Source organism: Arachis hypogaea, chromosome 10, assembly GCF_003086295.3.
Source record: "Arachis hypogaea cultivar Tifrunner chromosome 10, arahy.Tifrunner.gnm2.J5K5, whole genome shotgun sequence".
Lineage (NCBI taxonomy): Eukaryota > Viridiplantae > Streptophyta > Magnoliopsida > Fabales > Fabaceae > Arachis > Arachis hypogaea.
This window is the reverse complement of record NC_092045.1, coordinates 92,623,123-92,695,211: the sequence shown is the minus strand read 5'-3', so window position 1 is coordinate 92,695,211 and position 72,089 is coordinate 92,623,123. Positions and strand designations below refer to the sequence as shown.

Sequence of the window (72,089 nt, the reverse complement as noted above, 5' to 3'; positions counted from 1 at the left end):
CCAAACATACACCAAGTGGGCTCTGGAAGTGAATTTTTGCACTATCTACTCATTTTCTGTAAACCCTAGTAACTAGTTTAGTATAAATAGCACTTTTTACTATTGTACTGGGGTCTTCTTCTCCTATTTTTGAATTCTTATGCCATTTGGGAGGCTAGCCATTTGGCCATGCCTAGATCTTTTGTTCTTATGTATTTTCAACGGTGGAGTTTCTACACCTCAAAGATTAAGGTGAGGAGTTCTGCTGTTCCTCATAAATTAATGCAAGTACTATTGTTTTTCTTTCAATTCACGCCTACTTCTTCTTCAAGATATACTCTCGTACTTAATTCAGTTAAGTCAGACTGAAGGGGTGATCCGTGACAATCACTAATGAGCGGATAATTTATACGCTTTTTGGCATTGTTTTTAGTATGTTTTTAGTATATTTTAGTTAGTTTTTATTATATTTTTATTAGTTTTTAGTTAAAATTCACTTTTCTGGACTTTACTATGAGTTTGTGTGTTTTTCTGTGATTTCAGGTATTTTCTGGCTGAAATTGAGGGTCCTGAGCAAAAATCTGATTCAGAGGCTAAAAAGGACTGCAGATGCTGTTGGATTCTGACCTCCCTGCACTCGAAGTGGATTTTCTGGAGCTACAGAAACCGAATTGGCGCGCTCTCAACGGCGTTGGAACGTAGACATCCTGGGCTTTCCAGCAATGTATAATAGTCTATACTTTGCCCGAGATTTGATGGCCCAAACTGGCGTTGCAAATCAGCTTCAGAATTCCCAGCGTTTAACGCTTGAACTGGCATAAAAATTGGAGTTAAACGCCCAAACTGGCATAAAAGCTGGTGTTTAACTCCAGAAAAAGTCTCTACACATGAAAGCTTCAATGCTCAGCCCAAGCACACACTAAGTGGACCCAGAAGTGGATTTTTACGTTATTTACTCATTTTTGTATACCCTAGGTTACTAGTTCACTATTAATAGGATCTTTTAACATTGTATCCACACCTCATGACACTTTACACGTTTCTCATTGTATCTTCTACGGCATGAGTCTCTAAACCCCATGGTTGGGGGTGAGGAGCTCTGCTGTGTCTTGATGGATTAATGCAATTACTACTGTTTTTCATTCAATCATGCTTGCTTCCATTCTAAGATATCACTTGTTCTTAAACCTGATGAATGTGATGATCCGTGACACTCATCATCATTCTCAACTATGAACGTGTGCCTGATAACCACCTCCGTTCTACCTTAGATTGAGTAGATATCTCTTGGATTCCTTAATCAGAATCTTCGTGGTATAAGCTAGAATTGATGGCGGCATTCAAGAGAATCTGGAAGGTCTAAACCTTGTCTGTGGTATTCTGAGTAGGATTCAAGGATTGAATGACTGTGACAAGCTTCAAACTCCTGAAGGCTGGGCGTTAGTGACAGACGCAAAAGAATCACTGGATTCTATTCCAACCTGATTGAGAACCGACAGATGATTAGCCGTGCTGTGACAGAGCGCGTTGAACATTTTCACTGAGAGGATGGGAGGTAGCCATTGACAACGGTGAAACCCTACATACAGCTTGCCATGAAAGGAGCCTTGCGTGCTTGAAGAAGAAGACAGTAGAAAAGCAGAGGTTCAGAAGATAGAGCATCTCGAAAACCTCAACCTGTTCCCATTACTGCAAAACAAGTACTTAGTTCATGTTCTTTTGCTTTTTACAATTAACCCTGATAATTATTGATATCCTGACTAAGAGTTACAAGATAACCATAGCTTGCTTCAAGCCGACAATCCGTGGGATCGACCCTTACTCACGTAAGGTATTACTTGGACGACCCAGTGCACTTGCTGGTTAGTTGTGCGGAGTTGCAAAAGTGTGATTGCAATTTCGTGCACCAATCACCCACTATCTTCAGTACTTGCTTAGCATCTGAGTGCCTAACAACCATAAGCGGTCTACATGATGTTCAACATAGTCATTGGACGCCAGCTGGAGTATATTCTCTTGGGTCTCTGATCCATGCGTTTGACTAGCATCTCCTGACAACAGAGCATTCAAATTTGTGAAATTATAACCTTCGTGGTATAGGCTAGAAATAATTGGCAGCATTCCTGAGATCCGAAAAGTCTAAACCTTGTCTGTGGTATTTCGAGTAGGATCTGGGAGGGTATGACTGTGACGAGCTTCAAACTCGCGACTGTTGGGCACAGTGACAGTGTGCAAAAGAATCAATGGATCTTATTCCGACACAAGTGAGAACCGACAGATGATTAGCCCTACGGTGAGAACTGTAACCGGACCATTTTCACTGAGAGGATGGATGGTAACCATTGACAATGGTGATCCACCAACTTACTACTTGCCATGGAAGGGAGTGTGCATGATTGGATGGAAAGAATACAGAAGTAGAGGTTCAGAAGCAACAAAGCATCTCCAAATGCTTATCTGAAATTCCTACCAATGAATTACATAAGTATCTCTATTTTATTTTATGTTTTATTTATTTGTTTTATAAGATGACCATAGCTTGCTTCAAGTCGTCAAGAAAAGTGTTATTTGGACGTAAGGTATTACTTGGACGACCCAGTGCACTTGCTGGTTAGTTGTGCGGAGTTGTGAAAAGTGTGATCACAATTTCGTGCATCAGGGTCACATTTTCTTACCGAAGGATCATCCCCTCAGTTCAATTTACAAATAGGATTCTTTTAGGCATACACAAGAAGAAAATCATGCAAGAAGATAAGCACATATAATGATACAAGGGCATGTGAAATAATGATACCATAGTTATATGGCACAGGATAGACATGTACTCTCTAATTAAAGAGATATTAATAACATAATGACATAAACTAAAGAATCATATTAATGCACATAAAAATAGGGCATATTAAATAATCGAACAAAGTTTATAAAAAGGCATGTACTATTGACTTAAAGGGATATTAATAACATAATGACATAAATTAAAGGATCATATTAACGCACATAATGAAAATAAGGCATATTAAATAATCGAATAAAACTTATAAAGAGACATGTACTCTTGACTTAAAAGGATATTAATAACATAATGGCATAAGTTTGGACATGTAGTATCATATGTTAAAGGCATATAACGAAAATAAAGCATATTAAATAATCAAACCAAGTTTATAGAAAGACACATACTCTTGATTTAAAAGGCTCGTAAGATAGTAGTAACAATTACAGGAATAATATTCATCACAAAACACAAAAAATATGCATGTACTCTTGATCAAAGAAAGCTTTAAACAATTATAGGTTTGCGTATGGGAGAAGCTTTGATGACAAACATGATGTATGTGTGTAAAGGAAAGGAAAAGGAGAATAATGTCATAAGACATACAACCATGATAACATGATAAGAACAACATTGATGGTAAATAATAATAAAGTAGAGCATAACGTATGCCAAACATAAAAGTAACAAAAATATAATTTCTTACTTTTTTCTAACGCCTCTTTATTGACTATGAGGTTGACTCTTGTTTGCACCCACATAATATTTTTGTAGGAAGAGAATGGGGAGGATTAGTGTTTGAGAGGGGTGAGCTTTGTAACACCCTAATTACCCTAAGCCTTACTTTTAGTCGTAAAGTAAAGGTTAATCAAAGGTAACGACAATTCTAAGGCTATATATATTTATATAGAAGGAAATAATATATTCTAGAAGCCCGATGAAGAATTAAGCTCAAAAACAGAATTACAAAAGCGCAAAATATTCACACGAAACTAATACACAAGACACAAGGTATAGATGCAAGAAAATAAAATATATATAGATATAAAAGTATAATAATAATAGGGAACTACCCGCAGCTTGTGGAGTTTAAGCCGACTAGTTACAAACAGAAAAATATAGAGTTTTGGAGTTAAAATAGCTTATAAAACTTATCTCTCAAGTAAGCCTCTAAGGCAATAAAGTCTAAAACAAAAAGGGTGAGAGAAAGTACTACAACAAAATAAAATAGAAAGAAACCAGGAAGAAACCATACTTCGCTCTGTCACCATATCCGCAATTTCACCGAGGTGAATTACGACCTGCATCTGAAAAACAACAACAAAGTATGGAATCAAAACCGGAGGTTCTCAGTATGATAACAGTGCCCAATAATATACGATGTAAGGCTCCGGGATACCGAAGGCAATCCTAGAACTTCACATGGAATACGGATATTCAAGCTTAGAATAAAATAAATAAATAAAGAACTTAAACCATAAACAGGGTTATCTAAACTTAAGGGAATTCTAACTAATACTAATCACACCGCTGTATCCCACAGTCTTCACCAATCTAACCTCTGTGCAATCTCATTGTCATCACCTACCTAACCTCCTCAGTGCAATATCATCAAGAGCTTCACGTGACCGTAAACGGCTCGTCAATCGGGGCTCTGTAGGTCAAGTTATGATCAAAACAAGGTTTGGACGAATAGTAAAATCACAAACCCCTTCTCTTCTCTCTTCTCACCATCCCTCTCTTTTTCTTTTCTGAAAATGAGGATGAATGCCTCTTAATTAGGGCATTTATATGTTGGACTTGAGCCCACTTGGGCCCGGTCCAACCCGCTAAATGTTTTTGGTCCATTTGGCCCACTTTGGGTCAAAACCTTTAAGATTAGTGTCCGATTTTCAATTCTAAATTATTTTTGTCCTTTCAAAACTATAAATCAATTTTTAAAATCTTATTTTTCTCAAAACATAGTACCAGACAGACTAGAGCCGGTATTGCCGGCTTAAGCACGAGTGCGCATTTTTACAAAAACTTTTTGAGAAAGATACATTTTCCAACTCGGAAAAATTCACTGAAATCAAATTTCACCTTTAAATTTTCAAATTAAAACTTCTAAATTTTGAATCTACTCTGGGCACTTAAGAATTATTATTTTATGAAAACGGTTATGATGGTTCTTACATTTTCCCCTCCTAATAAAATTTTTGCCCTAAAAAATTCGAATCACGCGATATATCTTCCTCGAGGCATCCTACCGTGTCGATGTTTTCTCTCACTTTCCTCTGTGTCACTCTGATTATTTGTTACTATTCATATCCTGGGTTGAGTTATACGATCCGAGCTGATCAAAGACAGGTAACCGACCTCTTCAGGTTGGGTCAACACCGACCTCTTCTCAAAGAAGTCGGACAAATTGCCATAAGAAGCCCAAGAAGGCCCAAACGAAGGGACACAGCCCAAACCTAAAGGCGGTCGAAGCCTAAGAAAGGATAACTTTTTGTGACGTGGCTAACTTTCTGTGACATATAAGCTCCAAAGAAATTATAGATAACCTCGGCCGATTTATATTTATCGCTTAAAGCATATCGCTGCAAACATAAAAATACTTGTTAAATTAAAATATATTTTAAATTTAACAGCTATTTTTTAATTGATAATTTTAAACTTTACTCGTGTGAGTATATAACATGGTTTGGTTTAGAAGTAAGAACTTCTTTATAAATTGGTATATCCATACAAAATATTGTCCCAAAATATTAACTAATATTTAAAAATATTATAGGGATAAATTTACTGTGAAATGTCCAGACATGAACCAGCAAATTAGATTTTCATTCCTACGTCGAAATACACGTATCATCATAAGTGCAACCAGGTTTATAACTTATAATATATTAAATTGATATGTAAAACATGTTTATAGGTAAAATACAAATCACAAACAAAAATTATAATTACAAGAAAAAAGGTATTATGCATTGACTTTTATACTTACTTGTGATTCGATACAACTTTCTAGCACAAGACATTTAAATGTATTTCTATAGCCTTTTTGATCTAGTGGAATTACTAACTCTTCAAAACTGCCAAAGTCATAAAATGATTAGCTAAAAGAATCATGGAACTTTTTAAATTATTATATATTATACATAAAAATAAATTACATGTGTGGTTCTAGCGTATTCAAAAAAATATAGACTGCAATATCAACTTTAAGCTCGGTTAACATGATCAAAGGTGAGGTTCAAATGCAATAAGTGTCCACCACTGCAGCTAAAAAAAATAGTTTCAAGATTAAACAGAAAAAATAAAGCAAAGAAAAAAAGCTTATTTTTGGTAGTACAATTTCTACTCTAACTTGTGGTTGTCCATTATACGGATTTGTTGATTCATGAATGATATTTGAATGGACAACTTTTTGGGTTGAATGGATAGATTGCTAGTAAGGTCCCTGCTAATTTTTGTACTTTCTAAATAGTGCATAACTATATTAGGATTTAATATCGAGCCACTATTTGTGGAAGTTACCTGTTGTGCCATGATCACATCGATCTTTTAGTTTAGAACATGAATTACCAATTCTATGTTTTCAATCTTTTTTGTTATATCGTTAATATATTCTTGACCTATATATCTTCCATTGGAATAATTTTTTATTGCTTACTTAGACGTATTTTGTCTTGTATTGTACTATATAACCCGTTAGTATGAATATATAGCAAATTTGATTATAAAAGATAAGATAAAATAATAAAAATTTTACAAATGTTTTAATTTTATCTTTCTTTAAAAAAAGACAAACGATAAAAAATAACTTATTATTGAAAAATAAAATAAGATAAAAATAATAAAAATTTTAAAAATATTTTTATTTTATCTTTTATTTATAAAAAGATTAATTAAAAAAATAAATTAATTAAAGATAAAATAAATTAAAAATAATAAGATTATATAAAATGTAAACTAATATTAAAAAATAATATCATATTCATTATTGATAAGGTTATTTTAAAATAAAAGAAAAAAACACAATCTTAGCCGTAATGATCTTAATTTTAGGCTAAGTTCTGATTTTGATTATTTTTGTTTTAATTCAAATTATAAATTATTGATGGTCATATTTAAATTATTAAAAAAGAATTAATTATATGAAACATAATTTTATTTTGTATATTTAAACACTTAAGTACAAAATACTATTAGCTATGTATTATACTATTTTTTTTATTAAAATTAAGATATTACAACCCACTAGAATAATGGAAGAAAAAGCAGCGAATTATCACATGGGATCTTTTTCGATGGACATTATTGAAACTTCTCCATTGATGCAAATTCTACAAATAATAAAGGTAAGGCGGATTCTCTGATACAGAAATGTGGGTTATTTCTACACATGTTAAAGTGCTTTGTCATTTTGAGAACTTGAAAGGAATCTATCAAAAAAATAACTTCTGTTCTGTTGCAGTGATGTGCAGAATATGTACAGCAGGTAGCACGTGATAAAGTGTCATAGTTTTCTATTGGAGGTTAACTGCGTTAGCAGTAATTAAAAATGTAACAATTACGGCCATGAGGTTTGGCTGAATTTTTTTTGGTAAAGTTCGTGTATTATAGTATTGGTAATTGGATTAAGTTCATGTAAGTTGGACCCAGAAGAACATTTTATTTTGTGGTTTGAGTTGAAAAAAAAAATTTTAAAAAATAGAAAGTAAAACCAAAAAAAAAATAGAAAGTACACATTTAAAGCAAAAAATTTAGATGAAAAAAAATACAGGACTTGAACAATAGAAACAAAAAATTAATGATGCTGTAAGGATCATATTGATAAATTTTGTTAGGTAATTGTGGTAGAAAAATATAATAAGTAATATGATAATACCAAAAAAAAGAAGTAATATGAAAAGAATAGTGATTTGGTTAGAGATATGGATGAAAATAAGAATGAATGAAAGCAAAATGAAAAGAAACATTATTGAAATTTACAAATTACAATGAATAATTGAAAAAAAGAATGGAGCAAGTGTGAAATGCCATATTTAGTAACGTTGTGATAGTATCTAAAAGGAATAATTTTGATTATTTCAATTTAAACAGTTATAAATGAAGTTAAGAAAATTGTTATAGTAAATTATAATTTGATATTAAAAATAATGTTGAATACAAATATGAAAATTATAATTAATTTAATATAAATATAATTGATGATATTTTGATGTAGAATTTAGTAGTAATTTTGTCAGAAATTTGTGTTTTAATTAAATATAAGTATAATTGTATTTTAGTTTCATGTATGTATATATCATGTGGTGTATTTAAGTGAATTTGTATATAAAAAGAGAGGATTTATTTATTTAATTTTTTATTTCTTTTGTGTGCAATTTTGCTAAAACTATAGAACAAATTTGTTTAAATAAATTTCATAATATTGAAATCAAGTTAAAAAAAAGTCGAATATATAGAAAATGCGTAATTAGTTAGAAGGTTTTTTTAGGAGTTCATGAAAGATTTTTTTTAAGTTGAATTTTGTGGCTAGTTAGAAATTTATTTTCATTGTAGTTATTTCTGCTATTTTAGTAATTTAATTAGATTGGTGGGTATTGTGCTTACTTTTTCATGTGGACTAGAAAAAATAAAATGCCTAGTAAGAGACAAGTTGGAGATATCGAGTCCCTGTCTATGCACTATATAAGCCTGATTTGTAAAGAATATTTATTTTTCTCCTAAAAGAACGGTGTGTCGAACAAGTTATTGAGAATAGAGACAAGGGGGTGGCCCTCGATTGGTGAAGCGGCGAAGTCATGCAGAGCGTTTATGATAACCACCCGAACAAAGTTTTTTATTTATCCACATGGAACGATCTACCAACAAAAACAATAAAGTCCATGTAATAATGGAACGAATTATTTTTTATTATGGGATTCGTAATTAAAATTAATATACAACACTAAACCATTTTCATTTTCACAACATATGCATCAATAATACCAGCATCACTGTTGCCTCTGACCTCTGTACCTCCCTTTCATGCTTCTTAGTTTTTGTCCCTTGCCCGTAGACACATGGTTATATATCCATTTGACACATCACTTCTACATCTGTAGAAATAAGATTCGCTTCTACACTAGAGATGCCGCCTAAAGGTAATATATCTAACTCGTGATAAATTATAATGTCTTTTATATACTGATGATAATTTCGTTTTTATTACATAGTTTCTAACCAAGAGAGTTGATGAGATGGAGAAAGCAATGTGGTAGGCGAACAAGTCACTTGATAAGCTAATCTCCCTTCAATGTAAAATTGATGAAGAATAAATCATTTGGTGATTTAAAAAGAAGAACTCGTGTCTGTTGCAAGAAAAGTTTTCAATTACTAAGACTTGTGTGTTTACTAATTTATCCGACGAGAATAAAGACGTTGAGATTTTGGACAACATGCCATCATCATTCTGCAAAGGGATGCAAATAGGCGTCAATGGAGAAGGAAGGTCGAAGCCAAAATCAAGACTGAGTTTTCAAACAAATAGTAAAACCCATAAAATTATGTAAGAACATGTGAGTAAGTTTGTAAGGAAAGATGGTAAATTAGTAGGATCCAATAATTCATCACCTATCCAAAACATGACTTTTAAAGTATTTGCTATTACACGGCCCGCTAAAATGCCTAAATTTGAGCACAAAGTTCAATTATCAAGCAAGATAGCAGAAATTAGATAACGCAAAGGGCCGTTAATTTTTAATATAGACAATGCACGGTTAACAAATAGAATGAGCCCTGCAAAAAAAATAGAAATGGCATTCAAGTCATCTTCTATCCCAAAAATATTTCATATATTTACAAGCATTTTTCAGTATATTATTCGAAAATGCATATTGTAAATTACCTCTTTGTTGCATGAAAAATTTTGATTATAAATTCAAACTATCACAAGACATAAGATTGAATGAAGAATTGGTCAACATGGCTATGTACATTTTTAGTGTCGATAATGATATAACGTAAGGATTTTTTATTTTAAATTTTAGTTATCTTTGTGTCTAAAATGGTAGCTTTGTGTTAGAGAAGATTTGGTTCATATTCACGATACAACTATAACTAAGAAAGATCTGTTTCGTCTTGTACCTGGAAATCAAGTGTCTGAACTGGTAATAAAACTCATGACATTACTCATGACATCAAATATTAGCATGACAAAATTAAAAAATGTTTGATCTTTTCTACCATCATTTGTGGTAAGGCAAAATCTTGATTATCTTATTTTAACAAAATAAAATAAATAACCAATGTACTCAAATATACCTAGGACGACGTGTCATTATATATGGAAGTTCATGACCTACTAAAAAATATGCACATTATATACCACCAACCTATGACCTTCAATTTGTAACTTTTCATTAATTATTTGCATATTTTATTGTAATATAAAAAATATTCAAACTTGTATTTAAACATATTACATCCTATTTGTTATATAGATATATGTCCCAATAATTATAAAGAATGAAGATCATTGATATCTAATGGTAATGTACATTCTTGACAAAATATTTTACTATTTAAACTCTCATTGTAAGGTTGAGGACGATGAACCATCAAATACCTTATTAAAAATATAGTAAGTTTACCTATTATACATACAAAGCATAATTTATATTTACTTTGAATAATAAAGTAACATTTTTATAATAGGAAGTGACTCTTTTTGGAATAATATTTTTGAATAAGTATGCAGAATGTAGTATACAAAAAATAGTGAATTTTAAAGCTTGCGATGTCCGTAAGGCAATGGGTATTTATAAGTGCACAAATAGGTAATTTTTAAAATTGTTAGTTATTTATTTTAAAATATATATATTTTGCTTTCGAGTGTCTTGTGTTATATTGCATGATACTATGTTACACAACAATAATTCAGTTGTATGGATTATGCAATGAATAGATGTGCAACAGAAATTTACTTCTGTGATTTTTCACAAGTAACCTTTAACATAGAATAATCATGCTCTTTAATTACACTAATACATGTGTTAACGTTTACTAAAATAAATTACAGCTGTATGAAGAAAGGAGTAGAATGTATTTAGCATTGAATTTCGTCATCAGAAATTGGAATAAAATACGAGCAGATGTTAATAAGAGATTTCAACCATGATGACTTATGATACACCAATAGCATCTTTGATTAGATGAAGAACTGTTATTCATGTCTTCTTTTTAGACTTAATAGGATAGACAAGTTCTTTTGTTATGAATTTTTTATTTTTCTCATTGTGAATCACTTTATTGTTATCTTAAAAAGAACTTATTCATAATTATTATTAAATCTCAAAATCATCAATATTATTTACCTTGTTTTTCTTTTTCTTTTTTATGTTGAGCTCTTTTTTATTAAAATAAAAAATAAATTGTACAGTATATATTTTACCATTATAAAAACAAAAATTATTTAAAACTTGGATAGTAATGATCCATTCAATAATCATGCAAATTAAAGGGTCTTTTTTTTATTATTATTATTATTATTATTATTATTATTATTATTATAATACAAACACAAACCTAAATATAATTATAATTAGCTTAGGAAGTAGTGATACAAGAGAACATTCTCTGACTCCTAAATCTCATTAATTGTTATTGCTTTAATATTGTATTATATAAGTAGGTTCCATCAAAGTATTCTTTCACAAAAAAAGCGATTTAGTAAATAATTTATTTTGCGGCAAACTTGACTTTTTTTTCAACCCCCTATTTGAATTTGCAAGTGATAAGTGCTAAAGACTATATAACAATCACTATATAGACTGAATTGGTTTACTACTTCATAAAAGCAAATACCCTTGTAAAAAAGGGTTACCAAACAAGGAAGATTTAAAGTGCAATATAAATAATATAAATATATCAACGATTCACCAAAAGTACTACTATCATTAATTTTTCTTCTTAACACTAAAATATTCTTGTCTTGCCTATTATTAAACAAAACCAGTTGAAGGATGAAGAATAACATTTTTTTTCTGAGGCCAACATACTAGTATTTGTAGTAAGTATAAGACTTTTTCTCAGTAAAAGGATTCAACAACCTTAAAACATTAACTATATCATATTACAACAGCTTCATTACTACCATACAAAGCATTCTCACTATATACCTACAATATAAGTAAAATAATATCATTATTACCAGTTAATAAAAAGCAATTAAAATATTGTCGTAACTCATTAACATATATACTTACAACTTCATTATCTTCAATGCTCACCTGATCAACCAAGTCATTCTCAAATATGTCAAATTCATGGCCTTCTAATCGATCAATGTCTTGACAAACATGACAAGTTGTTTGATTGTGGCCCTCCATGCCACATTCATGACATCGATGTTTTCTTTTATTGGATTGTACAACACTTTTCTTTGTCCTACATATTTTTGGGTCCATTGGCTTGCCATGTCCCATATTATTGGTTGTAAGCCCAATTCCAGAAGTATTTACTTGCACATAAGTTCTCACACTATCTACATCATTAGCCAACTTTTTTTGTGTAGCATCTTCTTCCTTAAATTATTTTAACAAATTCATAGTCATTTCCCATATAAAAATAAATCTCTCATTATCTTGGCAAGCAATGTTAGCTAGTTGTCTAAACCAGTCCATCAAACAACCATATTAACTTAGCATCAAAGAATCTCATTTAAATTCAGCCGCGTTTTATAAACCTACTCTGGCAGTCTAGGTCCATCTAGGCAAGACTAGTGACCTTGGCAACTCATCTATATCTTCATGCACCAACACACAAACTATATGTTTACAAGGTATGCCAAATGACTCAATTCTCATGCATGAACAACTAGCTAACATCGATGTTTCTTTTATTGGATTGTGTAACACTTTCCTTTGTCCTACATATTCTTGGGTCCATTGGCTTGCCATGTCCCATATCATTGGTTGTAAGCACAACTCCACATCGATGTTTTCTTTTATTAGATTGTGCAACACTTTCCTTTGTCCTACATATTCTTGGGATCCTTAACTTGCTATGTCCTATATCATTGGTTGTAAGCCCAACTCCAGAAGCATTCACTTGCACATAAGTTCTCACACTATCTACATCATTAGCTAACTCTTTTTGTATAGCATCTTTCTCCATAAATTATTTCAACAAATTCATAGCCATTTTTGTATAAAAATAAATCTCTTATTATCTTGGCAAGCAATGTTAGCTAGTTGTCTAAACCAGTCCATCAAACAACCATATTGACTTAGCATCAAGAATCTCACCTAAATCCATCCGCATTTTGTAAACCAACTTTGGTAGTCTTGGTCCACCTAAGCATGACTAGTGACCTTGGCAACTCATCTATATCTTCATGCACCAATAAACAAACTATATGTTTATAAGGTATGCCAAATGACTCCATTCTCATGCATGAACAACTGAATTCCATCTCAATATCACAAACGAATACACGCCATATTTCATTTGACATTCGGTCCAAACCGATAGAGTAAATCACATAAGAGCCAATTTGTCTCATATTTGTTACCTTCAATGATGCAGTTCGTACAAGGATTAGTTGGAACAGATGAAATATAGATAGGGTGTAAACATTGGCAGCACTCATCTCTAAATGTTCAAAATACATTTGCATACTAGGATTCCTATTCACAAGTGCGAGGTCAGCTTGGACCTCTTTCCACGAATATGGTCAACACCTCAATCGAGTTCAATCTTTCGCACCGAGAAATAGTCCAAAAACTAGTAAAAAACTTCCCTCTTATATGTGCAATTGTTCACGAATGTCTCTTCTTACACTACAAAATTTCTGCTTGTTTATGGGAATTTTTTTTGTGGAAGTTATGAAAAACCTCCATAACATATTTTATTTATGGAAAAATATAAAACCCCCATTAATTAAGCTAGTTTAAATTTCTAAGCCCAATTTTCTAAACCAATATCCAATTCCCTAACCTGCTCTGATTAAACCCAAATTAACTCCAAACAAAAACTTGAAAAAAAATCGAAGAAGAAGAAGAGTGAAAATGAAACCATAGCAGATTTACTCGCCGCCGCAGTATTCATCGCTTCGCCATTGTCACCATCAAACTCGTCGTAGCATCTGAGATCAGAGGGAGAGTAACCAGCGATGCCCGCGATGCCATCCTTGCCGAGGTCCAGGAGCATGTTTCCATGGAAGGAGTCAGATCGAGCCGCCGCCAAGCGTGCCACTCACGCGCTCGCCGATCTTGCCAAAAATGGTAAATCCTCCATTCCTCTTCCTCTTGGTGCAAATCCTTCGGTGGTTGTGTCTTGAAGAGGAAGTGGTGAACGTGATTGTTGAAGGAGGAGCTATTCCTTCGGCGTGTCTCCTAAGATCACGACACGGTAACTTTTGAGATCTCCTTCTGCGTTCTTTTGTGCATTCATATGGAAGCTTCTTTTTTGTTAATTTTGTGATTTCCTCTACATTAATTTAGTTTGATTGGTTGCTTCTCTGAGTTTGGACTTGGCTTGTTACTTTTGCGATTATTTAGTAACTTGATGGCGATACAATTAGTGTTGATATTTTTCTTATCCTGGTTTGATTCTAATTTTTATGTTGAAATAGGCATATGGATAAGAAGAATGAGATCCTTATGAAAGCCTACAGATCAATGCTCCATGAATCTCAAAAACTTCAGGTTCTTTGCATGGCACTACCCCTAAATTTTCCTGTCTCTAACTTAATTTGTACTTTTTTACTATTTTAGCTATTCTATTTGAAATAGAAATTACATTCTTCATTTAGATAGTCCTAGTTTGATGCATTTTTAAGTAACAAATAACAAATGTGGTGTTTGTAAGAGAGAAAGTACTTTTTGGTATCTATTGTGATTGTGATACTGATTTCTGGTGGCATGTATCAATGAATTTTTGAATAATGATTTATTTTTCTGTGTGATATGTTTGTATTAATTCATCAACACTAATTAATCACTAAGTTATGAGTTCTAATTAATAGGTCGAAGAAGAAATGCTTATGCACAAGCTCTATGATGTTATGTCAGCTCATGGTCTAACTAAAAAGGTATCTTGATCATTCATCTCATCTCATCTCATCTCTTCCATAAGGATCTCATTCTGCTTATCCTCTCCCCTGAAGAATGCAAGGTTAGGTTCTTTTTTCAGATTCTCTTGTTCACTTCTTCCCTTCCCTTCCCTTGATTTATTCCATTGTCAAGAGCTGGAATTCATACACAAGAGTAGCAGCACTGTTGGTTATAGATCCAATGTCTTCTCAACCACTCTCTCCTATCTCATTGCCACCAACTCTTACCACTTCCTCATTCCCTTCATTCCCATCCAAGGTACTCTCTTTTTTTTATCATCTTTTTCTCTATTGAAATTTCCAACCTCAATCAAATTTCTTCACAGAAAGGTTGAAAGACAATTTAGAGGAGTTTTTCAATTGTCAATACGAGCTTTTTGTTATTCACCGCTCTAATCAGATTACTACTCTATCTTAAGGACCATCAGTTGCTTGTTGGTTATTACTTCTTTTACAATCTTTACCTTATTGTATTTATGAATCATCAAACAGCTAGAGCAGAGGTGCAAGCATTGGGTGGCATAGTGATGATAACAGACCCTACCTCAAACAGCGGCACTTTGCAGTCAGAATTCCACTTTCCATTACTTCTCTCTTTTATTGAATTTTATTTAATACTGTTGCTGACAATTTTGGTCATCAAAGGTGGTGTGCTATTTAAATAATTATGGCAAGGATTTCAATGGTGGACTCTTTCCTTTCCAGGATGGCCAGCCAATGTCAATTATGCCGATGGCTGGAGTGAGATTATACGCTTTCACTACTACCACTTGTGTTTTTCTTTTCTGGTCAAATGGTGTCTACTGTTAAATAAGGAGAGTGGTTTCTCAAAATTTCATTATTGAAACGATTCAATGTAAGAGGAAATGTTTCACTTTTTAATTTATTTTATCCTTTTTTATCTTTTAACAGGATGTTCTGATGTATACTGCTGACCAGCGTAACATTCATTCTGTTGGTGAGGTATATTCAATTGTGCTCCTTTCTTACATGCCCTTACTTACTCGGCCTTGATCATGCTCACAAGAACTTTGATGCTTGTTTAAGAAAAAGAACCTTAGTTGTTGAGATTTGGTTGCTACTTTAAAAAAAAAGGACTTAATACTTCATTGATGGAAAGAAATGATAGAGAGAGATTTTGTGTTTTTCCTCTGACAAGTCAATCTGATGTCATCCTCATGTTGTGTGTATTTCACTACTTATGATACACTAATGGTGGAATACACATGAGAATAGTATAGTTCATGTGTATTCCCTCCCTGATGCAATTGTTTAGTTCTTTGGAAATCTTTAGTTCTTTACCATATTAAATATATGCTGCATCTTCTTTTCAACAGAAGATGGTGTTTCATCAGCTGTGACAAACTTAGAGCAGCTCAATCTGAACAAGGATGATGAAGGCAAAGAATAAAAGGAGGACAATTATGAAATCTGAACCGCCTGAGACATCTCACAAAAATCAATATTCATTTCATTCGTCTTCACACGAGTTTAATTATGAAAATGCTCAACCCCAAGATGTTGCATTTTCCCATTCACAGACCATCTCTCAAATGCAGAATCTGTCTCCTTTCTCTAGTGTAATGGTAAGTATACAATTGTTAGATTTTTTAATATTTAATGTAAAACATATCAAAAGTCCAGCCATTTTATCCTTTCGTGTGTTTTAAGTGGATTATGGTTGATTATGGAATAATTGTAATATTGGTGCACGAAATTGCAATCACACTTTTGCAATCCCGCACAACTAACCAGCAAGTGCACTGGGTCGTCCAAGTAATACCTTACGTGAGTAAGGGTCGATCCCACGGAGATTGTCGGCTTGAAGCAAGCTATGGTTACAGGATATCAAAGATGATCAGGATTGATTGTAAAAAAAGCAAAAGAACATAAAACAGGTACTTGAATTGCAGTGATGGAGAATAGGTTGAGGTTTTGGAGATGCTCTATCTTCTAAATCTCTGCTTTCCTACTGTCTTCTTCTTCAAACACGCAAGACTCCTTCCATGGCAAGCTGTATGCAAGGGTTTCACCGTTGTCAGTGGCTACCTCCCATCCTCTTAGTGGAAATGTTCAACGCACCCTGTCACGGCAAGGCTATCCATCTGTCGGTTCTCAATCAGGCTGGAATAGAATCCAGTGATTCTTTTGCGTCTGTCACTAACGCCCCGCCTTCAGGAGTTTGAAGCTCGTCACAGTCATTCAATCATTGAATCCTACTCAGAATACCACAGACAAGGTTTAGACCTTCCGGATTCTCTTGAATGCCGCCATCAGTTCTAGCTTATACCACGAAGATTCCGGTCAAAGAATCCAAGAGATATCTACTTAATCTAAGAGAGAATGGAGGTGGTTGTCAGGCACACGTTCATAGTTGAGAATGATGATGATTGTCACGGATCATCACATTCATCCGATTTAAGAACAAGTAGTATCTTAGAATGGAAGCAAGCATGATTGAATGAGAAACAGTAGTAATTGCATTAATCCATCAAGACACAGCAGAGCTCCTCACCCCCAACCATGGGATTTAGAGACTCATGCTGTGGAAGGTACACAAAGAAACGTGTAAAGTGTCATGAGGTACCGATACAATGTCCAAAAGATCCTATTAATAGTAAACTAGTAACCTAGGGTATACAGAAATGAGTAAATGACGTAAAAGTCCACTTCTGGGTCCACTTAGTGTGTGCTTGGGCTGAGCAATGAAGCATTTTCGTGTAGAGATCTTTTCTGGAGTTAAACGCCAGCTTTTATGCCAGTTTGGGCGTTTAACTCCAAGTTTTATGCCAGTTCTAGCGTTAAACGCTGGAAATTCTGAGGCTGTTTTGCTACACCGGTTTGGGCCATCAAATCTTGGGCAAAGTATGGACTATTATACATTGCTGGAAAGCCCAGGATGTCTACTTCCCAATGCCGTTGAGAGCGCGCCAATTGGGCTTCTGTAGCTCCAGAAAATCCACTTCGAGTGCAGGGAGGTCAGAATCCAACAGCATCTGCAGTCCTTTTCAGTCTCTGAATCAGATTTTTGCTCAGGACCCTCAATTTCAGCCAGAAAATACCTGAAATCACAAAAAAAAACACAAACTCATAGTAAAGTCCAGAAAAGTGAATTTTAACTTAAAACTAATAAAAATATACTAAAAACTAACTATATCATACTAAAAACATACTAAAAACAATGCCAAAAAGCGTATAAATTATCCGATCATCACAACACCAAACTTAAATTGTTGCTTGTCCCCAAGCAACTGAAAATCAAAATAGGATAAAAAGAAGAGAATATACTATAGACTCCAAAATATCAAGGAAACTTAGCTCCAATTAGATGAGCGGGACTAGTAGCTTTTTGCTTCCGAACAGTTTTGGCATCTCACTTTATCCTCTGAAGTTCAGAATGATTGGCATCTATAGGAACTCAGAACTCAGATAGTGTTATTGATTCTCCTAGTTAAGTATAATGATTCTTGAACATAGCTAGTGTATGAGTCTTGGCTGTGGCCCAAAGCACTCTGTCTTCCAGTATTACCACCGGATACATACATGCCACAGACAGATAATTGGGTGAACCTTTTCGGATTGTGACTGAGCTTTGCTAGAGTCCCCAATTAGAGGTGTCCAGGGTTCTTAAGCACACTCTTTTTTCCTTGGATCACAACTTTCTTTCTTTCTTTTTTTTCTTTCTTCTCTTTTTTTTTCGATTTTTTTTTTGAATTCACTGCTTTTTCTTGCTTCAAGAATCAATCTGATGATTTTTCAGATCCTCAATAATAGTTCTCTTTTTCCCTCATTCTTTCAAGAGCCAACAATTTTAACATTCTTAATACAACAGATTCAAAAGACATATGCACTGTTCAAGCATTCATTCGGAAAACAAAAATTATTGTCACCACATTAAACTAATTCAACTAGTTTCAAGGATAAATTTCGAAATCCTGTACTTCTTGTTCTTTTGTGATTAAAGCATTTTTCATTTAAGAGAGGTGATGGATTCATAGGACATTCATAGCTTTAAGACATGAATTTTAAATTTTATTAATTATGAATTAAGAACAAGACTCAAAAATAGATATAAGATGAGACTAAAAAAAAATAGTAAACAAAAATTTAAACTAGGCTCCTAATGATAGAGGTTTTCACAGAGTTAGGACTCAACAACCTTGATTTTGAGAAGTGGATGCTCCCTCAGCTTGAGAGGAGAGCTTTTGGCGTTTCAACTCTTGGAGTTCACGCCCCTGCTTCTCTTGTTCTTTCAGCAATTTGCAGAGCATGCAGTTCTGATTCTGCTGTTCTTCCTTAAGTTGCTCCATAGTCTCTTGCAACTTGTTGATAGATGCTTCTAGGCTGGCCCAGTAGCCAATTTCAGGGAATTCAGGGAGGAACTCCTGTGCCCTCCTTTTGATAGAGTTGTCTTGCATTTGTCCTTCCATTGACTTCTTGGTGATTGGATGTTCAATGGGTATGAATTCATCTACTCCCATCTTTACCCCAGCCTCTTTACAGAGCAAGGAGATCAAGCTTGGGTAAGCTAGTTTGGCTTCAGTGGAATTCTTATTTGCAATTGTGTAGATCTCACAAGCAATCACATGATGAACCTCCACTTCTTTTCCAAGCATAATGCAATGAATCATCACTGCTCTCTTGATAGTGACCTCAGAACGGTTGCTAGTGGGTAGTATGGAACGCCCAATAAAGTCTAGCCAACCTCTTGCAATTGGTTTGAGGTCTCCCCTCTTGAGTTGGTTTGGGACACCCTTTGAATTGGTTATCCACTTAGTTCCAGGGAGGCATATGTCCTCTAGAACTTGATCTAACCCTTTATCTACTCTCACCATTCTCCTATTAAAGGATTCAGGATCATCTTGCAGTTGAGGTAATTTGAAGATTTCTCTTATTTTGTCCAGATGGAAGTACATAACTTTCCCTCTGACCATGGTTCTGTAGGTATGGTAAGCAGTTCCAATCATTCTCTGCTTATCTGTTAACCACAGATTTGAGTAGAATTCCTGAACCATATTCCTTCCAACCTTTATCTCAGGATTGGTTAGAACTTCCCATCCTCTGTTTCGAATTTGCTCTTGGATCCCCAGATATTCATCTTCTTTCAGATCAAATTTAACTTCCGGGATCACTGACCTCAGACCCATTATTTTGTGATAATGGTCTTCATGTTCTTTGGTTAAGAACTTCTCTTGATTCCAAAGATTCTTTGGATTATTCTCTTTCTTTCCTCTTAAATTGGTTTGTTTTCCCTTAGGAGCCATGATCTTGATGAATCTTGGCTTAGTGATCACGGAAAAGCACACCAAACTTAGAGATTTGCTTGTCCTCAAGCAAAAGAAAGGAAAGAAGAGAGAGAGAGGAAGAGCAAATTCGAATGGTGTGGGGGAATGAGGGGGCTGAACGTGTATTTATAAAGGGGGGAAAGGAGAGATTTCAAAAAAAATCTCAACATATCCTGAAGCTCAACATATCCATATGGTGACACTCCTGTAATCACATACGGACCCCTCCACCGGGATTTAAGTTTTCCTGGAAACAGTCTGAGCCTAGAGTTGAAGAGCAGAACTTTTTGTCCTGCCTCAAAGACTCTGGTTGACAACTTCTTGTCATGCCATTTCTTTGCCTTTTCCTTATAAATTTTTGCATTTTCAAAGGCATTGAGTCTGAACTCCTCTAGCTCATTTAGCTGGAGTAATCTTTTTTCACCAGCTAACTGAGCATCCATGTTTAGGAATCTGGTTGCCCAGTAGGCTTTATGTTCCAGTTCCACGGGCAGATGACAGGCATTCCCATACACCAGTTGGTATGGAGAGGTTCCTATAGGAGTCTTGAATGCTGTTCTGTATGCCCGCAGAGCATCATCCAAGCTCTTTGCCCAATCCTTTCTTCGGGCTATCACAGTCCGTTCTAGGATTCTTTTTAGCTCTCTGTTAGAGACCTCAGCTTGCCCATTTGTCTGTGGATGATACGGAGTTGCCACTTTGTGGCTAATTCCATATCTAACCATAGCAGAGTATAGCTGTCTATTGCAGAAATGAGTGCCCCCGTCACTGATTAGTACTCTGGGAACACCAAACCTGCTGAAGATGTGTTTCTGGAGGAATTTCAGCACGGTCTTGGTATCATTAGTGGGTGTAGCAATTGCTTCCACCCACTTAGATACATAGTCCACTGCCACCAGAATGTAAGTGTTTGAGTATGATGGTGGGAATGGCCCCATGAAGTCAATTCCCCATACATCAAACAATTCTATCTCTAATATCCCTTGTTGAGGCATGGCATATCCGTGAGGCAAGTTACCAGCTCTTTGGCAACTGTCACAGTTACGCATAAACTCTCGGGCATCTTTATAGAGAGTAGGCCAGTAGAAGCCACATTGGAGGACTTTAGTGGCTGTTCGCTCACTTCCAAAATGTCCTCCATACTGTGATCCATGGCAGTGCCATAGGATCCTTTGTGCTTCTTCTCTGGGTACACATCTGCGGATCATTCCGTCTGCGCATCTCTTAAAGAGATATGGCTCATCCCATAGGTAGTACTTGGCATCTGAAATTAATTTCTTTCTTTGCACTCTGCTGTACTCCTGGGGTATGAACTTCACAGCTTTATAGTTTGCAATATCTGCAAACCATGGAGCTTCCTGAATGGCAAAGAGTTGCTCATCTGGGAAAGTCTCAGAGATCTCAGTAGAAGGGAGGGACGCCCCAGCTACTAGTTCTATTCGGGACAGATGATCAGCTACTTGGTTCTCTGTCCCTTTTCTGTCTCTTATTTCTATATCAAACTCTTGCAGAAGCAACACCCATATGATAAGCCTGGGTTTTGAATCCTGCTTTGTGAGTAAGTATTTAAGAGCAGCATGGTCAGTGTACACAACCACCTTGGATCCCACTAGATAGGATCTAAACTTGTCAATGGCATAGACCACTGCAAGTAACTCTTTTTCTGTGGTTGTGTAATTCTTCTGTGTGTCATTTAGAACACGGCTGGCATAATAAATGACGTGCAGAAGCTTGTTATGCCTCTGTCCCAACACTGCACCAATGGCATGGTCACTGGCATCACACATTAGTTCAAATGGCAATGTCCAATCTGGTGCAGAGATGACTGGTGCTGTGACCAGCTTAGCTTTCAGGGTCTCAAATGCCTGCAGACACTGTGTGTCAAACACAAATGGTGTGTCAGCAGCTAGCAGGTTACTCAAAGGTTTTGAAATTTTTGAAAAATCCTTTATGAACCTTCTGTAGAATCCTGCATGCCCCAGAAAGCTTCTGATTGCCTTAACATTGGCAGGTGGTGGTAATTTTTCAATTACCTCTACCTTTGCCTTATCCACCTCTATTCCCCTGCTTGAAATTTTGTGCCCAAGGACAATTCCTTCAGTCACCATAAAGTGACATTTCTCCCAGTTTAAAACCAGGTTAGTCTCTTGGCATCTTTTTAGGACAAGTGCTAGGTGATTAAGACAGGAGCTGAATGAGTCTCCATATACTGAGAAGTCATCCATGAAGACTTCCAGAAATTTCTCTACCATATCTGAGAAGATAGAGAGCATGCACCTCTGAAAGGTTGCAGGTGCATTGCACAGACCAAAAGGCATCCTCCTGTAGGCAAACACGCCAGAAGGGCAAGTAAATGCTGTTTTCTCTTGGTCCTGAGGATCCACTGCAATTTGGTTGTAACCTGAATAGCCATCCAAAAAATAGTAATAATCATGACCAGCTAGTCTTTCTAGCATTTGGTCTATGAATGGTAAAGGAAAATGATCCTTTCTGGTGGCTGTATTGAGCCTTCTGTAGTCAATACACATACGCCACCCTGTGACTGTTCTTGTAGGAACCAGTTCATTTTTTTCATTATGAACCACTGTCATGCCTCCCTTTTTGGGGACAACTTGGACAGGGCTCACCCAGGGGCTATCAGAAATAGGATAAATAATCCCAGCCTCTAGTAATTTAGTGACCTCTTTCTGCACCACCTCCTTCATGGCAGGATTTAGCCTCCTTTGTGGTTGGACCACTGGTTTGGCATTATCCTCCAACAGGATCTTGTGCATGCATCTAGCTGGGCTAATGCCCTTAAGATCACTTATGGACCACCCAAGAGCTGTCTTGTGTGTCCTTAGCACTTGAATCAGTGCTTCCTCTTCCTGTGGATTTAAAGCAGAGCTTATAATCATTGGAAAAGTGTCACCCTCTCCCAGAAATGCATATTTCAGGGATGGTGGTAGTGGTTTGAGTTCAGGTTTGGGAGGCTTATCCTCCTCCTGAGGAATTTTCGAAAATTCCTTTGTTTCCTCTGGTTCTTCTTGATCAGGTTGAGCATCCTTGAAGATGTCCTCAAGCTCTGATTCTAGGCTTTCAGTCATATGATCTCTTCTACCAGAGAGTCAATAATGTCAGCGCCCATGCAGTCATTTGGTGTGTCTGGATGTTGCATAGCTTTTACAGCATTCAACTTGAACTCATCCTCATTGACTCTCAGGGTTACTTCCCCTTTTTGTACATCAATGAGAGTTCCTCCAGTTGCTAGGAAAGGTCTTCCTAGAATGAGAGTTGCACTCTTGTGCTCCTCTATTTCCAGTACCACAAAGTCAGTTGGAAAAGCGAATGGTCCAACTTTGACAATCATATCCTCTATTATGCCTGATGGATATTTAATGGAGCCATCAGTAAGTTGGAGGCATATCCGGGTTGGTTTGACTTCTCCGGTCAACCCAAGCTTTCTGATAGTGGATGCAGGTATTAGATTGATGCTTGCTCCAAGATCGCATAGGGCTGTCTTGGTGCAGGCACCTTCTAATGTGCATGGTATCATAAAGCTTCCTGGATCTTGAAGCTTTTCTGGTAAACTTTTTAGAATGACTGCACTGCATTCTTCAGTGAGAAACACTTTTTCAGTTTCTCTCCAATCCTTCTTATGACTTAAGATTTCTTTCATGAACTTAGCATAAGAAGGTATTTGCTCAAGTGCCTCTGCAAACGGAATCTTTATTTCAAGAGTCCTTAGATAGTCTGTAAAGCGGGCAAATTGCTTATCCTGTTCCGCTTGGCGGAGTTTTTGAGGATAAGGCATTTTGGCTTTATAGTCTTCAACCTTAGATGCTGCAGGTTTATTCCTTACAGAAGTGGTTGAAGAAGCCTTGTTAGAGGGATTACTGTCAGCACTCTCAGGTGTCTAATCTTCCCTTGGCGTCTGAACGCCAGGATTGGGTGGAAAATGGGCGTTTAACGCCAACTTTTCTCCCTTTTCTGGCGTTTGAACGCCAGAACTGGGCAAGGAATGGGTGTTTAACGCCAACTTTCCTTCCCTCTCTGGCGTTTGAGCGCCAAAAGTATTCCTCTCTGGGCTCTTACTGTCCTCAGAGGGATTTTGAACAGTGGTTTGGTTATCCTCTGTCAATTGTTCCTTATTTGGCTTTTTGCTCTTTTGAGCAGTGTTATTCAGTGTTTTCCCACTCCTCAATTGAACTGCTTGACATTCCTCTATTATCTGTTTAGATATTTGCTGTTTTGCTTGATTCAACTGCAGTTCTATGTTCTTGTTAGCAACTTTAGTTTCATGGAGCATCTCTTTAAATTCTGCTAACTGTTCTGTCATCAGGAGCAATTGTTGATTAAGCTCAATCATCTGTTCTTGAGGATTAGGATCAGTGACTACTGTCATGACTTCCTCTTTTGGAGAGAACTCATTGCTAGAGTACAAATATTGATTTCTAGCAACAGTGTCTATAAGCTCTTGAGCTTCTTCAATTGTCTTCCTCATGTGGATAGATCCACCAGCTGAGTGGTCTAAAGACATCTGAGCTTTTTCTGTAAGCCTATAGTAGAAGATGTCTAATTGTACCCACTTTGAAAACATTTCAGAGGGGCATTTTCTTAGCATACCTCTATACCTCTCCCAAGCATTATAAAGGGATTCATTATCCTCTTGTTTAAAGCCTTGGATGTCCAGCCTTAGCTGTGTCATCCTCTTTGGAGGGTAAAAGTGGTTCTGGAATTTGTCTGATAACTGTTTCCATGTCTTTATGCTTGCTGTAGGTTGGTTATTCAACCACCTTTTAGCTTGATCTTTTACAGCAAATGGAAACAGTAATAGTCTGTAGACATCCTGATCCACCTCTTTATCATGTACTGTGTCAGCAATTTGTAAGAACTGTGCCAGAAACTCAGTAGGCTCTTCCTGTGGAAGACCGAAATACTGGCAAATTTGCTGCACTATGATAATGAGTTGAGGATTTAGCTCAAAGCTGCTTGCTTTGATGGGAGGTGTACAGATGCTACTCCCATTTGCAGCTGTAATGGGGTTAGCATATGACCCCAGAGTCCTTCTGGACTAATCAATCCCACTTAGGTCCATAATGGATAAAGGGAAATGATATGGATTGCAAATAGATAAATTTTGTTTTTTTTTTTTTGAATTAAACGAAAAAAAATAAAATAAAAAAAAGAAGATAAAATAAAAATTCGAAAATTAAAAAGAAAATAAGATCAAAGCAAATTGAGAACTGAATCAATTAGTCAATTAAAAAGATTTTGAAAATAGCAATTAAAAAGATATGATTGAAAAATTTTTATGAAAAAGATTTGATTTTTGAAATGAGGAAAGAGAAAAACAACAAAATGACACCAAACTTAAAATTTTTAGAAAATCAAACACTAATTTTTCGAAAATTTTAAGGGAAAAACACAAAGAGGACACCAAACTTAGAATTTTTACGGATCAAAAAGGGACTAAGGACATGCAAATTCGAAAATTAAAAGAAAAACAAAAGCATGGAATTGACACCAAACTTAAAATATGAAAGTAGACTCAACTAAAAGACTCTAAATCAACAAAAATAAAACAGTCCTAATCTAAGCAACAAGATAAGCCGTCAGTTGTCCAAACTCAACAATCCCCGGCAACGGCGCCAAAAACTTAGTGCACGAAATTGCAATCACACTTTTGCAATCCCGCACAACTAACCAGCAAGTGCACTGGGTCGTCCAAGTAATACCTTACGTGAGTAAGGGTCGATCCCACGGAGATTATCGGCTTGAAGCAAGCTATGGTTATCTTGTAAATCTTAGTCAGGATATCAAAGATTATCAGGATTGATTGTAAAAAAAGCAAAAGAACATAAAACAGGTACTTGAATTGTAGTGATGGAGAATAGGTTGAGGTTTTGGAGATGCTCTGTCTTCTGAATCTCTGCTTTCCTACTGTCTTCTTCTTCAAACACGCAAGACTCCTTCCATGGCAAGCTGTATGCAAGGGTTTCACCGTTGTCAGTGGCTACCTCCCATCCTCTCAGTGGAAATGTTCAACGCACCCTGTCACGGCACAGCTATCCATCTGTCGGTTCTCAATCAGGCCGAAATAGAATCCAGTGATTCTTTTGCGTCTGTCACTAACGCCCCGCCTTCAGGAGTTTGAAGCTCGTCACAGTCATTCAATCATTGAATCCTACTCAGAATACCACAGACAAGGTTTAGACCTTCCGGATTCTCTTGAATGCCGACATCAGTTCTAGCTTATACCACGAAGATTCCGGTCAAAGAATCCAAGAGATATCTACTTAATCTAAGATAGAACGGAGGTGGTTATCAGGCACACGTTCATAGTTGAGAATGATGATGATTGTCACGGATCATCACATTCATCCGATTTAAGAACAAGTAGTATCTTAGAATGGAAGCAAGCATGATTGAATGAGAAACAGTAGTAATTGCATTAATCCATCAAGACACAACAGAGCTCCTCACCCCCAACCATGGGGTTTAGAGACTCATGCTGTGGAAGGTACACAAAGAAACGTGTAAAGTGTCATGAGGTACCGATACAATGTCCAAAAGATCCTATTAATAGTAAACTAGTAACCTAGGGTATACAGAAATGAGTAAATGACGTAAAAGTCCACTTCTAGGTCCACTTAGTGTGTGCTTGGGCTGAGCAATGAAGCATTTTCGTGTAGAGATCTTTTCTGGAGTTAAACGCCAGCTTTTATGCCAGTTTGGGCGTTTAACTCCAAGTTTTATGCCAGTTCCAGCGTTAAACGCTGGAAATTCTGAGGCTGTTTTGCTACGCCGGTTTGGGCCATCAAATCTTGGGCAAAGTATGGACTATTATACATTGCTGGAAAGCCCAGGATGTCTACTTTCCAATGCCGTTGAGAGCGCGCCAATTGGGTTTCTGTAGCTCCAGAAAATCCACTTCGAGTGCAGGGAGGTCAGAATCCAATAGCATCTGCAGTCCTTTTCAGTCTCTGAATCAGATTTTTGCTCAGGACCCTCAATTTCAGCCAGAAAATACCTGAAATCACAGAAAAATACACAAACTCATAGTAAAGTCCAGAAAAGTGAATTTTAACTAAAAACTAATAAAAATATACTAAAAACTAACTATATCATACTAAAAACATACTAAAAACAATGCCAAAAAGCGTATAAATTATCCGCTCATCAAATATCAATATGGTCCAACAGTTTTGCTGTCTACACCTAACTCTTAGTGCTATTTTTCAGCAGGGATATACGAATTCTTTGCCCAGTTCTCTGTTGGCATTAGTTAATTGAGGATATAAGAAGATTATAGATCTCTATGGTGAAATAGAGATGTACAGAAGGGACAAAGATGATTTAGAGGTACAACTGGAACAACTTGCATTAGACTGTGAGATTTTGAAATAGCATTATAATTTTCTTTCTTAGCCCAATGTTTAGTTGTGATAATGAAAAGACTATTTGATAGTTCCAAAATTCAATTTCGTTTCTCATATATGATTAATGAATTTATTTTTTTTCATAATTTCATTTACCACGTATATAATTGTTTTTGGAACTAAACTGTTATCTGGTTTTCTAGATTTTGTACAAAATAATTTGTTTCCAAGTAAGTTTAATGGCTGAAAATGATTTTCAAAATAATTATTGTAGCTCAATTTCAGTATTAATCTCTAAAAATGCAAAAATTAAATTACAATCTCAATTATATTAAAAATTATTGTGATTATTATAAACAAGATACATTAAACAGGAATTCAGATTCTCGCCCGCGCATCGTGCAGGTCTGCTGCTAATTACATGATATGTCCAATTAATTTTTCATTCTTACTTTTCCCTGGTTTTTCAGCATGTTTCCAAAGTCAAAATTTGTAACTGGCCTTTTTCCTCCACTTATAGAAGAGACATCAAAATCTTCCAAATTTTCTTCAATTGGTTTTCACCTTAAGGTATCACTCTTGTTCTAGTTTTCATTGTCAAAATTTTGGACACTGTTACCTTTTATTGCATCAATTTATGTATAAGATCATGTCAGTTCCAGTAAAATAGAACTGTAGATATGGAAGCTAATAAACCATATGTTGGTATCCTGAATGGTATAGCTACAATTGCAGTCACTAATAGATACACTAAACTCTACAAAGCCATGATGAGAAGGTTGTTTACCAAACGATTCTAGAAAAAAAATGGGGGCTTACTGGATATCAGGTACTTCTATATGTTTCATAATTCATAGTGCCTTTTCACCTATAAGATGATTATTATCAACAAAACTATTATACAATCATATAATAGGCATACATTTAAGCTATGGTAGTTGGTATGGTCCTTATTATGTTCCTTGAGTTCCTTTATAGCAAGTCATGATTGTTCCTTGTGTCCTAACATAACAGTGTCGTAGGAGTGATTCTTTTTCCTTGTTGCCCTCATCTTTCACACCTTAAGATGCAGCTTCCTGTCCCGCTGTCAATCTGTTTAAGTTTTCTTTTTCAGGTATTGGATTAGTTAATTGAGGATTCATGCATTGGATTAGTCCTAATGATGATTTACAAAATAGAATTTGATTCTATTTCCCTTACCGAGTGTAATGGTGTAGTAAACTGGCAAAAGCTGTATATAACTAAATTGATTCAGCATGAGTTTGATTTTGTTTTCTTGGTTATATGAAGTTAGGGTTGCAAATATTGAAAATACTTGCATAATTGTGCAGGTGTGAGTTCCATGGTTCACCAGATGCATTCTCTGCTTCAATTCATGAATATAAAATACTCCTTAAAGGTCTTCTGGGATTGCATTCATATTTTCATTTTGAGACTTTTATGTAATTAGATTATATTAAAATATTGAAGTTGTTTTATTTTATTTTTAAAGAAAACAATAATAGTTATGTAGAACAATACCATATGTAATTATGTTTGGAACTATTGATATTAAGAATTTTTTTTATATATAGAGTTATGTCTTATATTGAGGAATTATGTTATAAAAGATTTAGTTTTTAAATTTTGATATTAAAAAATAAATTTTTAATTTGAGAATATGTAAATGAGATGAGATTAATGAATGATTTGAAATTAAAAATAAATAAATAATTACAGAGTTTATGGAGGTTTGAAAATTTCACAAAATAGTTAATTTTTATTAAATTAAAAATTTAATTTGTGGAGGTTTTAAACTGTCACAAAATTGATATAAAATTGCCACAAAAATTTAATATAAAACCCCCACTAAACATATACAAAACCCCCACTGAATAAATTGTGGAGATTTTCAAAAACCTCCACAAAAGACCTCGTGGCACCTCAAATTTGGGGGGTTTTAGAAACCCCCACAAACTATTTGGTGGGGTTATAAACCTCCACAAATAAGAAAAAAACTACCACAAATAAACAAAAACCTTGTAGTGTTATACATATTTATGATCCAATTATTGTTTTTGACACCAAATCCCTCAACCATTTCAAACCACTTTTGACGAAATATATCAATTTCATAGTTGCCTAGCATACACTTTTTAAACATGGAGGTGAACTGGGACTTGTCAATATTACTTGTTGCATTGCAAATCAGATGACATGCTGTGCATTAGAAAACTCTTTCTCAATGGTGAACTTTATTGATAGATCACCATCCGTGATAGTCGAAATAGATACTTTTCCATTCATTGCTACCTTCAATTGTTGTAACAACCACCTAGATGTGTCTTTTTCTTCATTACAAATTAAAGTAGCAGCAAAAATAATTGTTTGATTGTGATGATTGACACCAAAAAATACCACCAATGGACACATATATTTATTCCACTTATAGGTAGCATCAAAAGTCAACACATCACCAAATAATGAGTAATTTGCCTAGTTGAGACCATCGCACAAGAATAAATTACGCAAAGTCCCATCGGTATCCATATGATGATTAAAATACAGAGAAGGATCATTTGTTGTTTAATCTTCCAGATACTTCAAAGTTGGATATGCATCACTCGGTAACTGGCGCCTTTGCTTTGCTTTTTATTATACATGTTCCTTTGCGTGAAAGAAAGATACCCATAGCCACCTACCTGAATTGTTAATGCTTGATATATCTATCCAACACTAATCTGTTGGGAAAAACTCAACACAGGTTTAAAACAAGAACCTGTCTAATAGCGGAAGCACCAGAAATAATTTTCCCACGACATGTGCGATTAAATAGGCAATACCAAAGATACTCCAAGCAGCAAATATAATATTAGAAATTAAATAATCAAACACCAGAATTTTAATGTGAAAAAATCCCCAAAAGATGGACAAAAAACTCACGGGACCTAGTCTAGTAAAATCTTCCACTATCAGAATAATGTGTACACAGATAGTCTTCCTAGTGACACTAGGACATCTCAACGATCAATAAAATACATCATCAAAACTGATGGAATCAATATAAACCTTCCACTAAGTGGGTATCTCAAATCAGGCAAAAGAAAAGACAATACAAATAGTAAGTTATATCCTAATGTTCATCTCTACACCAGGAATAACATACTAAAATTTCATAAGAAATGGAGCAAGTTTACCGATTCAATCGGATAAAAAATGCTTGCCCTATTCCCCCAAATTCTTCTCCTCTTCGGCACTGAAGCAAGCCCTTGTTTCTTTCTTTTTCAAATTGAAAACAAAGCTTCTCTTTCTATCCCGTGGCTTAAACGCCACTTTCTTTTTTCCTTTTTTTTAAACTGTGGGCCCCACTTAGTTGGGGACCCACCAACAAATCTTTCCCTCAACAACTCAAGTGGGGATAAGCTGCTCCACCAAGCCCGCCTTCTCTTTGCAGGAATCAAACTTCACTGCAGGTAAACTCTTAGTCATCATATCTGAATCATTATCATCAGTATGGATCTTCTCAAGTGCATATGACTTCATCTCAAGCACTTGACATATCCAATGATACCTTACCTTTTTGTGCTTTGATCTGGAATGAAACGTCAGATTCTTGCTGAGATGGATAACACTCTGACTGTCACAAAATAACACAAATTCTCTTGATTGATGCCTAACTCTTGTAGAAATTTCTTCATCCATAAGAGTTCCTTAGAAGCTTCAACAACAGCAATGTATTCTGCCTCTTTAGTAGACAATGCAACACATTTCTGAAGTCAAGATTGCCACGACACAGCTCCTCCTACAAAAGTCATCATATAACCAGAAGTAGACTTCCTTGAATCAAGATCCACAGCCATATCTGCATCTGTGTAACCATCCAACACAGGTTGGCCACTCCCAAAGCACAAACAAACTCTGGAAGTACCATTAAGGTATCTGAAAATCCACTTCACTGCTTGCCAATGTTCCTTGCTAGGATTAGAGAGAAACTAACTAACAACTCCAATAGCATGAGCAATATCCGGCCTGGTACAAACCATAGCATACATCAAACTGCTAACTACAGATGCATATGGAATCTTCCTCATTTCTTCCATGGCCTTCAACCAATCTTCCTTATTCTCATCAGACATAGCCTCCTGGTAGCTCTCTGGCTCCCTAGTCTCAGTGTTCATCACATACTCATAAGGAGAGTATTTCTGAGAAGGATGACGCTTTCTAGTAGATCTTCTCAATTCAGGCTCAACTGGTAGTTTAGGTGGGACTTCAACATCTGGTGAAACTTTTGCATCTAGTACCTCAAGTTAAGGTGTAGGTTCATCATGCAAATTATCACCATCATTATTAACTTGTACATCTCCCCTATCAACAGGAGGTCTAGTGGAAGAACTAAGTTCATCATCAGCAGAACGTCTAACAGTTATTGTTGGCTTATCTGTCTTTTCAAGATCTTCAATAGTTTGGTCTTCAAGAAAAATCACATCTCGGCTTCTAATTATCTTTTTGCTCACCGGATCCCATAATCTGTAACCAAAGTCTTCATGACCATAACCCATGAAGATACATTGCTTTGACTTTCCATCCAATTTTGACCTTTCATCTCTTGGAATGTGAACAAAAGCCCTACAGCCAAACACTCGCAAGTGACTATAAGAGACATCTTTCCCTCTCCAAACTTTCTCTGGAACATCACCATTAAGTGGAATTGAAGGATAAAGGTTGATCAGATCTACTGCAATCCTCATCGCTTCACCCCAAAAGGATTTAGGCAACTTTGCATGAGAGAGCATACACCTAACTCTATCATTGATAGTGCAATTCATTCTCTCTGCAACTCCATTATGTTGAGGAGTCTTAGGAACCGTCTTCTCAAGCTTGATCCAATGTCTTTTATAATACTCTTCAAACGGAAGTACTAGAAACAATTTTTCCATAACCTGTGTGATTAAATAGACAATACCAAAGATACTCCAAGTAGCAATATAATGGCAGAAATTAAATAATCAGACACCAGAATTTTAACGTGGGAAAACCCCCAAAAGAGGGACAAAAAATCCATGGGACATAAACAGTCTTCTTAGTGACACTGGGGCATCTCAACAATCAACAAAATACACTATCAAAACTGATGGAATCAACATAAACCCTCCACTAAGTGGGTATCTCAAATCAGGCAAAAGAAAAGACAATACAACTAGCAAGTTATATCCTAATGTTCATCTATATGCCAAGAATAACATACTAAAATTTTATAAGAAATGGAGCAAGTTTACCGGTTCAATCAGATAAAAAATACTTGCCCTTTTCCCCTAAATTCTTCTCCTCTTCATCGCTGAAGCAAGCCATCGTTTCTTTCTTTATCAAATTTAAAAGAAAGCTTCTCTTTCTATCCCGTGGCTTAAACGCCACTTTCTTTTTTTTACTGTGGGCCCCACTTAGTTGGGGATCCATGAACATAATCCTACTCCTTTTTCATGTTAATCTTGTGTCCAATATCAGCTTCGGACATGAATTTATGTCCACAAAGCAATCTATTGAACCGAGAATTCAAAAGCGGATGATTGTGCTCATTAGAAAAATAAAAAATAAACAATGACCACCAGGTTCATCTAGACAAATCTCCATCATTGCACTGCGGCCACACCTTGTCTCTAGCATGGGTTTTTTCTTACAATTTCGAATATCATTATTATTTTGTAGTCTAAATCATTCACGATGACATACAAAGTTCATCAACTTAAGTGCGCTCGCACGACTCTTCCTAGTCCTGATCTTTCGAGCACTAAAACCTCTTGTCCTTGCATCTATTATAGAACACAAATGTAATGTCAACATCAGAAAAGTGAAAGTGACATACGTCTTTGTCTCTGATGTTTTAAAATTCAATCATCCCAATATCTTTGAGTGAATCAATGTTATACCCTTAATTGAAGTTGTGATAGTCAAACATTGGTTTCACATTTGTGTCATCCTCATTTATATACTCCCCGTCAACTTCCTCCTATTTTTCTTCATCTTGCTCATACTGGTCATATGATATATTCTCGCTATTAACCTCTTCATGAGAACATTCTTGACTCATTACTTCCTGAATATCAATATACAATTCAAAATGAAACTTAGGTTTGTATATAAATTGCCAAAAATGATAAGAACAAATATTTTTAAAATAAAAACCAAATTTTTTATATATCATACATATATTTATGCTTACACTACCCATGCAAATTAAAGAAAAAAATAACTACTTCAACACTCTTTTTTTTCTTTCATAAATAGCTCAAGTTTCTTAATAATTTTCCAAGAGAAAAAGAATTTTCAAAACATATTCTGGTTAGCTCTTAGAATCTAATCTATGTAGAAAAGTTTGAGTGAAGTATAAGAACTAAATAATTTACATAAAGTATTAAGCAGTGTATTAACTATTAAGTACTAATACGTGTGGGAAATAAGGTTGAACATATTAAAAATATACTTACAAGTTGAGACAAGCCATTTTAGAAGAATTGATAATTAGAAATGTTCAACAACATCAAAGCATATACAGAAACATTATCCCAAGCCGCAATGAATTCCTCACTAAAGTCAAGCTCCTTATTTTTTTTTTGTTTTTATTTGCTTGAATAAACTATAGTGTAAGACAAATTGAAAAAAGACAAAGTTAGCACTAATGAATCCCCAAAAGCTATTTCTACAGTACTTTGAAAGGCTAAATAAAAGTAAGAAATTTTGATCCTTTAAATTTTGAATTTTACTTTAGAGGATAAAATGTGATCTCTCACCATTTATTTTATAGGTGGGACCAAGAGAAAATATGAGAGAGAAACCATTCAAGGGTGAGAGATGACACTTTACCCTTTAAAGTGAAAATTCAAAATTTAGAGGATCCAAATTCAAAAGTAAGCATGTTGGTGGCTTGGATTGCCCATTCTAACTAATAAAAAAGGGAAAAAATCTTGCAAATCTATGATAACCTTGTAAATCTTCTATTCAAAAGTACATCTTGTATGAAAGATGTTGTGGCGTTGCCAACTCTCATCTTCTGTTAGCCTTACAATATAATGTTCAAGCTATGACGAACTACTAAGGCTTCTCAACAATCGGCTAAAACTTCTTTAATGTTATAGTTAACCTCATCTTCTTCCTCTTGCTCCTTGATTGATGCTTCATTAACATTTTTCTCGACAAGACTGATAACCCTTTTGTTTGGACAATCACTAACAATATAACCAAAATTTTGACATTTGAAGCACTTCTTACTTAATGATCCATGATCTGTTTAAAATATTTCTGTCTTCATTTTTTGTTGACCATCGAGGATATGACTTCTTTGTCTTTCGGTGTCTGAGTATTATCCCTTTGTATTCTTTGCTTTCCAATCTTTGATGTCAGTCTAATGACATTATCCAAGGTCCAATATTTTTACCGCTGAATGACATAAAAAAATTTTGTGTTTAATCCTCCAAGATAATGAGCAATGGTTTGTTCTTCAAGCTTATGAATCTCACACTTCATAAGTAATACTTTGAAGTCTATTGTATATTCTTCTATAGACAATAACTTTGCTACTAATGTGAAATTTGATGAAGGTATCTTGTCTGTAATGTTCAGAAAGGAACTTGTGTTTGAACTCATAATGCATTTTATCCCATGTCTTAATATTTCTTCTTTCTTTTCTTTCTCGCTAACACTTGAAATTCTCCCACCACACTGATGCATGCTTCTTTAGCTTGATTGCTACGAGCTTCACGTGTTTCTTGTCAAAAATATCTTTTAACTTCAACACTCTCCCCACTGTATAAAGCCAATCGATGAAATCATTTGGTTAGGGTCTTCTTTCAAGCTCAAAAATATCAATTTTGATTCCTCATAAAGTCTTTAAGTTTGTGAGTCATGTTGTTTAATTTTGTCGTGCTCTTTATGTGGACAAATTCTCAAATGAAGAAGAATAATAAAATGGATTTGCATTATCCTCTTTGCTAGAAAGTTTGTCATCACTCCACTTGCCACAATTATTTTAAGCAGATTCATATCTTGCAAGTTGTTTCTGCAACTCCTTAAGACCTTAACTTGATGATGCAATTGATCCATTTCAATTTCTTGAATAGTTTTACGTTTGGAAGTCATCTCTTACTACAATGATGTTGAGTACTATGCAATGATGATAATACTTTGACATCGATGTTATGATGATGATGCACTAATGATGACTATGATGATGCACAATGAAAATTGGAATGCACCAATGATGATGATGATGATCCAAGATAACTTCCAAAGAAAATGAACCAAAAGAAGAAAGGAAAAAGAATAATATTATTGAAAGAGAAAGTCTAGGGGACCAGCATTTTTATTAAAATTTGGCCAGCACTTAACCAGCAAAAGAAAAGTCAGTAATCTCACACCATTGGATGAAATCTCACACCATTAAAAATACCAATGATGGCTAATTGATGGCTAAAAATCACAAAATTTGCTGGCCTTATAACACTCCTCTTATTGAAATTTTATAGCAGACAACTCGCACTGATGACAACTCATACCAACATCGATGAGAGTGTCACACCAAGACCAGTACTCACGAACCAAATAAATGTTTACTGGAACAAGGCATTGACCGACCTTGTATTGATACAAAATTGATGCTGGAATGATGTTTTGGTCACTAATTTTGGCGAGATTAACAACTTCACTATAAAAAAATAGCCAAAAATCTATCTTAGCCAACTCAAGAATGTATTTTTTATTCTTAAAAGAGTTCAAAAAAAAGTAAGCACACAACTTATTTAAATATTGCTCACTTAACTCAACTTGATAAGTAAAAGTGGGTACATGTATATATTTATGAGAAATCCTCAAGGGTGAGCAAAAATTAATATTTTTGGCCAACACGCATTTTTAGTTATCAGTTCAATTCTTTTAGTTTAGCAATTTAACAACATACTTTTAGTCTATGTTTTTAAACATTGTTAATTAACTGTTAGTCAAAAATAATAAATTATGCTAGCCTTCTAATTTTTTTTTCCATATTTATATACTAGAAGAAAAAAAAACCTTTCATGACTTAAATAATGTAAAACTAACATATAATAATATAGATTAAACTAAATTATTTTAATTAACAATTCAAGCATAAAGATATACAATCCTGCAATCAGGTTATATTACAATCGCAAATATTGAGATATGAACAATTTTAAACATACTTAACATTTACATGAAAATGCGGCTAAATTTTTTAGATATTAACCAAATTTTAGTGTAACACTCAATTATTAAATTTTATAATTTTTTTTTAATTATGAAGGCAGGCAATTCACAAAGATCATATTGTACTTTGAATACTTGAATATACAATACACAGAAAGCATATACTCAAAATTTTAGAAAATATCATAAAATTTAATAACTCAGTGTTACACTAAAATTTGGTCCATATATAAAACGATTTAAGTGAAAACGCATCTTCCTCTCTATATGCACGTATATATATACACTTTAGCTGAACAAAATAACACAAGAAGGAAAAAGAAATAAAAAGAAAAATAACTAGAACATGTGAATAATGAACCCAGAATGTTTTTCATCATGATTTAAGCTAGCTTCCAAGCCCAGAAACTCCTTGTTTATTCCCAATGGACATGCATATCGAGCCGAAAAATCAAGATAAGCACCATCATCCTCATTCTCTATCATTCCGTCATCAAAATTAAGAGCATAACTCTTTGGATCGTACTGGAACTGCATTCCCCTCCTCCTCTTCTTCTTCTTCTTGCTCATCATTTCGCCGAAGCTGCAGCAGCATGTCCTCAACCATGGCACAAAATGTGTCTTCCATTTTCGCCCTCTCAGAACTATACCCCTTTTGAGTCCCTTCAACTCCTTCTTCAGTTCCTTCAACGTAGAGCACAGTAGTCCATGTCCATGGAACCAGTCACAATAATAAGTGACTCTGCTTGTGTCTTCATTATCGCATTCACAACCTTCTACGCTGTCAAGTGCACATGCTTCTTCAATCTTTGATGCATCTTCGGCCATGGAAATTAACGATATACCCGACTTTTTACTAAAGAAACTTTCGAGTTCAAGTTCTATATCCCTAATTATAGGTTATACCTTTACGTAGATAAACTATATATTGTGACGCACGCATTAGGACCTATGATTACATGACACATGGCATGAAAAAAGAGTCTTGCTGTGATTATGTTACAAGGTGTAGAGTTTCTATTTGACTGTTGTTTTGGCTATTGTGACAGATTGGTGAGGTTATTGTATAGTATAAGTTATTAGGTTCTTTGGCATGTTATTAGGATTAGGTCTTATGTGGCGGCAGTGGCGCATGTTAGTGGACAGTTACGGGCCAGATCCTTATGCTTTATCTTTTCATAGTAGCTTTTCTTTTTGCTTCTTTCTCAAAATGCAGCATCTTTTTTATCATTATTGGCAGATCAGATAATACATAACTTATTTTATGTGGATGCATAAAGTTTGTCCTTATTAGTAGTGGTTGGATAATTTCGTGTTTGGGTTCTATCTAGATTATTTATTATATATTCCAGCTTCATTCTTTTTCTTTTTCTTCTAAATATCTTTCCATTTTTTCTTACTCTTTTGATGTTTATTAGTGAATTAATTTAATTGTAAATATCTCTTTACATTTTTTCACTTTCATAATTCATAGAAAATATAATTTTATCAAGTTTATATTTAAGATTTGAAATGGTCAATGAGACGTATTTGCTACTATTTAATTTCTTATTATAAAAAATGATTGAGAAACAAACTAATAATGCATGTATATGCTGCATGTTAGTATGGGAAATATAATAGGTTGTGAACTTGATATCTTTGTTTGATTGTTTCCATGCATGCATCTTGCTTCCATTGTTTTAAATGTAATTATGTAGTAAGAGTTGGCAATAATGTTACGTATTAGATATTTTTGGCAAAGTTAGGCTTTCAGCAACTCGAATAAATTCCACCTGAATTCTTATCTCTTGTCGTTCTACATTATTTATTTGTTCCATTAAAATCCTCCTCCATCCAAAGAAGAAAAGAAGAAAAGGAAAAAAAAAAAAGAGTGCACACACACATGTTATTATGCTTTTTCTGCAAAGAAAAAGTATAGGTAAATAATTCTTAACTAGTCAATTTTAAATAATTATAATTAATAATCATTAATTTTATATTTTTAAGGGAAAGTATGAGGAGCCAATGAAATATTTATACAATGTGTACAATGGAGGTTTATGGAGTATTAGAGATATAATTATTAGTGTTACATTTTTCAATCAGCTGAAGCTTTTGGGATGAGTGGTATCATGACATAGTATTAAAGCGCTAGATCCGAAAGGTCAAGAGTTCGATCCTTGGTGAACCCAAAAATTAAATTAATTTTTCGAGAAGATGTTTATTATCCCTTCTACTCGGATGATTATTCTAAATAGTGTAGGGGATGTTAATTTCATAACTCAATAGCCATTGTACACATTGTACAAATAGTCCATTGTCTCTCTAGCAGGATCCTTTTAAAAAATAAAATTTAAATAATCACTAATTAATGACAATTAATTAGTCTAAAATACAGTTTAAAAATACTTATTAAGTTATAGTTAACTAAATTCTTATTGATTATCCAGCAAAATTGTTCTACAAATAGTATGGATAATATAGCTATAGTCATATAAGTGTGCACGCACGATATTTTTGTAATTTTCTCAAAGTTAGCTACTTATACTTTAATATTCCTTCTTATTTCTTTAAAAAAATATTATTATACTAAAATTAGTCATTATGTATTTGTATATAAATTAAATATATGCATAATTTAATTTATTTTTATTATGTATTCTATTTTTATAATTAATTTTGGTGGCTAATTTTAATAGTAGTCATTTTGTATAAGTGATTTTTTTTTATCAAAACAAATAATTTTTTTAGAAAGATTGTAATTAATTAGTCTTTAGGCATAAACTAACTCTCCGATATTCATCAGTCGAGCACCAACCATTAATTTCTAATCTCATCAAATTTCACCTTTCAATAAATTAAAGTTTTTAAGGGATAATATTAGGAGTTGTAAAAATGATTGTAATTAATTATACAAGGCCATTGAAAGATAAGTGTGTGTTAAAATCAGCAACGAAGACAAAGATATCTTATATCTAATCTAACAGATATATAACATGTAAGACTACGCCTTTAGCATATTTCATTTTCATTGACAACTTTTCTATAGATTTTTCTCTCATGGATTTAAATGAAAATGAAAATAATTTATTTTTAAAGGAACAAATGAATTTTCACTATTTAGTAAATATATAATAAATATATTAAAAATTTAAATTTTATATTTTTTATAAATAAGTTTTCATTACTAATCTTAGGCTCATCCTTACGTTCTAATGCTTATTAAATAAGGGGTGTTACATTCCTTGTCAATTAAACAAATTTTAATTTTTTATTTATTATATTTTATATTACTAATTTAGATTTAGAGTTTAAAATTAAGGGTTTAAGATTAAAATGTAAGGTATATGGTTTAAAATTTAGAATTTAGAGTTTAAAATTTAGAATTCAAAATTTAAGATTTTGAATTTATAATTTAGAGTTTAGAATTTAAAAAATATTATACTTCTTTTTTTTTTTCAAAAACCCTTTAGTTTTAACATATTTTTTATTTTTATTTTTCTAGGGCATTTTTTTGTCTTGTATTTTTCCAGACTTAAGTTTCAAACCTTTTGTTTTTGGACTGGGTAAGTTTCAAACTTTTCAAACATTATAAAGCATAGTCCTAGTAGTCCACTAGTTAAACAGAGAGACATTGAGCCATGAGTTGGTAGTTAAATGGCCCAGTATAAATAATAAAAATGATTAGCCCGTTAACCAGTGGAACATTAACCGTGCGGGTCAGATAGCGGCGCGAACAAGGACTGCCAATGGACCTCGGAAGAGAAGGCGTCGCGCTTCTGTGTTGGCGGCGGCTGCTAGCAAGGCGAGACCGAATGGCTAAGTCGGGGAGGCGCCGATGTAGGAGACAGCGCGAAGAACGGCGACGGAGACGAAGCATTCAGCAGAAGGCAGCAGCTTGAGGGGAACCGGCGTCGAGGAGATGGAAGAGATCTGTGATCTCCGGGTCGGGTCTTAGGGTTTTTGGTCGGGTTTTAGGGTCTTAGGGTTGGAGTTCTGTCTTTTCGGCGGTTTGGGCCCGTCGTGGGCCTAAACCCTGACCCCAAAAAAAAAATCTGAGCGAGCCCGTATACGACGCTGTTTCCACTTTCCACTTTCCAGTTCATCGCCTTCATCTTCGAGAAGGCTCGCATTCTCATTTCAATTGCGGAAGTGGAAGTGAAAAGCGTAGCAGAGGTCAGGTACTTAGGTTCAGTTCCATGGATGCTGATAAGGTCTCCCATGCTGGAGAGTGCTCCACCTCCACGTCAATGGTGAGCTCTCTCTCTCTCTCTCTCTCTTGATATGTTATGTTATATTCTGATGCTGCTGCATATTGAAATCAATTATGCTTACACAGTCACAGACACAGCAAGAAGAACACGAACAATGTCCGAACATGGAGGAATGCTTGAAGCTTCTGAAAGGAGATCGAGACGAGCAGCGCCTAGCTGGACTCCTTCTGGTAACCAAGTTCTGCAAAGCAGAGGATCACTCCTCCCTCCGTAAGGTCTACCACGCCGTCGGCACCTCCTTCCTCCATCGCCTTCTCAGAACCGGCATGCCTAAACCCGAATCTGTTAATAACGATAATCGAGTTGCATATTTGCACCTTGCCGTTACTGTTCTTGCTGCTTTGTGTCGCGTTCCTGATATTGCTTCTTCTCAAGACATGCTTTCAAAAATCCCTCTCATTTTGGAAGTCATCTCCACCCCGTACTCACTCTCTCTCTCCTCTCGCTTGCTTTTTTAATTTTATATAGTTTTGAATTTTAAATTATTGATAACATACTATTCTTGTATTGGAAGCAATGTGCTACTACCATACATACGGATAGATTGATGATAGATGAAATAGCAGCACACTGTGGTTCAGTGCTTCGGTTTATGATAGCACATTGGATGTGCAGTTATTTCATATACTTCACTATTCCATGGATTCTTCGTTTAAGGGTTGTATAGACTGTGTTTAGATTCTATTTCTTAGACTGAAATACAAAGATAGAGAGACAGAGACGGATAGCTTGTGTGTTTGTCCTTGACCCCATAACCAAACTGAGTTTCTGTGTCTATTGTCTTTGTATTTTTATTTCGGAGACAACTAAATGCGACAAATTACTTGCATAGTTGGACAATTTTCAGAAAAAAATGGGACCAAATTCAGTTATTTCTTTTGTTTGCAAATGGTGGATGAACAAATTGGATCTTGTAACGTGGAGTCTTGTAAGTCGTATTTCGTGAAAAAAGTACGAAAATAGCAAGGGAGTTTGAAATTTGCTATTACATGTACGCAATAGCTTGCTCTTTAAGTACTTTTGACCAAGTGATCATGTCTTATTATTTATTAAGTTTCTTGTTTAGATCTGGTTCGTCGGTTCTTGAAGAATGCTATGAGTTTTTATACTTGGTATCGGCTGCATCTAGTGATGGAATTATGAAGCTTTATGAATCTGGAGGCATCAAGATACTAGCTTCTCAAATGCCTTCTCTGCAGGATGGTAAGTTCTTGTTGATTGATGGGATGGCTTCCTGCTTCAGACTGGTGACTGGTCAATATAGGACACGCTGAAATTGTAATGAAAAGAGATTTTTTGTTCTCAAACCTCTCCTATGAACCATTAATATTAATATTCCTTTATAATATTGGGTCAATTCTTGGTTGACATAATCTACCAAAGGTCCTTTGATCTCTTCATTTATGTGCCACATAAGAAAGATTTGGTTGGGAAGTTGAACTCACTCTTTGTATACTATGTCCAAGTGAGTGAACAAGCTGCAGGAGTTATTTGGAAAGGATGGGAAGATTTCGTTTTGAATTTTTAAAAATACACATTTAATAAAATTAAAAATTTCATTCTTTTTATAGTAGTCATCTTCCTGTAGTATGCACAACTCAAAACACGGGATTTTATGATCTGCTGATTCTTATTTTCATTGTCCACAATTCACAATTGTCAAACTTTATGCAGGTTCACATCTAATGGAAATATCTATAAAACTCTTGCAATTGATTTTGAGTAGGATATCCTTGGATATAATCTACAATGATTACTTACCTGAGCTCTTGGTTATTGTGAGTGTACCTTTTGAGTATTTTGCATTAGAGTTAATTTGTTTCATTTTGATTTTGGTTCTGTAATCTTCCCGTGATATATAAAGCTATATTCTCGGTGTGTCTTTCCACAGTTAACAGCAATAGCAAGGCAGTTTGCAGTCTTACACACATCCTTAAAATTTGATGCTCTCCACCTGCTTAATGGCATTCTTTCTCCAAAAGACACGGTAGGCTTTCATGCCTTATTCTGTTGCTTTCAGGTAACAAGATCCTAAAATGTAGGATAAATATTAAAAGGAAAAAAAAAGGTCGTCTTACATAAGCTAAGTGACTGAAAATTGCTATAATATTTACCTAGCTGCAGTTTGGGTTAGGATTGAGTTCATGTTCTCCATGTCGTCTCTTTTGCAATGCAGGTTTAGGGAACACTTTTGATAAAGTATGGTTCACTTAATTTAGGATATTTCATATGAATATTTCCTAATTGGTTTGAAGTTTCATCTTCTTGGTCAGGTCAATTCTTTTAGTCTATGCATGGATAACACCAAAGTTCCATAAATTGAACTGTTATTTTTGGATTTTTTTAGTGATCTTCATAGGTTAAATACTGTGTTAAGTACTTAATTTCTTATAACATTTTTTTATGTGCATACGTTTTGATTCATTTGCCTTGCAAATTCCGTGCATTTGACTTCAATTTCTTGGCTCTTTCAGGCACAATTTCTTGCTGCACTTCGAACACTTTCCAAAGATAATATTTCAGACAATATTCGCATTGGTATTGTTGCTGTTTTGCAGAATCGTGTTGGTATGTTGAGACCATTTGCTGAGATATATTTACTATGCTATTTTACCTTGTTTTTCCTAGTTCCTCTTTATTTGTTTCCCCACTAGGTTCATTATAGTTGTAACTGTACTAGTGCCTCAGCTGATGAAGGTATATACTACTTTGTGATCTTACAAACTAAAAGGTGCAGTAAGTCTGCAAGCTTTGTTATAAAAAACAAGAAGATTGTGATTGTAGCTAAAAGAGGAGGTTGGGATTATTGTAAGAAGGCCTAAGAAAACTTCACAAAATTAAAAGGAAAATAGAAAACGATATACTGTTACTTAGAGAAAGGTGTTTGATGCTATAAAGGTATATTTTAATGTTCCATAAGCGGACAGGGATTATTGTATTGGAGGAAGAGTTTGGGACTTCTAGATGAGGTGATCTTGAGATTTTACACAGATCATATGGACTTTTACAAAACTAAAGAATGTTCTTATTTCTAACTACTGTGTTTCGGTTTGACTAACTAGACGAATTGCTTGTTTCTATCTATCTTGATTTGTAATTCATATGCAGCTCCTGCTGAAAGGCTTCAGGCTCTCTTCTTAGCTGAGTCTATGGTTTCCATATATGGAGAAGATTGGTTGATTAACCAAGTAAGCGCAAGTGCTGTACAATCTCCAGCTGAAATGTAAGTCTGATAGTTAAATGACAACTTTTTAAGTTGTCTGCATTGTGCACTCATAGCTTCATTTCTCACTGCTATGGTTTTTTAGGTGTTTATTGCTTGTCTTGGAGCAGTCAAGGGTTGAAATTGCTGTTCTGCTGAATGAGTTGGCCTATCTAAAGTATGAAGCACCGCAGGATACATCAGCTACTGCTGAGGCAATTGAGCTAAAGCGGCGAAATGTCGCTGTTGCCTGCTCTTTGGTTGAGAAGATAATAAAGTTAATTTCAAACATTGGTGGAAATGATGGTAATTCAATTCACTGTTTGGAATCCTATAGAAGTTCTTCTCAAATTTATCCCACTTACCTTTCTATTGTGAGCAGATCATGTGTATTCTTTCACATGTTTGCATGGTTATTATCATATCATTGCTTTTGGCTTTAGGTTGGGCAGAACACGTGGGTGGGATTACAAGACTTTTAAGTAACGATCAACTGATGTTCTTTTGTAGGAAACCTGCTTGATGAAGGCACCTTGACAAAGCTGATTCACCAACTTAATGAGACAATTATGGTTGTACTAGAGTATTTAGAAGATGCAAAGGTATGTTGTATAACTCAGTCACTCTACATAATTTTAGTAATTAATACGTTTTAGCAAAGTATAATGGTGAAATTGCACAGGAACATGGGCAAAAGAAAGGGGACGATTTACTTGCGTCTGTTAGGATTATTGGGAGGTATAGTCCTACATTGTTGCTACCAGTGCACTATCTGCTGCTATTTTCTGTATCTGATGCAAAGAATGCAGTATGATTGTGTGAATTTCGCTGAGGTTATTTTCACTAAAATTTTGTAAGTCTTCAATTTTATTTTTCCTTACATTTTTCAGCTATCTTGCTGAAGTGCCTCTTGCATGCAAGGAGAAGGTTCAAAATCTTTTAGGCTATATGCTTTCTGTTGAAGGAGAAGATGAACAAAGGTATCTTTATAAAGATAATTATTGGTAAATCATAAACCTTTTATCTGGCAATCTGTTTTTGGTTATTTGGTTGAGTAGTAAATATTTTACATTCTTAGAGTTATTGTTGTATATTTCAGCCCCTTTTATGCTGTGTGCTTTCTGCTACCCCTGTTGTGTCAAATTACTATGGAGATTGAAGGATGCAAAGCTATGGCTTCATGCGGAGGACTCAAAAGTGTAAACTATTCTCTTTGAATGATCATTATGATTGCCTTTTACATTTGTTGCAAGGATGGTGCTTCCTGTTTAACATCACTAGCAAAGCTTTATGTTTTGTGGCTAATATAATGGATTTTATTTGCAGGTTATAGATTGCTTCAGTAAATTAGTTGGGCCAGATGGTTATATGGTTGAGGACAATGGTTGCATCTTTTTGGCATGTGATACAATAATGAACCTTCTACTAAAGGTGATGTTCTCATCCTTTTTTTTTATTATTTAAAAAGAAGCCTTATGATAAACAATATTGGTTATATAAACTGTTGATATAAGTTGCACCTTTTCTACTATAGAATGACAAAATTCAGTTGACGGTAGATGAATCGTCCTTTGTTAGTCTTCTGAGGGCATTGGCTTATTGGTCAGGTATCACATTGGGTGGCAGCCTCTAACTTCCCATTTTATGCTTTGTTATGATTTGATTCCTTGCTTGTTCATGTAGTTGTTTGCTTCAAAACATAAAATTGGTAGGTACTGTGTTCAATACTACTCTTGAAAAGACAAGGATACCAGAGAAACCCTGTATTAGTTTAGGTTTGAATGAAAAGAACGGAGTAGAGCATCTATCTTGATTTTTGTTGCTGAATCATGGTTCGTAGGAAATACTGATGACATGTCAAGTATGATGATGGCGGCAACCATTTGTGCACTGGTATTTGATTATACATCAGAAGAGGCCCTTTTAAGCTGTTCTGATTTCAATAATACCATTCTTGGCAGTCTTTATGAACTCATCACAAGATGTCTGGCTTCATCAAAACAGGTGAATTACTGAATTGTGAATTCCCTTTCTTTCTTGTTTAAATAAAGTTAGTCAAACAGCATAATTCAGAAGATAATATTTACGCAGTAATTGTTTAAACTCGAACCTAAATGTTGTATTTCTTCTTGGGAAAGTATAGGGAAATTTAAAAAAAATTGGCTGATATTGGCCGAAAGAAGTTGGTTCCCTAGCATTACAAGTATTACTTCCCATTTATTGCCTATGAATACGATTTGAATTAAAGTGATATTTGTTGCTTATAAGTTGCACCGTGGTTTTATCACAATTTCAACACACCGCCAACACCTTTGCTATACCCCATGTGTGGGACTTGTGACTTAGAATCGCTGAACTTTGAAAATATCTCTATTTCTCTACTATTTGTTTTATTCATCACATGCACATAGCATGACCTAATCATTTCTCGAAAGAAACGTGCCGTTGATATCTCTGCATGTGTTTTCATGTTTATTTTCACTGTTTTCTGCTGTCATGGATCCATACACGCCTATCAATACCCCTCTCCAATGTACCTCCTCCCATTCTACCGGAAGTACAGAACCTTGATATTGCTCTTTGAATTACCCAGGCCAGATTTTTACTGAACGATAAATATGGTGGTCGACTAGATATTTATATTTTGATTTCGTAAGTATTAATTTCATTGTTGGTTTGTTGTTGTTTGATACAAATAACTACAGGATACAAATGTGGATATGGATCTCTCTGAGATTATTTCTGCTGGTAAATGTTTATTATTCTACTCCTAATTATTAGAGTACTGGAGACTTTTTTGGTAAACTAGTTATTGCATTTTTATTACTCGTGCAGGTTTCTCTCGATGGGTTCATAGGTACCCCCACATCAGAGAGGCTATGAAGACATGATTTTGACCACGTGATTAGTTGTACGGACTACGCATATGCTTTCGATGGAGGATTACAATCCGGTGATTGCGGTTTGTAATTAGCTTTGATTTCAAGTCCTTTTATAAAATATGATATTTTTGCGCATTATTCAATCATGTGATGTTATTAAAAGTCTAGTACAAATTATTAGGTGATTATCGTCAGTTAAAAAAAAAGTATATTGATCATGTGGCTTTGATTCAATCGTAATTAAAAATCACTGTAAATGTTACCCTATAAAAACAAGCCTTTAATTTGATCCTATAAAAACAAATCTTTAATTTGATAATGTTACCCTATAAAAATAAGGAATTTGATCCTATAAAAAACAAGTCTTTAATTTGATAAGCGTGATTGGATGTAGATGTAAAATTATGTTACATTGATAGTATATTAAAATTAAATTCTTAATTTAATGTTGCCAAAATTTTATTATTGGTAATTAGAAACCTCGTTATTTGCCACTGGGTTAACAAGGATGGATTTCCTCTCGTCCCTTAATCCAACTTGATCAACCTTTTTTCTCAAATAATCCATGAAACCCACGAAAATGTCGGCACGAAAACAGAATCCAAATCTAGTTGCCAAAACGAGTCGAAAGATCCACGCATTGTTTTGCAATCATCCGAACAGGTTGGAAACCGTTGGATAAAAGTGCTGGGAATCTCATGTGATAAATACTACCATTATTGGTATTGTGAATGTCAGTTATTCTCAAACTGTTGAAAGTATATTAACCAATGGCCTTTACATTTGCATGAATGTGATGAAATTTCTTTGACAATATCGCAACATGTTACGGCAAAATAGAGCAACCTCTGGATATTATAGAGGGATATCAAAATTAATACGAAACGGAAATAAGACCAAAAAAAATAAATAGATGCCTAACTAACTTGTTACATGCTTGATAGTGGAAATACTGTTACACAAGAACTTTCAGCAGCCAAAACCCACGAGTTTTTGCATTTCACTTTAGGCGATTTTTAGCATTTCACTTTAGGCTTAAACAATAGCATACTCAAGGGTTTCCGAATCTTCGGGCCGCCATGTTGACTTCTCGACACATAACATGCCTTCTTTCTCCTTGGAGTAAGTCATACGAACCTTCCACTTCATTGACCTTGCCATGTTCTCAACCACTTCAATGGTCTCAACAGTGTCGCGGACAATAAGCTTTCCTTCCGGCCTGAGAATCCGATCAACCTCGGCCATTAAACCATCTACAGTGCACCTGCATGGGCATTGAGAAAATAAAGCATATGGCATCGTAATATACTAATAGTATAACCAAAGCTTTTTGATGATAATGAATATGAATATATGATCAAATAGTTACTATTGGTACCTTTTCTTTATCTTTGAAAATAGATGATCAGCATGGAGGAGATCATAGGTCCTGGGATAGGTACTAAATGATTCACACCAATCATGATATATACCAAATAGACCTCGTTCATATATAATGGGCAGAGTATCTGCCGAGTCTATTGAAACCACATTCATGACCCAAATACTCCTATCCTTCAAAGCTGCGGCAAATCTGGAAGCCACCAAGAATGAATATGTCAAGCACTAAAGAATAAGAGAGCAAATTATTAATGTATAATTCAGAGTCATGTTGGAAACCATGGTTTCTGCTCACCCTCCATAGATGGCGTTCATATCCATGACATTCCGTATGTTTGACCACTGAATTCCCATCCCATTTAGATAGGACTTCGACACCACACGTTTCCAGTGTTTATAGTCAGCAGAAAAATCTTCAGGGGCAGGCTTCCCATAAACTCCAACTTGGTCACTTGACAACCAGTAAGGTACGTTGGTCAGTCTTGTTGGCCACTGCTCAGGCCACTGCGACCCACGTTCCGTTGAACTCACTGGTGCTTTGTGCATGCAAGCTTGCAATGGAACATTCCTGTTGCACCAAAGATATTAGGCTCTGCATGTTATGCAGTATGAAGGTAGCATGAAGAGAGATTTTTTTTTTTCTGTTTTTGGGGGGGGGGGGGGTATTCAGTTTAACACTCTTTTCCCCCCAAAAAAACGTTGTAAATCAATTTAAAAAAAAAAAAACACAAATGTGTCAGACTGAGTAGAATACCATGCTGCATTAGGATCATCAGAGTCTTGACAAACTGGAGGATCATTCTTAGAACGTGCCTCATAACACTGGTTAGAAGTTGGCTTCTTGTAAACAGCTACACCAACTCCATTAACTTGATCCTTGCTGATTGACACTAGTTCCCAGCACATTGCTTTTGTTAGTTTCTTCATGGCTGCCAAATAATCATAAGTGTCAGAGATTAGATACATTGCTATACTAAAATGTATACAAGAGGGAAACATAAGACTGTTATCATCTAACCATTCCATATTTCAACATCTTCATCAAGCTTCTGATAAACAGGAGTAGCAGACCATACAAAGAAACCACCAGGACGCAAGACCCTATTCAACTCTAAAAGAAGTTTACCACCTGCAGTTGTACACAAAATAATAATAGAATAAGCCTCAACTTTTTCATGCATTTTACATCGCTACAAACTATATTTATGTTAGGAATTCAGCTGATCACCATACTAAAGTTACGATATCAGAATACCTTCAATATGCCATGGAACTCTGCATCGTGCACAATGGACTACATCAAATACTTTCCCTGGGAAGGGAAGCCTCTTTGTACCCATCACAGCAGAAATAGCAGGGATTCCCCTTTCAAGTGCAAATTGCACCTGAGCTTCATGTTCATCTTTTGGTGCAAATGACATTGCAAGAACATCTCTATCAAAGAGAAATCCTCCAAAGCTGGCAACACCACATCCAACATCTAATATGACACGTGTGCGTTTCCCCCAAAGAATGTCAGGTACAGACTGTATGACCAAAACACTACTAAGTAAAATTTCAACAAATTTAGGTAAACATGCTACATTATATTGAGCAACTCTAGGATGAAAATATAAGTGTTTCTGATCAGAGCATGATATCTCAGTCATAAGAGCTGCCTATATAATAATTTAGATCAAGAAAATTTGTGCTTTGTACGATGAAACATAAAGGGGTTGGTGGGCACTACATTTGTAAATTGTAACTGAATATGTAATGTAATATCAATTTATGGAACATGCAGCAAATTCATCCAGATTTGTGATAACATTAAAAGCAACAAAAATACACTTTACCTCTTGTATAAAGTCAATGTAATGAAGTGCTCCATGCTTGAACTGAGTTCCACCACCGGGAAAAGTAAGGTACTCGCCAGTAACTTTCACCCAGTTCTGATGCCCTTTAACTTTGGCTAGCTTAGTATGTGGAACATTGTAATACCATATCTGCACAAGAATAACTTAATTATGAGAGAGCTTACAATGAAACAGAGAATTATAATTGACAACAACTGAGTTCATTTCAACCTTTTCTCGGCTTTTAGGCCATTCAACTGAGCGTTTATATCCTTCAGGAAGAGGGACAAGGCAGGTAGGAGGTTCTTCAGGACAGTGCCTCTCTCGATGTTCATAGTGTTTAGTACTCCGAAGACTCCTAATTGCTTTCCAGTTGTCAAGGCATGGGATAAAGTCGGGGCCAGCAGTAGTATTGCAAAGTTTCCAACTGTACTGCTTGGAGGACTTTTGAGACTCCTTTTCATTCTTTGATTCTGCTGCTTGAGTTGACCAAGATCCAGTTTCTGCTTTATTTTCATTTAGAAGTTCTGACTGAGCCCCAGACGGGTATACCTCATTTGATTTCTGATTTTTGGAATCATCATCTGTATTCTTGCTAGAGTTTTCGTCAGATTCATTATTATCACTTTGTTCTACCTTCTCCTCTATCTTACCATCTGTTGTTTCGTTATCAGATTTATTTTCACTTTCATCTGAACCAGAATTCTTCTCACTCCCATCAGAATCAGTTTCCTTAGTGGACGTCTCATCACTTTCTTTGTTACTTTCTGTAGCTTCTGAGTTTGATTCAGTATTTTCTGTCTTTGAATCTTCATCCTCTGTTTTCTTGTCTGTGTCTTCTGTTTTAGCATCCTCAGAGTTAGCGTTTGAGTTGTCTTCTGATGTGACAGTACTATCCCCCTTGGTTGCATCCTCAGGTAAGTCACCTGGATTATCTTCGAATTGTCGTGTATTGCTACTATCAACTTCACTAACCTGCTCTTTTACCTCATTCTGTTCTTTCATCTCAACCTTATCCTCTTGAGACACATCTTTATTTTGCTCTGGAACAACAGAGGATGACGTCATCATCCATACCCCAGCCAAGCACAGAGCCACAAACACAACAATAGTCACCGTTGAACAGTAACTCGATGATGATCTCCTACCATCTACTCTAGTATATTTCCCTATAGCCATGTTGTTTAGGGGTGCAATATTTCACAGATCACCTTGACCTGGTCACAAACCAAACAACAATTAAACACTTATTCTATTACTGGATCCAAACTGGCAATACCTAGAGTATGATAGATTCAACAGGTGAAGTGTGCAAATACTGAAACCAGAGCATGCATTGAAAAAAAAAGCTTCAACAGACGGTGAAAATGAGGTGCATGTTATTTTCAACTTCTTTTCTATTCTTCTTCATCTTTTCTTTTCGTATCTTTTTTTTTTTTTTTTGGCTATACAGAGCAAATGATTTTCATTTCAAATGCATGAAACGAACTACAAATCTAAGGTGCACCAGATCGCTTGAACCAACACTGATATAAGTAATTTAAACTCCGAAAAAGCGAAACGAATCTAAAGTGTACTCAGCAAGCAAACGACGAAGGATCGAGCAAATGCATCAGCTAAAACTGAGATAGCAAAATCATATATCATAGAAACTTGCCGATCAGATCGTTATCACACTTAAAAATGTTAAATAAAAACCGTCTCCTATTTTCAAACGATAATCAACAAAACTTCAATATCAGCACAGATTCAAATCAAGTAAGCAGCATGCGAACTACTATAGCCAAAGATTTCGAAAAATAGAATCGTACAGGTTCTAACTGATTCGAAAGCAAGAACAGACGCGTACTTCAGCTCAAAACCAACAACAATCACACGGATCTATAATCTAAGTGATGATAGAGCAAAACTGAACAAGTAGCATAAATAAGACGGCACCGCGGCGAAATTTCGAATGGAAATATGGAGCTAGAAGAGGTGAACATGAAAGAGTAGAGGAGAAGAAGTAGTACCTTGTAAAACGGGTGGATCTGGGAGGATTATTACTCCATCATCACCATTGTGGTGCAGCGTGAGAGAAGTGTGTAGTTGAAGGTTGTGTTATGAGATTGGGAGTATGTGAAGGGAAGAAGATGCGGGTTTTAATAAGTAGAAAGTATTGAGTAGCAATCTTTTTTTTTTATTTTTTTATTTTCCTTTTGGGGAATTGACGAGTGCCGACGGAACAGAACAATATAAGCGCGTTAAGTGGATGAAATCGAGATTCGAGAGTAAGATTTCAAAATAAATAATAAATAATAATTAAAAAAATAATATTATCACCCATAATTACTGTGAGTATAGTCATTTTCATAATTTTTAAAGTTTTAAATAATATATATATAAAATTACTTAAGAATTAAAAAGATAAATTAAGATTTTGAATTATTACTCATATTTTATTTATGCAAGTTGAAAATCTAGAGAAAAAAGAGGAGAGACAGGCAGAAAGGGGGGCACGTGGAAGCCGTGAAGGTTGCGAGTCTCTTAAGGAATAAGGATATTAATATTTAACACTGCAGTAATTTGGTGCAGCCCAGTGCCATTTTATTGTAAATATCTAAAGGTATTAACTATGAACTATCAAAGCCTACTTAGGAGGGAGTCCACTCCCTAATTAATTCCCTTATCTTCGGGTACAAAGAATATCCTTCTTTTTATTTTGTCTGTATAATTTAATTTTCTTTTTTGATGTATTAAACATCATTCATAAAATTAAATAAAATTTTCCAAAGCTCAGTAGCTCACCATTTGTTCTTCTTATTCAGCACATTCAAAAGTCAAAATCCTTAAAGTTTATTAACTTAGTAGGAATGTAGGATACTCAGACAATAATCAGACTTCTTTCTATTTAATGCATTCCGATTGATATAATAATTAATATTCTTTTATATATATAAGAACATGAATATACTAATGTACGAGCACTTGAAAAAGGAATATTGCCAACTTCTAAGTGACCTACAATGTAACGAAATAATCAAACAACTCAAGTTAGTATAAGAAGTTTTGACTAAATGCTGAGTGTCTACAGAACAGAATTACCAACCACCGACAATATGTTAGACGGAAGTCCATTAAAAATTATTCAACATTCTAACGTTAAATTTTAAGCACTATTAATTAAATTAATCAATAATGCGGCAAAAATATCACTGAAATTGTCATCTCCAATTTATACTTTGTAACCTATAGAAAAGCTTTTAAGTATATTAATATACTGATATTTTAATAAATTTTAATCGTTAATTTTAGTTATATATTATACACATTTTTTATAATTTAACAGTTAAAAATTATTAAAATATTCAGTATTGGGATACACTTAAAAGTTTTTTTAATCTATAATTTATAATCATATACCAATAATATAGGGTTATTCAACTGACACAGATTAGACATCCATTCATATATTTATTCACTGTAAAGTAAGATTTCTAAAATGACGACCTTTTTTTCTTGGAAGATATTTTAGAGGAATGAAATAATAATATTAAATGAGAAGTGGTTGAGAACTGGCAGTTAGGTGCAGCTCAATGGTCCATGCTAGACATAGACAATCACATAATTAGATCAGGATTAGGACTACTAGCAAAGTGTAAGCTTGGCTTTTTGTATATATGAATTTGACCATCCCTATTTAGTTTGGCAGTAATCCATCAATTTCATTCAAAGAAACAAGTTGATGCGATAATATCATAAAATTTAGATTAAGACGTAGTATTATATTTAATATTTAATTTATTCTCGTTTAATATATATATATATATATATATATATATATATATATATATATATATATATATATATATATATATATATATATTAATCTTGAAGATTAAAAAGAGAAGAGACCAGTTGATAATGGCGGAACGGCAACTCTTATCCAAAACTTGGTACAATTCATAATTACTATGTTACGTGTGTATTTACATGAAATTTCTTTAATGTATGTGAAATATTAGTGCAAACTTGCCAAGGATTGCAAACATGATGTAAATATAGTATAAAACTATAAATAGGCTTTGTATATATTATGGATTGATTAATGAATAAATAGCTCCGAGGAATGCAGCATGTCAAGTTCTAGAGGTGGGCCATATACTGATGTATAGGTATAGCTCCAAATTTGGCCTTCCTTTTCTTTTTAGTTTTTAGAATTATTGTAGCTATTTTGGATCCTTATGTATGTTATGTCCAATTTCATGTACGATAATATGTAACAATAGAGAAAATTTAATTCTGCTATTCCATACCTTAGTTACATGACATGCTGCATATCTATTAATCTATTATAGTAGAACGGTGTATATTCTATGTTTGACAAGTGGGGTTTTCTTTGATTGAGAAGTGTTTAGATCCAAAGGTTGTCAAGTGGTACTTCAATAAAACAAGCAAAAGCTAAAAAAGGTATAATGTGTTACTCAATATATACAAAGAAACAAACATAAATCATCACAGGAACCACTAGTAGACAAATACGAACAACTGAATTTAAATGGTGGAAAAAAGAATTGAGCGAAAAATTTTCCGCTCTAAATTGAATCTAAAAACAAATAAATCCATTCATCTCTTCTTCTATTCTCAGTTCTTATTATATTTTACATATCTGAACAATTTATTTTCCTCATTAATTTTCCTCATTAACTATTTAAAGTGAAATTTTGTTATGAAGTTGGATAATTTTGCAAGGATTTTGAATATTTTTTAGATTAAAGGACTTGCAAGAGATAGTGAAATAAAAAAAAGGTGGTGTTGTAAAGGCTGAAGTTGAGATGTTTAACAAGACTTCAGATCAAAGACAATTAAGTAATCGTTATATTTATCCAATAGTTTTTATTGTGATAAATGCACTATATAAATTAAGTGTACTCTCTGTGCTAGAGTAGGCATGGAATATTGTTTTTGTCATTTCAATGTTGCATTTATCACAAAGTCATTGATGGTTGCATAATTTTCTTTTTTAAATATTTTTTATTATATATCATTCATAAAACATATGTTATTTTTTTATTTAAACTCAAGACTTCTTAGTTAGGTTATATATAAGTCAGTTATCATTTTAACTAATTTCTTTTATTATTTTTATATATATTTAACAAATAAAAGAATAAATTAATAATTATGACATAAATATCTATTAATTAATACATACATACATACATAAGTTAAGGATGAATAGATTTTAATATGTAAGCACCAGACTAAAAAAATAATTATTTCTAGACATGCTGTAAATAATTATGTTATTAAACCAACTTATAAACGGTTCTATACTGTCTTTAATAAAATTTTTGGATTATTCTTAAAAAAATTTTGATATTTTCAACGTAGATTTAATAACAAAATAATAATATATATTATAGTACCTTTTTCCTCTGGTTTTCAGAACTAAACTTTCATTTGGTTTTAATACTAACTATCTTTAGTATCTTTTTAATAATATAAAAATATAACTATCCGAGTATCTAAAGTATTAAGAATGTTAACTTTTAGAGTAATAATATTTACAAATTTAAATGTAATATGAACTTCTATTGAATTAACTGAACTTGTTGAGAATACAAGAATTACAAACAAAGCTTAGAAACAGAAGAGAATATGACATATTATGTGTAAAATTTGAATGTTTTTTCTATACTCTCTCCTTTTTTTAAAGGACAATTACTTTTCTGGCAACATTCTTTTATAAATATGTTCCTAGTTTCTATGGATCTGATTGTTCTTTTTGTGGGCGAATTCAGATGCTCTTTCCTGATTTTTATAAACCTTGTGGCTTGTATTCAGAAAATCTGTTCTAATTTTACAAATCTAGTAGTTTATATTTAGAAATCTTGTCCTAATTTTATAAATTTGTTGGCTTTTGTTGTGGGTGAATTCTTTTGTCATATGCTGAGAAATCATTTATTTTTATTGCATGCCTTTTGACACTTATGTTCTTATTGTTAGATGTCTGTCATTAATTTAGACGTTTTTTATTTTACAATTTAAATGGGTCTTGAATGTCTTGTATGTATAGTCTTGAGTTGAACTGAACTTTTTTATTTTATTTTTTTATGGGACTGATTTTATTGCTTTTAAATTTTTCATTTTCTCCTAATGGAATTGATTTTATTGCTTTTAAAAAAGTTTGAATATCTTCTTCAGAAGTGGCTGTTGTTAGGGCTGTCATAATCTGTTTTTTCTTAAAGCTGTCATGATCTGTTTTTTTTTTTATTTTTTTTTTTGGTAAAGAATTGAGTCTCCTTTTTATAAGATATTTTATCAAAACTTGTGTTATGACTAGGAGGGTTTGACTTTTTTGGAACAAAGTTATTCAATTATCATGGCTCCTGATTAAGTTGAGATCAAATTTATTCTACTATTTTATCTTTACACTTTGAATCAAATATTAAACACTAGGAGTGTCTTATATTTTGTAGAGTTATATTCCCATGTCATTGTCCAGCTGATTTCCATGGTAACTATGAAAGAAATAGCTTGTAGCCTGCTAAAAATAAAGTCTTATTTTTAAAATATTCATAGGTAAGACTGGCACCCTTCGAAAAAAAAGCTTGTAGTGGTCTAAATTCTTGAACTACATAAACCATGAATGTGAATTTGGAGATAGATATAGAGTGAACCATTATGCATCTATATAATCATAATAGGAATAATTTTGAGGCTTAAATTTTCTGATAAAACTTTTGCAGTGAAGTGCAGATTTTTCTCATTTTAAAAGGGTTATTACTTTTAAAAATAATTAATTAAATAAAAAATAAATAAATAATATTTATTATAAAACATAAAATATAATTTTAGATAATTATTTAATTATAATCCAATCAATTAATTTATAATTAAACAAATTACCTACTAGTGATTTATACTTTATTTGGATTAATTATTAATTTGGTTTTGATTTTTTTTTGTATGTGTCAAAGTTAGGCTTCACTTATTGAACAAAAAAAAAAAATGGGTTCACGTGGAATCTCAAACAATATCATAAAAGGGATATTCAAAACCAAAAAGACTAGAAAAGTAATCAATAACCATAAGAAATATAAAAGAAATAGATTCATCTAAAAGAAATAAAAGAGAGACAAGTGGTTCGGTGTCTTCTTCCTCTAACTTGCAGACACCATTGTTAGAGCATAATCACATCCAATCTTCTTTGCAGACGTTAAAACTTGAAGTGGCTCGAAGTTTTCTCCTTTAAAAACAACCTTGTTTCCATCTTTTTATACTTCCCAGAAGAAGTTAGCAGCTTCTTTCAACTTTTGCTTTTCATTTCTTTTCCTTGTGAATTTTTTGTCCACTTTTAGCCATCATTTTCATGCTCTTGTGTTTGAATTTGGTCTAAGTGCTTCAACATCAGAGCTTTGCTATGTATTCCAAGACTGTTCACAGGTTACCAAATAATGTAGTACTTGCTAGTCTTTCACTTTACATCTTTGACACAAAGAAAAATTCCTTGGATTCTTCCATTTAAATTTTTTTTTACTAGAATTTCATCATGTAGAACTTTTAACAAGAAGTTTTTAACTCTGGGTTGGCATTTCAAGTCCCATAGTAAATTTCACAATCTTTTCTGTTGACATTGGGGGAGTAGAAGTTGAAGGGTGATAAAATTGATGTGCTAGCTGGTATCCAGATGCAACTTATAGCAACTCCTTCTTTCTCTTGATTAGGTAATATAGTCCTTACCTGCTGTAATCTTCATTTGTAAGATAGCTCAAAATATCTCTATACTAAAAGATATTGTTATCAATTGTTAGTTCTATTGACTGTTTCTCATCATAAGCTGGTTCACCCATTGTATTTGAACTCCTTCACTAGGTACCATTAGAGTAGATAGTGGAGAGTTGATTTTTATCCAAGAATTCTCCCAAATTCTTACTGAGCTTCCTCTCGTAATCTTCCATTTAACCCATTTTTCTAAAATTTTCATGCCTTCTAGTAAGCTTCTTCAGCCTATGAGGGATTATTGTTAGTTTCTATCCATAAAAAAATCTGTGTATTTAAAATACTTATTTTTACAGACTTTGAAAATGAGAAGTGAGGGTTTTGTAAGCAATTTCCATCCTTGGTTTTTTAATATGGCCAAGTTTAATATCTTAATATCTTAAAAATTCATCCCTCCTTGAGACTTATATCTGCACATTACATTTCAATTTACCCGTGTATTCTTCTTTTTCCATCTCTATGACCCCACCAAAATTGCATCATTATCTTGTGTATTTTCTCTATTAGCATTTTTGGAAGTTTAAAATAATTCAATATGTATAATGAAATTACAGTAGTCACCGATTTAATAAGCACTTCTCTACCACTTATTGATAATAGAGGTCATTTTCATTATTGAAGTTTTGCAAAAATTTTGTCTTTAATATAAGTGAAGTTAAACTTCTTAGACCTCTGAATGATTGAAAAAAGTCCCAGGTATTTATCTTGTCTCCCCACATGTAGCACTTGTAGGATAGCCGCTATGTATTTTCTAATTTCGGAGTATTAAGACTGAAAAACATTGATGACTTATCTAAGTTAATAATTTGCTCCCTTAAAAAGGAGTATGTTTGTAGGATGTTCAACAAATTACCACATGCTTCCTTCGAAGTTCTATTAAATAGAATAAAATCATCTGTAAAAAATAGGTGACTAATAGTAAGATATCTGTGATTTAACCTTAAACCAACAATTTTTTATCTCTGTTCTCTTCTGTGGAGTAGATGAAGAGACCTCTACGCAAAGAAAAAAAAGATAGAGAGAGAAGGTTGCCTTGTCGCAGCCCTTCACATAGCCTAAAATAGCCACAAGGTTGTCATTTCTCAATAACAGAATGTGAGACCATCATCACACACTCCATTAACTAGTCCACCCATTTCTTGCAAAAATTCATTTTCTCCATAATTGCCCATACAAAATTCCATTCCGCACTGTTGTATACCTTATTCATGTCTAACTTGAGGGCCATCTCCTATTTCCCGAATCTCTTATTCTTCAAGAAATGCATAAGCTCATGAGCTATAAGGACGTTATTACTTATTAGTTTTTCTTTGATGAAGGCACTCTGATTCACACCGATAATTTTATCCATAATCATTTGTACTCCATGAATCAATATTTTTGCCACTATCTTATAGAAAATACTACTCAAGTCAATTAGTCGTATCTATTTTATTAAGCTAGTGTTATCCACTTTGGGAATTAAGCATATGTGCGTATGATTAAATGCCCGCAACATACATCCTCATGTGAAAAAACTTCTCACTGTCCGAAATACATCTCCTTTAATAACCTCCCAAAAAAAATAAAAGAACTTTGCAGTAAAGCCATCCTCACCTAAAGTCGAGAATAAGTTAATGGAGAATACTGCATCTTTCACCTCCTATTCTGTCACCGAGCGAATCAGCCTTCTATTAATATTCTCATCAACTTTCACAGGCAAATCTGTTAGAGCTTCTATCGGGTTCATAGGATTAGAAAAACAAAATAGATTTTCGTAATAAGATTGTACAATTTCAGCAATACCTGTAGCAACTGTTTTAATCTTGCTTGCATCACTTTTCAAGCTAGAGATATGGTTTTTCCTATTTCTTGATTGAAATTTTGAATGAAAAAATCTTGTATAGTTGTCTCCTCACTTGAGCTAGTAAATCCAGGACTTTTTCAACTAGTATCTCTCTTCCATAGTATATGCTTCATCCAATTCTTCTTCAATCTGCCGAATCACCTCACCTCTAGCTTCCTTCCCTTTTTTCTTTTCTTCTGCCAACAAAGAGTGCATATGAGAAATTTGGGCATGTGAGTTGGCGTTGTGCATTTTCTGCCAATTAACAAACACATGCCTGCCTCTCTTAAGTTTTTGAAACAATTAGAATATTGGTGGCCTTTTACTTCTGTCTTCCACACTTCTTTCTATACATTTACTATCTCTTTCGTATCACCCCATCGCTCTAAAATCTAAATTTTCTTTTAGGCTTAGTCCTCTTTGTGTCAGACACGAGTAGTAATGGGCAATAATATGAGCCAACACCCTTTAAATGAGCCACTACTGTCCGTGTGTAATTTGACCTCCAATCACCTAATCCCAGAAATCTATATATGAAGCCTCTCCTTTATAAGATTCTCACCATACTGTCTGTTTGACTAAGTAAATTTTGATCCTTCATAACTCAAATTCATCAAGCCTCCACATATATAAAATTATTAAATCTTTGGATTGATACTACATGTTTTATTCGCCTCCCGTCCTTCTCATGATATGCTTTTATCACATTAAAATCTCTGAGCACTAATTTATGTCTCCTCTCATCACCTACAATATCAAGTATGTAGCGTAATTGATTCTTCCTCGTTTCTTCTTCCGTACTTAGATAAACTTCTAGCACCTTCCATGTCCTCATCGTCATAGAATCCTCCACTTTAAAGTGAATTATAAAATCCTCATGTCTCATGACCTGGACTCCAATACCTTCCTTCTAAGCAACCACCAAACCTCCCGCTTGACCTCTTGGTTCAACATAGTAGCTATTTTTGAAACCAACACCTTCTATTGTATTCTTCACCATCGGGGTAGTGTTTTTGGTTTCACATAGAAACACTACCTCATGGGAATAGGCTTTACAAAGACCTTGCATGATGTGAACTGTCAATAGTTTTTTCAAACTTTGACAGTTCCACATTAACATCCTTATGGATCCTTGGATGCCTCTTGGGTGGTACCCTCTCTCAGTTCAGCAACAATCATTTCAAGTTGACAAATCTTCTTTGTTCTGGTACCTTTCATTTAGTCATTTATTCTCTTTTTAACTCCAAGTATTTTCCTCCTAATTTGTCCCTTTCTAACTAGTTTTTTGAAGGACTTTATCCTCCCCACTTCCGTTCATCAGTGGTTTTGGAACTAGCCAAACTGGTAAAATTTTGAGACCTTTCATCTAGGGCTACACAAAAATCAGATAATATCCGCATATTTGCGGTATTTATCTGCATCTGATTCGCATTTTGCGAATATTATCTAATTCGCAGAGTCACCGGATCGGATAAGATCCGATCCACACTCTGATAGGATCGAATAACGGCTATTGCATTGATATTTGCGGATCCGATCCGCAGATCCACACCTTTAATAAATAAATAAATATATAATTAGAAAATACAAATAGCATAGTTTCAGATTTCAAAAAACCCTAACCTAGAAACCCTCACCCCCCAAACGGCATTGCTCTTTCCTCTCTCACATCCTAGACTCGCTTTTCTACTTCTGACCTCATCCATCACCTTTCTTGGATTTTTTTCTTTCAGTATCTTTTCTCCATCATGTAGGCCTCTTCCAGTTCCTTTTTCAATTGACGTATAACCAGTCCATTTAATTCTCATACCCTTGCTTTTCTCCTCTTCCAGCTTATCTAATAATAGAGCAATATGAGTTTGTGAGTTTGAGGTCGTTGTCTTCTACCAATTGATGATAACATGCCTGCATTGTTTTAATTTCTAGAACAACTTATACATTGGAAATCCTTCAACTTTCACAGCCCAGACTGCCTTTACTAAGCTAATCACTTCTTCCTTCTCGCAGCATTGCTCTTGAAGCCTGAATCTCCTCTTGGTTTTAATTAGCGTTGCCTCAGAATTTAGGAGCAAAGGACAATGGTCTGATCCAACTTCACTTAGATGCGATATTAAGGCCCTCGGATAGGAATTTCTCCACTCATTAGAAACCAATCTCCGATCTAGTCTCTCCTTGACCAATGCATTACTGAACTGTCTATTAGGTCATGTGTACCTCGGGCCCTCATATCCAAGATCACATAGGTTTCCTCCATTAATAAAGTCTATGAAGTTCTGTACTGAAGTTACTAGCTTAACTCTTCCACCTTCTTTCTCATGTTGTGCCACTATTGCATTATAATTCCCAATTACTAGCTTAAGATCACCACACAATTCCAACACCTCGAGTAATCTGATAAACTGCTCACTTCTTAACCTGTCATCTATGCTCAAATATACCCCAATCACATCCCACACCTTCTGCAATTTAGGATATTCCCATTTGTAGTGAATGTAGAAGTTCTCATGTTAGCAAATCTACACCACGACTCCTCCTTCCAAACCATCACCAAACTTTTCGTCTGTCCTCATGGTTCAACACAGAATAGATTAGTAAATCCAGTTCCTCGAACAGTCCTTTCCATATTCAAGGTGTTATTTTTAGTCTCACTCAAAAACAACACCTCGGAATAATGGGTTTTACAAAATCCTTTCATGATGTGAATTGTCAGGGGTTTTTCCAAACCCCCAACAATTCCACATGATCATTTTCATAGACTGGTGGGTGTCTCTTATCAGGTGGCACCCTTTCCCATCTCCATAGATTGTTCTCCTGATTGATAGAGCTTTTTATTTTTAGCTAGTGTTTTCCTCCCCTTTATATCCTCCGTGCTTCTTTTAGATCGACAAAGGAACTTTGTTATTTTTTTCTCGCTATTTGTTTTAATTTTTGCCTCCTTCCAGTTCCAACATTCTCTTTATTTCTTCTGCTAGAAAAATATAATTAATTTTGCTGCTGTAACATCTAATTCTCTTGCACTTCTGTCGTATTTTTCAACAGAAAATTATCTGAAACATTCTTATTTACAATATTTTCCTTTAGCACCTGCATTTTTGCTCTTCCCTCTTGTATCTTTAGCTGGCTTTAGATCTCCTTATTCTTCTTACGCTCCCTATTAGCCTCTTCCCTTATAAATAAGTATGATAGGCCTTTAAGCAGGTTAACTGGTGTAGGGTTCTGGTTTTGGAGTACTCCTTTTATCTCCTCCCTACTATTATAGCAGTTGGTGTTTTGCTTCTCCATACCTATCTTCCTTCCACTCTGTTAAGCTCGTAGCCATCCTCCCCGCAACTCTTTCTTCATTTCTCTGTTCACAGCATCCTTCAATTGCTCATGACAACTGTGTACCTCGTGTTCCACATGTCTGCAATAATTACAAAAATTACCGATTCGTTCATATCGCAATTTTAATTCAATTACTCTCTCATCCGAACCTGCTATCTTTAGAATTATTCTCAACAGCCTTGTTACATCTAAATTGATCTGGATGTTAATTATTCTATGCTCCTCCATCCCCTTTATAAGAAAAAAGTCCACATCCAAAACCTCTCCCAAAGCACCACCCACATTTTGCCCTAATTCTTTGGGTTTGTAGCGCTTTGGCAAATCCCAAAGTTGGATCCATATTGGGACATACACAAACTCCTTTTCCTTAATTGCTACTCCTTGCCTCCATCTCCTTAGGTTCAGGATATAATTCTTAAATAACCAAGGTGCTCATTTATTAATTCTTAGCGCATATATTTCATTTGCAAAAAAAAAAATTGAAAGAGGTTACCTCCGTGGCTTTGCACTTTGAAATTTGTTGGCTGTCCCCATATAGAAAATAGGCTGATTCCATTATTCCAATGCTAAAAGCTCAATCTACTAACATTCTCCCAACAAAACTTCGTGAGTATTTTTTTAATCCCTTCGCAATATTTTTGTCTTCAAAACCCACCACAATATCTTCTTCCTCCAATTCCTGTGATTTTTCTTTCCTAAATGTGCCCCTAAGGTCAGCCATTAATAGAAAACTATATGTAATTACTAGTCACCGGTCAAAGTATAAAAACTTTATTTAAGAACTAACTTATAAGAAAATAAAGATTACTTTACTAACTCAAGCAGAGCATAGTTTAAAAAATTTTAACAGGGCCACTTGAATCGGTAAAATTAAAAATTTAAAAGTTTAAAGATTTAATCGAATCAAATATAATAAAATAATATATTTATATATGAAAATATATATTAAAAAAATTATTTTTTATATTTTATTATTTTAAATTAGTTAACCATTAAAAAACCGTAACGATTTATTCGATAACTATTCGTTGAATGATTTTTTTTAGTTCTTTGACTCTTTTATTGTCAATTGATTTTTTATTTAAATTGAATCAATTTGGTGATTGATTTTTTATTAATTGGATTGAACCAATCAACAAGTTTGATCTAATTTTTCAAACAAGATATTAATTGTGTGTTTGGTTTACATGTTTTCTATTTTCATTTTCACAAAAAATAAAAAACAATGAAAAAAACTTGTTTAGTTAGTTATTTTTATTCTCAGATTTTAAAAACATTTTCAAAATTTTTGAAATTTTTTAAAACGAAAAAATCACGTTTTCACTTGTTTAAAAACAAGAGGTGGAAATTTTATTATTTTAATTAATTACTTTATTTTTCTTCTCTTTCTTCGTCCGTATTCCATTTCCCATTTTCAATATTATTTATGTCTTTTTGCCATCCTCGCGTTCTTGCTCTCCATCCCCAATACCATTTCTAGCCCCCTTCAAACCTCTTCCTCACAACATCAAATACGGATTATGGAGCGTGTCTCTAACTTCTCTGTTACCATAAACTGATTTCTTATTTCGAAGATGAAAAAAGCCATAACATCCAAGACGACCGAAGGAAGTACAGGTGATAGAGATGGTCAGATCAATATAATGCTCATGGTGGCCATGGGTCAAAAAGTAAAGCTTTGTTGGGTTTTTGGGCTCCCTTCATATGTGGAGAAAAAGACCAAATGCTAGTATCCAAATCCATGAATAGTTGAAGTGGCTGAGGTGAGTTAGGGTTGAGTGAGAGAGGTTATTTTGCAAGAAAAACATAAAACACTAGAGAGAAGAGAAGAGAGAAAGTCATTTTCGTACATACACAAAGCTGTCTCTGTAAATTGGTCACTGCAGATTCGTTAACAGTTGGATCAAGCTCAAATTTAGACAGTGTGTTCTACACATCTGGTTCTTTGATTTCACCGTTCGGATCTTTAATTCGACATCTGTAGCTAGAGATATTGGCCACGCATAGTAACTCTGTTTTTGTGGTATTTTCATCTTCTTGTTCTTGTTTTGAAAGCTTTGAAGCTTGGATTGTTTGGCTTGTTGTATGCACGTTTTGTGCAGTAATTTGTGACTCTCTTGTACCCTATTTTTCATCATAGTGAAGCTATTTTCTGGTCTTGGTGACTCGTAATTTTTACTTTTCTCATTGAGGAGGTTTTCCATGTTAAAAATCTTGGTGTGTTAGCTTGTTTCTACTTCTTGGTTTATGTGATTTTTCTGCTGCTATTGGGTATTATTGTGCTAGTGTTAATATTTATTGTGAGTGGATATTGTTGCTCCTCTGATTCTTGCAAGTAGGGAATTGTATTTTATTCCTATCAATTGGTATCAGAGCACAGTTTTGGGTATTTGGTTATAACTTGGTTGAAAGATGGAGGCAAATAATTCTAGTAGAATGATAAGTTTGAATGGCACTAATTACCATCTATGGAAGAGAAAAATAAAAGATTTGTTGTTTGTAAAAAATCTACATTTACCCGTATTTTCTACACAAAAACCAGAATCTAAAACAGATGAAGAATGAGAGTTTGAACACCAACAAGTTTGTGGTTTTATTCGGCAATGGGTGGATGACAATGTTTACAATTACATTGCTAATGAGACTCATGCTAGGACTTTATGGAATCAAATTGAATCCTTGTATGCTTTCAAGTCTGGCAATAATAAATTGTGCTTGTTCAATATGTTGATGAATTTGAGATACAAGGAGGGGTCACAAGTATTAGATCACTTGAATGAATTTCAAAGGGTTCTAGATCAGTTGTCAAGCATGGGAATCAAGTTTGAAGATGAAGTTCAAGGATTGTGGTTGCTAAATACTCTACCAGATTTTTGGGAGACTTTTCGTATCTCTCTTATTAATTCTGCTCCAAATGGTAAAGTGAACATGTAACTTGTTAAAAGTGGCATTTTAAATGAAGAGATGAGAAGGAAGATGCATAATTCTTCGTCCCACTCTGAAATGTTAGTCACTGAAACCAGGGGGAGAAATCAGAATAGAGGTCAGAAGGGTAGAGGTAAAAGCAGGAGCAAATCCAAGGGAAGATACAAGAATGTTGAGTGTCACTACTGTCACAAAATGGGTCACGTTGAAAAATATTGCTATCTTTGGAAAAAGAAAAACAAAGGTAAGCAAGAAAAGAAGGATGATAGTAGTAATAATCGTGTATCTTCTATTTCAGATGATCTTCTTACTGTTGATATTGCTGATTATAAGTACAAGGTCAATCTTGTTTCTGATGATGAGTTCAGCTGGGTAATTGATAGTGGCACCTCAATACATGTTACACCGAAGAAGGAGTTCTTCACTTCTCATACTCCAGGTAATTTTGGAGTGCTTAAGATGGGTAATGATGGCTTGGCCAAAGTTATTGGTGTAGGAGATGTTTGTCTTGAGACTAATATGGGAATTAAGCTGCTACTCAAAGATGTTAGACACGCTCCAGATGTTCACTTGAATTTGATTTCAGTTAAAAGGCTTGATAATGAAGGCTTTGTAAACACTTTCGGCTTTGGACAATGGAAGCTTACTAAAGGCAACTTAGTGGTGGCTCGAGAAAAAGGTACTTCAAGTTTGTATGTAATGCATGTCATGATTACAAAAGGTAGTGTGAATGCGATTGAAAGTAAAGAAGTTTGTAGCTTGTGGCACAGAAGACTTAGTCATATTAGTGAAAAAGGACTTAGCTATTTGGCTCGAAAGGATGCTCTTTCAGGTTTGAAGAATGTAGAGTTGGAGAAATGTTCTCATTGCATGGCTGGCAAACAAAGAAGATTATCCTTCAAGAAGCATCAACCTTCAAGAAAATCAGACTTTTTGGAATTGGTGCACTCCGATATTTGTGGTCCTTTGAAGGTACAGTCTTTTAGTGGAGCTATTTACTTTATTACTTTTATTGATGATTATTCAAGAAATCTTTGGACTTATGCTTTGAAAATAAAGAACCAAGCTTTGGAAAAGTTCAAACAATTCCAAGCTTTGGTTGAGAGGCAAACAGGTAAAAAGCTTAAATGTATTCGCACTGATAATGGTGGTGAGTATTGTGGACCATTTGATGTGTATTGAAAGCAACAAGGCATTAGGCATGAAAAGACACATCCTAAAACACCTCAGTTGAATGGTTTGGCAGAAAGGATGAATAGAACACTGATTGAAAGAGTTAGGTGTATGCTTAATAAAGCTAAGCTACCTAAAGTCTTTTGGGGTGAAGCGCTACTTACAGCGGCTCATGTGATTAATCTGAGTCCTACCATTGCTTTAGATAATGATGTTCCGGATCATGTTTGGTCGGGCAAAGATGTCTCGTATGGTCACTTGAGAGTCTTTGGATGCAAGGCATTTGTTCATGTTCCAAAGGATGAGAGGTCCAAGTTGGATGTGAAGACAAGGCAGAGCATTTTTATTGGGTATGGTCAAGATGAGTTTGGTTACAGGCTTTATGATCCAATTGAAAAGAAGCTTGTAAGAAGCCGTGATGTAAAGTTTATTGAAGACCAGACCATTAAAGATATTGATAAGGCAGAGAAGAGTCAATCACAAGAGAGCAGTGACTTGACTGATATAGATCCAGTTCAGCCGCCTCTTTCGTCAGAACAAACAGAGAATCAAGATCAGGAGCATATGCAGCAAAATGAGCCGTTGGTTCCTGATGGCCAGGAGATGGGAGATCCAATTGATGCTCCAGTTGATGATGATGCTGATAATCAACCTGAGCTACCTGAAGATCCACCAGGTTTTCATCCTAGGAGGTCTACTAGAGAGCGACGACCTTCAACAATGTATCCTTCTAGTGTATGTAACATTTACTGATGGATATGTGACCTTGACTGATGAGGGAGAACCTGAATGTTATGCGGAAGCTATGGAAGGTGACGACAATAAGAAATGGTTTGATGCAATGTAAGATGAAATGAAATCCTTGTATGATAATCAAACATTTGAGCTTGTGAAGTTGCCAAAAGGAAAGAAAGCTTTGCAAAACAGGTGGGTTTATAGGTTGAAGTATATAGAAAATTCTCAGTCTCCAAGGTACAAGACTAGATTGGTGGTCAAGGGCTACAGACAGAAAAAGGGAGTTGACTATATGAAATTTTTTCACCAGTTGTGAAAAGATCTTCTATTAGGACTGTTTTGAGTTTGGCTACAAGTCTTGATTTAGAGATAGAGCATATGGATGTGAAAACTGCTTTCCTTCATGGTGATCTTAAGGATGAAATTTATATGGAACAACCTGAAGGTTTCATGGTAAAAGATAAAGAGGATCATGTTTGCAAATTGAAGAAGAGATTGTATGGCTTGAAGCAAGCTCCAAGACAATAGTACAAGAAGTTCGAGTTTGTTATGGCAGAACAAGGCTACAAGAAGACTACTTCTGATTATTGTGTATTTGTTAAAGAGTTTGCTAGTAATGATTTTATTATCCTTTTGATATATGTTGATGACATGCTTATTGTTGGTCAGAATGCTTCTAGGATTGATATGTTGAAAAAGCAACTTGCAATGTCATTTGCAATGAAGGACCTTGGGCCAGCAAAGAAGATTCTTGGTATAAGAATCGAGCATGATAGAAAGGAGAAGAAACTTTGGTTGTCACAGGAGAAATACATAGAGATAATGTTGCATAGGTTTCAAATGGAGAAAGTAAAGGCCGTTAGTACTCCTCTTGCTACACACTACAAATTGAGTTGCAAGCAAAGTTCATTAAGTGATGAAGAGAAGAAAGACATGGAAAATGTTCCATATACATCAGCCGTGGGTAGTTTAATGTATGCTATGGTGTGCACAACACCAGATATAGCTCATGTTGTTGGTTGTGTTAGCCGTGTGGTTTCAAACCCAGGAAGAGAGCACTGGAATGCTGTAAAATGGATAATGAGATATATTTGGGGTACTTCTAAGATGAAGTTGTGTTATAGAAGTGATAAGCCTATTCTAGTTGGTTACACTGACTCAGACATGGCAGGAGATATTGATTCTAGAAGGTCCATTTCAGGCTTCTTGATCAACTTTGCGGGTGGAGCTGTATCTTGGCAATCAAGATTACAAAAATGTGTTGCTTTGTCTACTACCGAGGCCGAGTTTATTGCCATTACTGAAGCGTGCAAGGAGATACTTTGGATGAAGAAATTCTTGAAGGAACTCGGGTCTACTCAAGAGAGGTATGTGTTGTTTTGTGATAGTCAAAGTGCTATACATCTTGGTAAAAATTCTACTTTTCATTCTCAGTCCAAACATATTGATGTGAGGTATCATTGGATACGTGATGTTTTGGATGCTGAGTTATTGTAACTTGAAAAGGTTCATACTGATGAGAATGGTTCTGATATGATGACCAAGGCATTACCAAGATGGAAGTTTGAAATTTGTTGCTTAATCGCCGGATTGGTGGTTACCTCCACATAGTCGTGAGAGGGAGATTTGTTGGGTTTTTTGGCTCCCTTCCTATGTGGAGAAAAAGCCCAAATGCTAGTATCCAAGCCCATGAATAGTTGAAGTGGCTGAGGTGAGCTAGGGTTGAGTGAGAGAGGTCATTTTGCAAGGAGAACACAAAACACTAGAGAGAAGAGAAGAGAGAAAGTCATTTTCGCACATACACAAAGATGTCTCTGTAAATTGGTCACTGCAGATTCGTTAACCATTGGATCGAGCTCAAATTTGGACAGTGTGTTTTACACATCTGGTTCTTTCATTTCCCCATTTGGATCTTCAATTCGACATCTGTAGCTGGAGATATTGGCCACGCACAGTAGCTCTATTTTTGTGGTATTTTCATCTTCTTGTTCTTGTTTGAAAGCTTTGAAGCTTGGGTTGTTTGGCTTGTTGTAAGCACGTTTTGTGAGTAATTTGTGACTCTCTTGTACCCTATTTTTCATCATAGTGAATCTATTTTCTGGTCTTGGTGACTCGTGGTTTTTACTTCTCTCATTGAGGAGGTTTTTCACGTTAAAAATCTTGGTGTGTTAGCTTGTTTCTAATTTCTGGTTTATGTGATTTTTCCGCTGCTATTAGGTATTATTGTGCTGGTGTTAATACTTGTTGTAAGTGGATATTGTTGCTCCTCTGATTCTTGCAAGTAGGAAATTGTGTTTTATTCCTATCAAGCTTGAAAGGATAGTCAATAAAAATATATGTTGCTGATATAAAAACAGAAAACTAAAGAATGATTGATGATGATAATTTTAACAATTCCGTTACTTTACCAATAGTATTTTTGTCAACTTCTACCAATTCTTGTTTAGAGATCACTTCGATAAAGACATTAAAAATATCTTTTTTTAAGAACATTTACACGTGTTATGATATTATTGAATATCTTTATTAAATCAGTTAATAATTTATCTTTTAATAAACCAGAACAAAATGAGTTTATTACAGCAATAATAATAAACCCGATTGTCCGCATTATAATTATTAAACCCAATTTGATCCGATCGATTTACACAACCTAAACCGAATCATGTTTAAATTTTTTGACAAAAAGATAAATATATCCCTGATTTAAAAAAAAACCATAATCCAATAGGTTATGTAAATTGGTCGGTTCGATCGGATCTGATAGCAATTGGATTTATTGTTATTGTTATAAAAAATTTGTTTTATTCTAGTTTGTTAAGAAATTTAAAAATAACCTATTCATTAATACGTCCAATAATAATGCGACACATAAGCGTCTTTACAAAAAGATGTTTTACGTGTCTTTACGGGAGCATTCTCCTTCTTGTTTATGACTGTATTTAATGGAAATGTCTTTATAGATGTGTCTAATAAAAATGTCTTTCTTTATAACTGTATCTAATGAAAGTGTCTTTATATATGTATTTTCTGAATGTGTCTCCTTATACATATATTTAAAATATAATAATTGATTATTGTTGACAATAAATTAGCAGATAGTATATTAGTGCCCTATATTTTTTAAATTTTAAATAGCAAAAGTGAGATGATAAAAAATAAAAACAAACATATTTTCAAAGTAAAAAAATTGAAAATAAAAATAAAAACTAATAATATTTTCTAAAACCCAACGCACTCTAAAATGGCTACCTTTCGAACACAACACTTTTCAATTTAGATGTGGAAAGGAAATGGTGTAGGACATATTTATGGAGTGTATAGATGCTTTACGCAATTGTAGTGTTAGGAGCAAAAATCGGACCATTCTATTTTTGGGTACATAAATCGGATCCTCTGATTTGTGTTTAAAAAATTAAAAAAATTTGGAGTATACAAATTTTTTTAATTTTTTAAACATAAATCGGAGAGTCCGATTATCTTCACCAATATTTAAATTTTCTCTCCCACACTAATCAGACTGTCTTATTAGTAGGCTTAATTTTTCTTTATAAAGAAAACGAATGATTCGATTTCTTCAACCCTTATTTCAAAAAAAGCTATCCCACATCCATGTCTAACACCCATATTTTCCACAACAACTCAAAACACACACATGCTTCTCATATAAAAAAAAATGAACGGATAAGATATTGAAATGTCAAACCCGTGCTGTAAGAGTTATATTCCCATCCTTGCATTCCATGCATTTTCCTTCCCTTCGACCTTTCCAACTTTAGCATTTATTGCACATTGCAAATTGTATATACGGCCGTAGCTGCATGAATTTTATGTCACAAATCATATAAAGAACAAAATATTGTTACCAAATTATTACAGATTACTATAGCTGACTCTACCATGCACCACCTATTATATAAGCTATCCAAAACACATCATTCTCTAATCACTCTATACTCACAAGTCACAATATATCAACGAGTCAAAAGGCAATAATGATGGCTAGGAGTGGCAAACGGGCCTAAACCCGCCGGGCCGGCCCACGTAACCTGCCAAAAAAGGCGAGCTGGACTGGAAAATCAGGACCGCCAAATAGCAAAAGCCCGC

At 34.5% G+C, this 72,089-nt stretch overlaps 2 protein-coding genes across 5 annotated transcripts; one reads left to right on the top strand and one right to left on the bottom strand.

The window, feature by feature from the left end:
* Positions 1-40,184: 40,184 nt before the first annotated feature.
* LOC112715945 (uncharacterized) lies at positions 40,185-47,294 on the top strand. Of its 4 annotated transcripts, none has more exons than XR_011866754.1 (17): positions 40,185-40,916; positions 41,003-41,358; positions 42,004-42,140; positions 42,612-42,715; positions 42,829-42,924; positions 43,412-43,505; positions 44,046-44,160; positions 44,246-44,445; positions 44,650-44,741; positions 44,822-44,877; positions 45,030-45,119; positions 45,239-45,338; positions 45,466-45,570; positions 45,674-45,746; positions 45,852-46,143; positions 46,845-46,887; positions 46,975-47,294. XR_011866754.1 is itself a non-coding variant. In XM_025767785.3 (17 exons), the coding sequence occupies exons 1-17, from the start codon at positions 40,863-40,865 to the stop codon at positions 47,028-47,030; spliced, it is 1,935 nt and encodes a 644-aa protein (XP_025623570.1). In that variant the 5' UTR covers positions 40,185-40,862; the 3' UTR covers positions 47,031-47,294. The 4 variants fall into 4 exon arrangements, 2 of the variants coding, with proteins under 2 accessions (XP_025623570.1, XP_025623569.1); XM_025767785.3 differs by having other exon boundaries at positions 45,980-46,143; XR_011866753.1 differs by having other exon boundaries at positions 40,284-40,916; positions 41,992-42,140.
* Positions 47,295-47,722: 428 nt separating this feature from the next.
* On the bottom strand, positions 47,723-52,495 carry LOC112715944 (probable methyltransferase PMT26). Its single transcript, XM_025767780.3, has 9 exons — positions 52,249-52,495; positions 50,468-51,453; positions 50,237-50,386; positions 49,657-49,927; positions 49,420-49,530; positions 49,156-49,330; positions 48,697-48,969; positions 48,400-48,594; positions 47,723-48,285 (listed from the first exon to the last, which is right to left on the bottom strand). Exons 2-9 carry the CDS (start codon positions 51,413-51,415, stop codon positions 48,057-48,059), a joined length of 2,352 nt encoding a protein of 783 aa, XP_025623565.1. The 5' UTR covers positions 51,416-51,453; positions 52,249-52,495; the 3' UTR covers positions 47,723-48,056.
* Positions 52,496-72,089: the final 19,594 nt, after the last annotated feature.

Excerpts from the sequence above, each read along its gene's own strand:
- LOC112715945 (XM_025767784.3), top strand. The coding sequence starts at position 40,863 with ATGGATGCTGATAAGGTCTCCCATGCTGGAGAGTGCTCCACCTCCACG. Across the intron at positions 43,506-44,045 it reads TGTTTTGCAGAATCGTGTTG|CTCCTGCTGAAAGGCTTCAG; the intron begins GTATGTTGAGAC and ends ATTCATATGCAG. Across the intron at positions 44,446-44,649 it reads AAACATTGGTGGAAATGATG|GAAACCTGCTTGATGAAGGC; the intron begins GTAATTCAATTC and ends GTTCTTTTGTAG.
- LOC112715944 (XM_025767780.3), bottom strand. The coding sequence starts at position 51,415 with ATGGCTATAGGGAAATATACTAGAGTAGATGGTAGGAGATCATCATCG. Across the intron at positions 49,531-49,656 it reads AGTTCCATGGCATATTGAAG|GTGGTAAACTTCTTTTAGAG; the intron begins GTATTCTGATAT and ends GTACAACTGCAG. Across the intron at positions 48,970-49,155 it reads GATGATCCTAATGCAGCATG|GAATGTTCCATTGCAAGCTT; the intron begins GTATTCTACTCA and ends TTGGTGCAACAG.